This window comes from Periplaneta americana, chromosome 5, assembly GCF_040183065.1.
Source record: "Periplaneta americana isolate PAMFEO1 chromosome 5, P.americana_PAMFEO1_priV1, whole genome shotgun sequence".
Classification (NCBI taxonomy): Eukaryota; Metazoa; Arthropoda; class Insecta; order Blattodea; family Blattidae; genus Periplaneta; species Periplaneta americana.
In genome coordinates, this window is record NC_091121.1 from 141,102,435 (window position 1) to 141,174,523 (window position 72,089).

Consider the following 72,089-nt stretch of genomic DNA (forward strand, 5'->3'; position numbering starts at 1 on the left):
GTAATTGTCACCAATAAATGATGCAAAAAGCAAGAACATGTTGCCCAAGAATTTCTTCAATGTAGCGATGGGCAGTAAGAAACTCATCTTCCACAAAACAAGATTCGTTCATGCAGTCAAACTGATGTCTGTCCACACCATCACTGAACCGCCCTGAAATACTGTCCTTGATGAAAAGTTGCATGGGAATATCTTTCTCCAGTCCTCCACACTCTTTCTCTTCCATCTGAAGATCTGAGGCAGAATTGGGACTCATCTGAGGACAAAACTGTTCCCCACTGTTTGTCAGCCCATTCCTGATGTTCCCTTGAAAATTGTAAGCGAGCTTGACGATGTTGTCTTGTAAGTTCTGAGCCAAGGGCAGATCTTCTGGATATCAGGCCAGCATCATGTAACCTCCTCCTCATAGTCCACTCACTGACATTCACATCTCGCACTTGGTCTAGTCGATTTCTGGCTTCGACCGCAGTGGTGTGGCGGTTACGCAGCACTTGAAGGCGCAAGAACTGGTCATCTATAGCAAGAAGTTGACCTTTTCCTACCATATCTCGGTCTTCGAGAATATGAACCAAGTTCCGTGTACCTTTGCACTGTACGTGAAACCGTCGACGGAGTTGTATGCAACCCCTGAGCCACATAACGTAAACTGTGGTCATTCTCTACCAACGGGACTGCTCTAGCGGCGTTCATGGGGCTTAACGCCATCTTAACTTTCTTACATGTTGTTGAAAACCGAGTTAATAGCATAGAATTCCATTATAACCAAAAAAAAGAAAACTATAGTGTTGTAACTTTGTTTTAGCTGCTTGGGTTTAGGGTTGTAAATTTTAATGGCACAGCAATAAATATACAGTACCGGACAGAAAGTGGCAACGACCCAATGGGTATATTTTTCTTCCCAAAACATGAATTAACACTTGCCTAACACAAACAGGTCCAATAGAAGCACACAGAAATGTTATAATTTGTATTACAGATTGATATTTCAAATTTATTCAAGTGTTGCGTTTTTTTTTTTTTTTTTTTGCTCGGCAGTGTAGACAGTAATATAGGCATTTATTATTCATGAAAACAGAGAAAAAATAGACAAACAATTAATAAACTATCCCATACGGTACACACTTTCCTAGATTACATGTCACAACAAGGTGCTTTTTTAAGTTGCCAACTGTCATAGTGAGCCGCCTGTCAGAGAGAACGTTTTTCATGGTAGAAAAAGATCTTTATACTTCTACTGAAGTGATTGGAGCAAACTTATAACTTATTTCAGAAGGACTGTCTCTACTTCCTTTCAGAGGTCGGAAAAAACCGACTGTGTATTGTCTCAAAAAGAGGGGTGCGAGAAGGGATTAGAGACTTCAAAGTACGCGTGACTTGTGCGTGCAAGCGGCAACAGTAACGGGACCTGAAGACTTTCTTTTAATATTTCCCTCATCCCCTTTCTTTCGCTTGTAAACCCCGAAGTGACCTGATCACTGAGAGTTATACTGTAGAGATGGGATAAACGGTTTTTTTTAGAAACAGTTTCGGCTGTAACTGTTTCATGAACGAAAATGTTCCAAAATAACAGTTTCAAAGAAACAGTTTCATAAGAATATGTTTACAACATCTCTTCCAAGTGTTGCAATGTTTCAACCTCTCATCTGCTTCGGGAACATGTTTCAAAGTCCTTGAATCGCCTTTAAATCAGCTGTTCAGTGTATTTTGACAACGAAAGTCATTTTTCGTAGGTTCCTGTTAATGGGTACAGTAAATAAATACAATTTAAAATAAATCGATTTTAGTAAAAATAACGCGTATAACCTTAGGAGACTTTAATAACGATGACATTAGCCGATGATACGAGGGGGATCCAGGAAATAACGACCGTTCGCGCATACCCGCCGCGCAGCTGACTCCCCTTCCTTGTTTGAAGGTCAACTGGCTTCCTTAACATGTATTCTCATAATGTTATGAGTACTGGTTGCAACAAGTCGCCATTGTGCATTTTGTGTTACTTCAAAATGAACGACGTGATTGATAATTCCGCCGACTGTGAGGTGAGGAGTGTGATTCGATTTTTGAATGCCCGAGATTTGAAACCTGCAGAAATTTACCGGCAATTGAAAGAAGTGTATGGTGATACTGTAATGAATGAAAGAAATGTGAGAAAATGGTGCGAAATGTTCAACAATGGGCGAACAAATGTCCACGATGAAACTCGAGCCGGACGCCCATCACTCATCACAGAAGACCTGAAGACTAAAGTGAACGACAGATTCTTGCAAGATAGGCGCATATCACTCGACGAATTGCATATTGCCTTTCCTGACATTTCTCGTTCTTTGTTTGGTGAAATTGTGTCGCAACATCTTGGCTACCACAAAATCTGTGCCCGCCCGCACACTGCTGCTTCAACTCGAGAATTTCTGGATCAATTCGATTGGGCAATCTTTGATCATCCGCCCTATAGTCCAGACCTTGCTCTAGCAATTTTCACTTTTCACTAAGCTGAAAGACTTTCTGGGTGGTACGCGTTTTGGAAGTGATGAAGAGTTGAAGAAGACAGTGAGCACCTGGCGGCAGAGGAGTATAACACGGGAATTCTAAAGCTAGTGAACAGATATGACAAATGTTTAAATGTAGGTGGTGATTATGTAGAGAAGTAAAGAAAGCTTCAGTTATGTAACAGACTTTGTTTTTTCAAATAAATATATATTTTTTAATTATTACAACAAAACGGTCGTTATTTCCTGGACCCCCCTCGTATTTTTCGCGGTATATTAATAATTAACACTATGTCAGGGCACCATGAACCTACTCTCCATCAATGTACAGCTAATAATTAGGAGATTTATTAGGGAATTTGATTCGTAAAATTAAATTGCGGGATCCTACATAGGCTACTGTTGCACGAAGACCGTGTGGAACATGGATATTATATCTACTTTCGATTGGAGGTCAATGATAGCGCTACACGTGGCCTTTTCAGATAAAGAAGAGGAAAACTGTTTAGAAACTTAACTGTTTATCTGTTGGAACCATGTGGAACCAGTGTTGCCAATTTAGCGGTTTTCCCGCTAAATCTAGCTTTTTTGGATAACCGTCTCGCGGGTAAAATTATATTATGCCGCTTAGCGGGAATACTAGCGGTTTTTAATGTTTAAAGTTTCTGAAATGAAATTCATATTAGCATTATAAGCGGCTTTCATAATTACATTTAATTCGTTCAGTGTGTGTTTTGTGAAATAATGGATGAGTTAATGTAGTGATAATTCCATATTATATACGTTACCGTTAAAACCCGAAATCCGCCAAAAACCAGTTCCAACTAGTAAAAACTAGCTTAAGCAAATAAAGATAGATAGTGAGTTTTCGTATGATCTAGAATCAGTGTCAGGTTAGGTTTAGTTTGTTTAGGTTTTTGTTTGGTAAAAGCCTAAAAAAAACCTAAACAAACCAAACCTGACCTGTCATTGATTCTAGATCTTATGAAAATTCGCTTTCTATCTATCTATATTTTAAAACTAGTAAAAACTAGTTAAAACTGGTTTCGTCGAATTTCGGGTTTTAACGGTAACATATATCGTGCAATAAGAATTAAAAATGTTGGTCTGTGATAGAAGTATTCAAAATTGCTTTATAGATCCAAATTGGCAATGACAATAGTGTGCAATATTCGTTACATTAGCGGGTGGATACTCTATCTTGACCATTATTATTATTATTATTATTATTATTATTATTATTATTATTATTATTATTATTATTGAATAATAAGTATACATTAAAATCTAGAGATATTTTTTTAGAAAATTGCGGGTTTTCGAAAGCCATCTAGCGGGATTATACGAACAACTGTTGGCAACACTGTGTGGAACGTTGAAGTTATCACTGGAGCAGTGTAACACTCTTTGGAACAGTTGGAACAGGTTATATCACGAAAATGTTTCGATAAGAAACAGTTTCAAATAAACTGCTCCAGCTTTTTCTTTTACCCATCTCTATTATACTGTTCAAACATCTTTGTTAAGTGACATTATCTCTTTCTATTATCTAACATTATTTGAAATATATTAACATTCTATGTATTTTAGCTTAATTCTGCTACATAGTTTGTATTTCAGTGTTTAATTAATAGTTCATAGTATTTTGTTGTTTAATTCGTAAATAACTCTTGTATACATGTAGCTCTCATCTAAATCAAATTATTGAATTCTTTGTAAGTTGATACATATGTATGTATACTTTTTGCGGGTTAAGTGGAAGAGAAGGCCTTACGGCAGCGATGTCAGACAGGGACTAAACGGAGCGGAGCGCTCCACTAGACAGGTTGCGGGCTCCGGTGTTTCCACAGACATAAGCAAGTTCAAGCTCCGATCTATCTCCACAACCGGTATTGGAGCTTACATCTCTGACACTACTGCCTTACGGCCTTAACTCTGCCAGCTAAAATAAATTATTATTATTATTATTATTATTATTATTATTATTATTATTATTATTATTATAAAAGATGGAATCGGCAGGGGAGAAAAGTTTACGACTTCTTGGAAACATATGTATTGCTGGAGAATAAGATTCTCAGCAAATATTTGTGCGAGGTGAATATATATATTTTTAATTTGTAGAACTGTTATTTTTTGTATTTTGGTATAATTTATGTTCGGTTTATTTTAAATGCATTAAAGATATAGGAAATGTACAATAATGACGTAAAAATGCTAAAAAAAGGCATTTAACCTTAAAATAGACAACGGAAGCTAAAATAGGCAAAAAGACAAAATAAAAATTAGGCCTATCGTCCACAAATGTGTGGAAACGTGTTTATCTCTTATAGGTCTTTCAACATACACTCAGTTTAAAAAAGGCATTTTGCCTAACATCCGGGCTCTAGTCATAATCCTTGTTCAGAAAAAGACGAAGAATTCGACAGAAAATTGATCTCTGACTCAAATTTACTAAAACGTATATTAGTTTTATACATATTATATCATATTAAACTGTGCCATTTACATGTCGTTGTTTAATGCGTTCTGTTGTTTGATTAATATTCTTACACTGCGGAGGACTATAGATATAAAATAGCACTATGTCTCTCCTTATATAATTATGTCTCATTTCGTCATGAGTAACAATGCTCAAGCTTTTAGTCATGCTGTTCTTGAACGACAAGGTTTAATTTCTCTCCTAACCTCAACTGGAATTTCCAGCAGCAAACTCGCGGCGGTCTTCTGTCTTCCCTCACCTGGTAGGCAGGTACCTCACATTTCTCCCACGAGGGCCTTCAGTAGCCTCCATTACCACAAACATGTTTCCCCTTCTCTTCTCTTCGCCAAATTTGTGGCCTAATTCCATTCAACAGGATATGTGCTGCAAGTGTTGCGGACGTCTACTCAAGTAATTTGCTAGCGCTTACCAGGGAAAGAACTTAGCTTGGCAACATTGAGGCCATAATTCTCGAGATGTGTTCAAACAGCGCTCCTTCAAGATCCAATGTTCTACCGAATTAATGAAGTTTCCTACAGTGAAATGTGGACTTGAATAATGACTTATCCACCGGCGTAGCTCAGTCGGCTAAGGCGCTTGCCTGCCGATCCGGAGTTGCGTTCGGGCGCGGGTTCGATTACCGCTTAGGCTGATTACACTGTTCAACAGTGAAAATGTAAATTGAATAAAAATAGCCAATTCTTATCAATTTTGATATGCTGATCATGAATATCAAAGAAAAAATAAAAATTATCTCTAGTTTACATTTTACACTGCCTTTACGGATTTTTAGCTAGTTAAAAAAGTTACAATAGTTTCGAAGAGTTATAAGAACAATATTTATCTTCCGTATATTATTTTATTATTCTGGAAGTAAATATCTCTTCCTAATAATTTTCAGTGAATTTTTTGTCTCTTCTCTGCTCAATTTTAGTATTTTTGAATACTTTTTGAGTTCGTTTTTCACATAAGTTTCAGGTATATGGGTGATAGTTGATATATTTGTAAGCACTTGACGATACGAGTGATTTCTGTTAAAGTGAACAAAAATTCCACGAGTCTATGTGAACAGTGCTAACACATTTTTCTAGTTGTGACGAGAAGTGACATTTTCTTCACAAAACCTTCATTAATCAGACAAACCTACCACTGTTATTTTAGTTATAAAATTGGGGACCAGGATAAAACTCTGATTCCGCATGTATTCTGCAACACTGGTGCCAGCAACCTAAGAAACTGAATTAATGGGAAAGGACGTCCTTCACAGTACACATAATCTGGAAAAAGCCAACCAAGAGTATGAATGAATGGCTGCTACTTTCGCATGGTTCACCTATCAAGAAAGGAATTTCTATAAATTTTAAGCAAGTTTGTTTACAGTTCTTGGGGAACAATTTTGCAACAAATTACAAGGAGACTGTACATGAACTCTTGTCGTGCAATGAAAAACTCGGTTGCAGTATGTCGTTGTTTATTCACTGCAGTATGTCGTTGTTTAATTCTCATCTCGACATCTTCGCTAAGGATTCTGAAGCAGTAAATGATGAACATTGTGAGTTATTCCCTCAGGATATGTCCACTACGGAGAAGAGGTATGCAGGAAAAGTAGAGCCGTGCTATTTTAAAAGATTAGTGCTTGACTGTCAGGAGAGATTCTCCATAGTCACTGTATAAACACCAAGCCAAACAAAAATGTTCAACATGAATTTAATTTATTCCGAAACATGGTCTGCAACAATGCTTATATAAATAAGGACATTCAAATTTCCGATCTTTTATACGTCTATATTTCCGATCGTTTAATATTTATATTTCTTGCTTTGCATGAATTGCTTTTAGAATAAATAAAGAATAGTGCCATCATTCATGTATATATTATGTTGTATTATTACGATGTTACTCTTAATATTTTATGTTTGTATTTATAAATTTAATATCACTGTAATTTATCAGTGCCTATGATATTACACCATCCAGTAATTATTTATTTCAAAATTTATTGATTTGATTAGTTTCTGGAATATGAATATATTTATTTAGTGAGTACTTTGATAATAAGATGGGGATGACTTAAGTAAGAAACTAGAGCTAACTATTTTTTGGATGGTGATATTTTATAATCTTATGATCAACTGAATCTGAAAACCCCAATTTGATACAGTTTACATACTTTCAATTAAAATTTGTTGTTTAGTATTATCTGATTGTGTTCTTTTCAGAGGTTTTCCCTAACCATAAGGCTAATGTCAAGTAATCTATGACGAATCCTCGGCCTCATCTCGTCAATTATCATCTCGCTATCACCAATCCCACCGACGCTAAATAACCTCATAGTTAATACAGCGTCGTTAAATAACCAAGTACAAAAAAATAATAACCGTTCTCTTTAATTTCACACAAAAAACTTTGAATATTTGCATACGGAATTTTAAATTAGTTAACAGCCGAAATATTTTGATTCAATATCTCTGCGACTAAAATGGTGATGCTCCCGTCTACAAATTCAGTGGATGAGGCAGTGTTCGTCCTAGTGGTTATATCGCATCTCTGTTTCCCCCACCCGTTTGTGCTGGCCCCCCTCTGTAAAGGCCAGTGGCTGGGGTATTAGGCTTTTCTTTTGAAAATATTTGCTATACGGAATTAAAATTCTAATTGTATTATACAACTCCTTAAAATAATTTAAAGAAAAGAATCCGATCAAGCAAATGTCACGTGATTTCCCCCGTTTCTACGACCTGCGATATAACCACTCAGTCAGAGAGTACAACTTTTAGAAAAATAAATTTCGGATTAATTATTTTTCTCATATTTGTAACTAATGGATGCTACCTGTGTTGTAATTGCCCTAGTAGAGCAATGCTCTGTGATGTTTTAATTAGTATCTTTGTGTCACGCTGACCACATAACGAAGTCCCTCTACTTATGAATGTTTAGTCTTGGTTTAATATACTAGCAAGATAGAGTAAAACAGAAAACATATCCAATCACTGAGGAAGAAGAAGAAGAAGAAGTAGACGAAGAAGAAGAATAGTAAACAGGAGACGATTCTTCTTTTGACGATAGTTTGCGATTGAGAAAACAGTTTAATATAGTTACGTAATTTCCATATCAAATTTATGTCTAAATTCTGATCCCTTCATAACTGAGTGTGTACAATTTTCGTGTGATTGTGTAATACAAGGAACAGGACTAAGTGTGTGTAAATGGTGGTTATTTTATCAGCGACTAGTTCATCTAGCGATAAGAGTAACAAATGTTTGATAATTTTGGAAGTATAATAAATTAGAAAGTTAGCAAAATCAGTAAGTTAAAAAGAATTTCTTACTATAGAAAAAACTTTCCAGAAAATTTATAATTTTATCAGTACAATTTATAAAATTTTGCAAAATCAGTAAGTTAAAAAGAATAGTTTACTGAAGAGAAGCTTCTCGGAAATTTTATAATTATATCATAATAACAAATAACACTTAGTAAAATCTTAAGTTGAAAAGAACTAATTACTGAAGGAAAAGGTTCCGAAATATCTGTAGACTCTTTATAGACCTACGAGTAGGCTACAATCATAGCCCTAAAAATGAGCAAAATCAGTAATTTAGAAATAATTCCTTACTGAAGGAATACTTTCTCATAAATGTTTAATTATATGAGTACACTATAAAACTTAGCAAAATCCGTAAGTTACAAACAATTATTTACTGAAGGGAAACTTTCCGGTAAAATACAATACATTTATATAACTTAATTGTAAAACTTAACAACATGAAGAATATAAAAGAATAATTGCTTAATAAAAGGAAAATTTTCATGGACACATACTTATTATATCTGTACAATTATGAAAGATGGAAAAATTAATAAGCGAAAGAAATTGCTTAATATAGAACAATTTTCAGAAAATTAATTATATATATATATACACACACACACACACACACACACACACACACACACACATTATACACACACACAAAATTATAAAACTGAACAAAATAAATCGGCTGAAAAATTGCTTAATGAAGCGAAATTGTTAAGAAATTTTATAATTTATAACAGTAGGCAACATTTATAAAGCTCAGCGAAATAAATCAGCTAAATATTGGTCTATAAAGCGAAACTGTTAAGAAATTTTATAATAATATAACAGTAGGCAACATTTATAAAACTCAGCAAAATATATCAGCTAAAGAATTTCTTAATAAAGCAAAAGTGTAATAACATTTTATAATTTATAACAGTAGGCAACATTTATAAAGCTCAGCGAAATAAATCAGCTAAATATTGGTCTATAAAGCGAAACTGTTAAGAAATTTTATAATAATATAACAGTAGGCAACATTTATAAAACTCAGCAAAATATATCAGCTAAAGAATTTCTTAATAAAGCAAAAGTGTAATAACATTTTATAATTTATAACAGTAGGCAACATTTATAGAACTTAGCAAAATAAATCTGCTAAAAAATTGCTTAATAATTAGAAATTGTTAAGAAATTTTATAATTATTTATAACAGCAGGTAACATTTATAAATCTCAGCAGAACAAATCAGTTAAAAATTTGTTAACAAAGCGAAATTGTTCAGAAATGTTATAATTTATAACAATAGGCAACATTTATAAAACTTAGCAAAATAAATCAGCTAAAAAATTGCTTATAATGAGAAAATGTTAAGGAATTTTATATTTACATACGTATATAAAACTTAGCAAAATCAACATGATAAAACAATACTTAATAAGGAGAAAATTTTCCTATTTAAAATTATACGGAAAATGTTCATCAATACTTCAGTATGCTACTTTTCCACACGGAACGATAGCGTATCTGAAGGTCAACGTCCCAGAAAAAACAGGAAGAAATTAATTTTCATTGCAATGGAAGCTACTTAATCTAATCCGTGAAACATAAACATTGCGAAGATGGTATAATAAAATCTGGGAATAAATTATTTATTATAATTTTCTTGATATGAGATGTCCATTTTAATAGATCATTATCACCATAATCATCATCTCCTCTGCTTCTATCACTATCACAAGAACTTATTTGAAGTGTTGACCCATTTTGTCCTGACTCTCGGATGTGAACCAATAGTATAATTCATAATTTGTGATACTCCCTCGTTATGTCGTCAGCATTTCTCAATATCACCACTTAGCATAACATACAACAAACACAATATATTAAAGAACATACACTCATTTCCTCGCTCTCTAGCCTGGAATCCAATTCAGCCCTCTATATTACATTTCTTGTTATAGAAACTTTACCACGTAATCAAATCTTTAAAATTTATGGGATGTTACAGTGCGTATATAAAGTTAAGGAGCGTGCTATAGATATAATAGGTAACTTATGTCTAACAAGGGAACCGTCCCAGGTCGTGTAGCTTGAATTTAATGAAAATGCATATTTAAGCTAATTTTCGTTCGTTAAGAAACGTGGTGATAGTCATTCGTTTCGCTTTTTCCTTATTTACGAAATACAGTGCGTCCGCAAACTCACTCCGCAGCGAGGAGACGGCGATGTATACGCTAGGAGCTGCAGTTATGTTGGTAGACGGGATTCACCGCTAACGTCTGCAGTTATGTTGGAAGGTGGGATTCACTCCACTCGAAGGTAAACACTGAACACGTGTGAATGATTTTGCTGCCAACTTAGGACTTCCCACTAGGAGATCGAGCGTCTCTCCTCGCTGCGGAGTGAGTTTGCGGACACATTGTATACTGACTTGAAAGTCGATTCCACTTAGGCCTATTCCGCTTCTTGCGCGTACTCGAATCATCCTAGTTTCGCGACACCGTATCATAGCTCTCGCATTAATGATCTACTTAATTATCTTTCTCTTAACTCACATTAATACGGTACTCTCGCTGAAATACAAATTCAATCTCAATTTAACATTTATATTAACTTTGTGACTCACCTTAAATATGATAGTGTGGATTCGAAATGAAGTGGTCGGGACAAAGAGCCATTAAACAATACAAACATTTTGTATAGACTGTTTTTTTTTCACTCTCTTCTGTAACACACACACTGTTTCCAAATTACAAAATTGCTGCAAGAACGTTATCAAAGTTTGTCACATATCCACACCTCTGTCACATGTATATTAGAATGTCTTTGAGGACACGTGAATGAAACTGGTGATACAGAACATAATTTAATGTCTCGATGAAGCCTCTATCGTGCAATGTGTCTGTAATGTTTACACAGATCATTTTGTCTGATAGCCTTCGAGTTACAATTTTATACTGCCTAGAAAAAAACATATCCAAGAGTTGCAAAAAATTTGTAGTTTTTGGGGGGATAATTTGTTTTACTTGTTTTACCATGTAAAATAAATACAGAGTGTGTCCATATATGTGAGAGAGTATTCCTGACACCAAAACATAACAAAAAGTTCATATGAACATGGGTCTGCAAACCTTTCGTTAGGGAGTTATGAAAGGAATTTCCTGTAGTGACCCCTTGCATTTTTTCCACTTTCTTCATTACAGTTGGTCATGACATTTGTTTTGTTTTGTCTGATTGCCTTTTGTTCCGTTTTGTGTTATTCACAGTAACATTCATCACATCACAAGATGTATTCAGTGAGATAAATGACGGATATGCACTACATTTATGGCCTAGCTGATGGGTCAACTTTATACAGAAAGGTTTCTCGATAACCAGTTTCCGAACAGATGGATTGGTCGAACGGGATCCATTGCATGGTCTGCCCTATCGCCAGATTTAAATCCAATGGATTTTTACCTCTGGGGACATTTAAAATCCTTGGTGTATTCAACACCTGTGCCTAATATCGATGTTATGAGGGAGTGTATCCAAAATGGATTTGATCAAATCCGTAACACCCAGGACATTTGCACAGAGTACGGCAAAGCATGGATCGCAGGATCAGGGCATGCATCGAAGCAGTAGGAGGTCACTTTGAGCAATTTTTGTAAATGTGTGTTGTTAAATGTATCACATGTACCATTACCAATAAACCCATAACTCCCTAACTAAGGGTTTGCAGACCCATGTTCATATGAACTTTTTGTTATGGTTTGGTGTCAGGAATACACTCCCACATTTATGGACACAAATATAGATACACTCTGTATAATTTCATCTATCTGTAGGAATCCACATGTACTAGTGTTCCTTAACATCCAGGAGAAGTACATCTCTTAACCGTCTTCTCAAGTGATTATTTTTGTCAGTTTACCGGAACTATTTGCATCGACCACGACATTAAATTGGTTATCATTTATCATTGTCTACACATTGTTTTACTTTCGGTCCAAATTGAATCCGTTATTTCGAAAACGTAACATGTACCTACAGTTCTGCGCGAACTACTTCAGTAGCATTTATTACAGTAACCAAACTAAAACTCCGTTTCTTATTCATTTCTATAGATGAAATATGAGACTTATTTTATGAGTTTTAACCGGCGGCTTACTTTTAAGCAAATGGGTATTACTAAACCGCAAATTCCATACTTTCTTTCCCGCAAAACGACGGATTGCAAATGCGTAAAATATTTCAAGCTTCTAAATTAATAGATCCGTAAGTAAAATTAATACATGTACAACAACTTACCTTTAAAGCACACTGTCCAGGGATTGTCCCTGTATGCCGTTTGTCTACAGTACGATGGGCTGGACTTGAATCGCAATTTTCTTAACGTACTCCAATAATGATAATTCACCACTTTGATATTTCCTCCGTAGTTCAGTTGCAACACGATGATTATCTTGGTCACGTCTGTTTTTCTGTTATAACGCACTGTGTTGAAAGAAAGATACGTTTCACTCCGCAGTTGCTTTAACACTTCCGTAAATTTATGAATGAGGGATGAGGTTTGTAAAATTGTCGTTTCAAATAACGATGGAACGATTCCGCCCCATTTGTTGTTCTGGTTTTATCTGTTGGTACACTGGCTCACAATTTAGGAGGGAATTTAGCATCTTCACTTACATAGTTTTCAAGTACATAGTCTAGGAATCTCGTTAACCAACTCTGATCAGGAGCAATGCTACGCAACTCAACAAACGCATCCCCTACTGTGTATGGAGGTACATATTTTAAACTAAACATATATTTCAGGAACTTTCCTACTTCGGAATTAGAAATGGTATATTCAGAGCGAAGTACCAGGTCAAGTGTCTTCCTGTACCACGTCTGGCCTAACTGAAAACTGCAGCCTTTAATGGTTGTTAGGAAAAACTTTTTTGACTGCATTATGAGCAGTAATTTCAAAATCTAAAATTATGGTTTCAGGACTAAAATCATCACACAAAAATCACGAATACATTTCCACATGCATTCGTAAGCTGATACAGTTTTCGATAACAGTAAACAAAACGCAACTTGGAAGTACCCCAATATATTACCCGTATACTATGTATGTATAGTATAAACCTGATGAAAGCGTTTTAGTAAAACGTAGAATGTTCCACCCGCTAATATATTACGCGCATTACTGCACAGAAACTGAAAATTTCGTTCACAAGTAAACATTACTGCCTTATTTTCGATGTCTACAAAACAAAACTTTCGCCTCGATTTGTTAAAATAATTTAACTGTTTAACTGTTTCAATGCCTCATTTACATTGCGAGGGTGAGTGGGCATCTGTTTCCTCCGGGCTCTGTACAAAGCTAATCGAAGTTTGACTGTCTCCATTCTCTTAATATTAAAATTATCTGACCTCGATAATTCTGTTCGTATTATTTTACTGGGTTGTAAAGTAATTTCTTCACACGCTCTTATTTTACAATTTGACCGCAAAATATGTGATTCAATAGTCCTAGAGCTTTTATTTTCATGATCATGCAAGTCTCTTATGTATACTATTTCACTAACTTCTGCATTAGTCTGTAAAATTGCGGTACATTTTTTTTCCGTGCATCTCCACGAAATATTTCCCGTACTCATTTTACGCTGTTTTCTATATTTTAAATTCTCCTTAACAATGTATTCCACGCCGTGATTTGTGACCGGTCTTATAAATAAAATTTCACTTTAAATTCACTTCCTATCACAGCCAGCACTTCCTTCTTATAGTAACACTTCCTTTCAACTGTGGTTATTGAGACATCGAACCCCCGCCCCTCTTCAGCGCCATCTACACCGAACATCGAACACACATTCATCAGCGCCATCTTCACCAGTACAGAATGTGTTAGAATAATTTGGTATTACGTTATCGGATGAATTGTGCCGAATTGTAAATGTTGTTTTTGCGGTATAAAAACAAAATTTTTGACTATAATTTTCTGGTTATTTTGCGCATTAGCTATCCAGCCTTTTTAAGAATAATATGTTATAGGAAATCGTAAATACCACTCTGACTGAAAAAGTAAAATGCGCGAAAATATCACATGTTAGGTTTTCGAAATAACCGATAGATTTCCCTTTCGGTTTTTGAAACCATATTAATGTACAGTCGTGTTTCTAGACTTCCAGCTGCATACCTATGGATTTGGACGGTGTACGAATGAGTGAAAGATGTGATGGATTGTACTACTACTGTATTAATGCTAGAGCTGTGATACTGTGTCGCGGATCTATGAGGATCCGAGTGCGCGCAAGAAGCGGTATAAGTAACAACGATTTTAAAGTCAGTATATTTCGTAAACGAGGAAAAAGTGAAACAAACTACGTTTTTCAATGAACGAAAATTAGCTTAAATATTCATTTTCATTACATTCAAGCTACACGACCTGGGACGGTTCCCTTGTAAGATGTCTCCTGCTATTTATTCTCAGAATACTTTATCTGGGAGTTATATTATCTAGATAGTTCAACCAACACAGAAAACAATACCAATTATTGTTCCTCTCGTTACATGAGCCTGGCTCGTGGTTTATAATGGTTCCTCTGAACGTTTCAGCTAAGTGCTGTCTATTCACATACACGGGTAGGCCGTGGAGAATCAGTTGATTGTACATCCAGAACACAGGCTACATTCTCCATGGCTTCTGACTGTGAAATATGGCTTTAAGTTTCTATGTTTTGTTATCGTTTCTTGTCATTGTGGATTTTAAAAATATAATTCCGAAAAAATGTGTTACAGAAAATTTTTGTCTAATTTTTATCTTTACAGTGAAAAAACATTTACTGTGTAAGAAGTTGACAGCAACAACAACATGATGACTATCGGGATAAGATGCTTATTTCTTTGTTGATTCACATTCTTCCAAGAGAGAATGCCACGCGCATGACTTCATGATCACTGAGACAGTTGAATGTCTGTAGGGTGAAAGGTAACTCATTTTTCCCTGTGTTCTTGTTGTGAAAAGCAGAAAAGAAAGAAAACAGCTCATTTTTCTGCTATAAAATAATTGCAAAGTTATGTTAAAATTTTAATACATCCTTGAAATCGTAAAAACTGTCAAACCTTTTTAATGGATATTGTAGTAAAGGTTCTGAAGTTTGTATTGTTAACAACCAACGACTTTGTTCCGCCATCTTAGGCTGCGTCACAGCACTAGGCATCTTACCCCGATACTTGGGGAAGATGCTCACTTTCTTTCGGAGTAAGATGGCAACTTATTGCAAGAGTTTTATTTTTTGTTTCATTGCAGGGAATGCGTAAACATTACGTAAGGTCCTCTGATAAAGATAATTGGATTGAGGACAGTCTTCAACTTGCAATGGAACATGTTATAACAGGGGATATGAATTGTTTTAGAGCATCGCAAGCATACGGAATTCCTTACCGTGCCCTTAAACGCCGCCTAAAAAGAATGCTGACAAAAAAAAATGTACTGGATTGAATTCATTGTGTGCAAGAAGTAATTTCACGAGTCTTGCACACGGTAATAAAATCTGTGCAATGACCGTGTTGCTAAGTAGTGAGAAAGTGTCCATGAGCTTCAGATTAAGTTATTTTTGTTATATACATGTATAAAACTTACTTCAGATAAAATACATATATCAGTAAATGTGTTAATTGCATTTGACATCTTGCCCGACTATTGGGGAAAGATGCCTACAGTGCAGGTAAGGAGTAAACCTGTAGCTACAAACAAGGTAATTAATGTTTTTTTCTTCGTACCAAAAATATAGCTTCAAAATACCTTCCGAACTTTGATATTTCAATATGAAATTCAAAACGAAATCAACAGTATCTTAAATTTTCAATTAAAGAAAAGTAAGGCATCTTCCCCCGATCCAATCCATTGTAGTTGACAGCAACAACATATTGTTATAAGTCGACCATTATCAACTGCCTCTGACCTCAGGGACTCTGTGTTTTTGTCACATTCACTGTATGGATATTGCAGGGACAGGCTTGTCGGAAATAATCAGCTGTGTATATATTTAGGTATACACAATATACACCTCTAGACATGTGACTCATAGCAGAATTATGTTAGTACTTGATTCTGAGGGATGTAGGTACATTCTGTTTATGAATTCTGTACCTGTTCACGATTACGTCACGAGAGAACACACGTAACTCGCCTGCCAGCCACACGCATTCAGAAAATGATTGACATATAACACAGGTAGTTCCCACATAAGCTAAATTTGTATCTGCTGACAACACTAGTATCGATTGAATACATCACAGCTTTCTAACGTTATGTGAAGTCAATCTTCTCAACACAAATACTACCCTTTCGATGAAGCCAACTCTTCCCCCCCCCCTCTCTCTCTCTTATGGAAAATGGACCCGAAGGCTTACAAAGCTGCCTCAGGATTATTATGCTACCGCTATTTTGTGAGTTAATTTTGTCCCAGAACGATCGGGTACATAGGCTATTATACACCACGCTCCATCGTGAAAATAACTAGGGCTATGGTATTGATGATAATGGCATGTCAAGAAATTATGGCGACATAAGTGCGAGCTCAAATACCAAAAGTTACACAGAAATTCTGCTTCAATTGTGCGAGGTAAAACCTCGAAAAAAAAAAAAAATAATAAATCAGCTAAAGTGTCCCAACCACGGAACCCATGCCTACTCATTTCACAGTTAGACATGCTAGCCTTTAGTCCGCAGCGGTAGACAGTCGTAAAATGTATGAAATAGTTAACGGCCTAAATCCATATTAACCTATGAACTACAATCAGAATTGTTGTTTTATTGTAGATAAACTTAGAATAGCGCAAAAAACACAAGTGGTCCTATGCGGTCTATTGATTCCCATTCGCTTCCCGGGATTGGATATTCAGAGCTGGCCTAATCGACAGACCTTCAAAAATCATTACTTACTTATGGCTTTTAAGGAACCCGGAGGTTCATTCCCGCCCTCACATAAACCCGTCATCGGTTCCTACCCTGAGCGAGATTAATCTAGTCTCTACAATCATATCTTACTTCCCTCAAATTCATTTTCATATTATCCTCCCATCTACGTCTCGGCCTCCCCAAAGGTCTTTTTTCCTCCGGTCTCCCAACTAACAGTCTATATCCACTTCTGGATTCGTCCATATGTGCTACATGCCCTGCCATTCTCAAACGTCTGGATTTAATGTTCCAAATTATGTCAGGTGAAGAATACAATGCGTCCAGTTCAGTGTTGTGTAACTTTCTCCATTCTTCTGTAATTTCATCCCTCTTAGTTCCAAATATTTTCCTAAGCACCTTATTCTCAAATACCCTTAACTTCTATTCTTATGTAAAAGTGAGAGTCCAATTTTCACAACCATACAGAACAACCGGTAATTATAATTGTTTCATAAATTCTAACTTTCAGCTTTTTGAGAAAAGACTGGATTACAGAAGCTTCTCAACCGAATAATAACACGCATTTTCCATATTTGTTCCCGAGTGTCATTATTTGTTACTGTTGCTCCAAGATATTTGAATTTTTGCACCACTTCAAAGGATAAATTACCAATTTTTATATTTCCATTTCGTACAATATTTTGGTCACGAAACAATCATATACTTTGTCTTTTCTGGATTTACTTCCGAACCTATTTCCTTACTTGCTTCAAGTAAAATTTCCGTGTTTTCCCTAATCGTTTCTGGATTTTCTGCTAACATATTCAAGTTATCCGCATAGACAAGCAGCTGATGTAACCCATTCAATTCCAAACCCTCTCTGTTATCCTTAACTTTCCTTATGGTACAGTCTAGAGCGAAGTTAAGAAGTTAAAAAATAAAGGTGATAGTGCATCTCCTTGCTTTAGCCCGCAGTGAACTGGAAAAACACTCGACAGAAACTGACCTATTCGGACTCTGCTGTACATTTGACGGAGCCACCTTTTAATTAGTCTAACTAGTTTCTTGGGAATACCAAATTCAATAAGAATATCATATAAAACTTCTCTCTTAACGGAGTCATATGCCCATTTGAAATCCATCAGTAACTGATGTACTGTACACTTATACTCTCATTTTTTCTCCAATATCTGTCGAATAGAACAATTATGATCAATAGTCGATCTATCACGCCTAAAATCACACTGATGATCTCCAATAATTTCATCTAAATGTGAGTTAATCTTCTCAAAAGAATATTGGTCGCAATTTTGTATGACGTCCATAAAAGTGATATTCCTCGAAAGTTACTACAGTTAGACTTGTCTCCCTTCTTAAAGATAGGTTCAATTACGGACTCCTTCCATTGTTCTGGTACAACTTCCTTTTCCCAAACAAAAAGTACATGCTTATAAATTTCGTTAGATAATGCGCTTCCACCCTTTTGTATTAATTCTGCTAAAATTTGATCGAGTTCTGGAGACTTTTACTTTTTTAGATTTTCTATCGCAATTTCGATTTAAAAAAGTGTGGGTTCGGGTATAAATGGCTCAGCAGTTTGTATCTGAATTTCGTCCCGATCATTTCTATTTGGCCTATTTGCATTTAGTAGTAGCCCAAAATATTTTTTTTTCATCTGTTCAGGATTGAGTGAGAGTCTAAGCTCCAAAAAAGTAAAGCTAAGGTCACTATGTCGTAGATTTACGACCCTTAAGAGAGCCTATTCTAGGAAAGACTATTTGGCCACTTCTCGTCAACGTAAAATTTAGAATGTATGAAAAATATAATTAGAGAACATCTAATACAAGACAAAGTAAGAAAGAAATAAAAGAAGTGATGTTTAAATGAAATGCACAGAAGACAGAGAAAAAGGAAGAAAACAAAGAAGAAAATTAAGAAGCAAAAGACATAAATGTGTTCATACCGTGAATAATAATTTATTTTTGGATTTTGGCCAGCCCTAACAACGTGATAATATTGATAAGTAAGCAAAATATGCATGAATGTAATGGCAATGCAATGCAATACACGTTGTTTGGAAGAGAAAGTTTGAAGTACGTATTGTTGTCTCATACTCACAACTATATGTTCGTGCGGCCTTGAATGCAAAAGAAACTGAAGTTACTACAGTCAGAATGTGGACAAAGTTGAGAAGGGTTACTGAGCTTACTCCGTTCTGCAGCTCTCAAGGAATAACTCCATTGTTACGGATCAGCGAGCGACATTTTTGTACTTTACAATAATGGCAATAATGCACTCGCAGACAGAACAAAACACCTGTGGTAACAAACATTTGAGAACACGGGATGTTTGTACACGCCTAAACGCTCTGGGCGAACAGATCCAAGTGGGGAAACAGTCGATCAAGTGAGATACGCCTTTCAACGTAGCCTCATGAAGTAAACCACACAAATCCCACAGAAGACGGTGTGGCATATCTTGCAATTACATGGGGCTTCATCGTATTATTTGCAGGTTGACCGTACCAGTCCCAATGAGCATCTTCTCGATAGGTGCATTGTACGTGCATTTAACGAATCAACCACTTTTCTTCTGGCCTTTTCGATCACCGGACTTAACTCCCTTGAAATGTTTACTGTAGAGATTTATTAAAGACACTGTGTATGTGTCGTCCTTGCCCCGAGACTTATAGGAATTCCAGACCGCATTTCCACAGCTATTGCACATGACAATAATGCAACGTGTATGGACTGAATCGATGGCAGGGCAGACATCTGCCTATCATGAGGGGCGGCGATATTGAACATTTGTGAGGTACAGTATATTACAAAATTCTCAACTTATCTCTTTTCATTGCCATTCACTATTTAACCCTAGATTTAATAAAATTGTTACTGCGCAGTAATATCACGAAATATCGAAGTAAAATTATGACTTACGGTAGAATAAAGAAAGACTGTAATGAGTAAATGAAGAAGGGAAAAGTGAAACAAAGATCGAAAGGAAGAAAGTAAGAAAATGGAAGAAGAAATTCCGGTAGGTGAAATGACGAAAGAAAGGATAACAGGAGGAAATAAAGACAGTAAATGCGAATGAATTAGAAAGAGAAAGCAGCAAAGGAAAGGGAAAAGCCAAAACACATTGAAAGTTAAAGAGAAATATGTGGGAAGAATTCGGAGATAAAATAAGAATGACAAAGAAAAAAAGAGAAGATAATAATAATAATAATAATAATAATAATAATAATAATAATAATAATACCAGAAAACCAGAATTCAAAGAAATTGTAAATTAATACAATTCTAGCATTCTCCTGAAAAAGTGTGTTCTCGTACTTAGGGGAGGATTCGATACATAATAAATTTGCGTGCATACATTACAATAAAATAACATCTAAAAATTAATAATTACTTATAACAAATTGCTTACATACATTTTCAAATTTCAAACTGTTAGAGATAAATAGATGTGGGTCTTTTTTCATTAATTTGTTATATATTCTAGGGCCGATATTAATATTACAGTTGAAAGCAGTGCTCAAGCACTTGGGTTCAAACAAACGTATTGTATCCATGCCTTTGATTTTGTGTTTGAGAGTATATGATAGAAATATGTGTATATTTTATGTATAACACTTACTAATGCATTGATATAAATTTGATGTTTTTTTTCAAGACTTTAAATTCTAAAAAAAAAAATTTTCGGTAGGATAATCAATAGGTTTTTAGTCATATTTTAATTATTCTTCTCTGTAATAAATTTAGTGGATTAAGGTTAGTTTTATAAGTACCACCCCATTGTAAAATTCCATATTGTGTTATTTAGTGAAATAAGGAAAGGTAAATTGTAGGTCCTCCAGCTTGGAGGTTGGGCGAAGAGCTAACAACCCATCAACGTAAAAAAAACAGCTTGTTACGAAACCTAAAAAAAATTGAAATATAAAAATTGGAAATTTATCCTTGAAGAGGTGGAAAAATTCAAATACCTGGGAGCAACAGTAACAAATAGGCTATAAATCATACTCGGGAGGAAATTAAACGCAAAATAAATATGGGAAATGCCTGTTATTATTCGGTTGAGAAGCTTTTATCATCCAGTCTGTTGTTAAAAAATCTGAAAGTTCGAATTTATAAATCAGTTATATTACCGCTTGTTCTTTATGGTTGTGTAAATTGGACACTCACTTTGAGAGAGGAACAAGGTGGGTCTTGGAATGTAGGCTTTCACGGCCGGCGTTGATAGGATGCGTATTTTCCGGGCTAGAGGGCCGTGGTCTGTCGGTGTTACAACCAATGCCAAATCCTGATAGACACAGCAGATCTCTCCGCACGCGTGTACCACGCCACTGAAGATGTCCACCGGAGCAATGGACGAAACGTTTGGTTGTAACACCGACAGACCACGGACCTCTAGCCCGGAAAATACGCATCCTAAGCTTAAGGGTGTTTGAGAATAAGGTGCTTAGGAAAATATTTGGGGCTAAGAGGGATGAAGTTACAGGAGAATGGAGAAAGTTACACAACACAGAACTGCATGCATTGTATTCTTCACCTGACATAATTAGGAATATTAAATCCAGACGATTGAGATTGGCAGGACATGTAGCACGTATGGGAGAATCCAGAAATGCGTAGAGTGTTAGTTTGGAGGCCGGAGGGAAAAAGACTTTTGGGGAAGCCGAGACGTAGATGGGAGGATAATATTAAAATGGATTTGAGGGAGGTGGGATATGATGGTATTGACTGGATTAATCTTGCTCAGGATAGGGACAGATGGCGGGGTATTGTGAGGGCGGCAATGAACCTCCGGGTTCCTTAGAAGCCAGAAATTAAGTAAGTTAGTTATAGACTGAAATAAGGCAAGGTAAATTGTAGGTACGCAGTACGTTCATTGGTAAGTAATTACGTAACTTAAAGTAATATAATAAATAATTTGTTACAAAGGTAGTTGATGTGTTTGTCCCATTTCAGATAGGATAATAGATAAAAGAAAGACAGGCAGAGAAGAAAAAAATATGTGAAAGACGGAGAAAAAAGGTGGCAGAAGAATGAAAATGAGCGAGATGCAATGATAATTATATTAACGAAGGCAGAAACTAACTAGGAAGGAATGAAGAAAAAATACATACAAAACAAGAACAAGAAATGTATGAATTTAACAACTGAAAAGCAAGAATAAAAAGGAAATAAAGCTGATATAAAAATAAAAAATACCTATAAACAAAAAAGTAACAACGAAAGAAGTGTAAAAAATAAATAGAAAGGAACAAATATCTAGAGAAAAAGAAATATTATATTGCACGTGTGTAACTGTACAAGTCACCTTTGCAAATACAAAGTAACAGTATTACACTCACCATGCTAATGGACAAAATGACAGATATGGAATGTAACTGTCATTAATTATTATACAATTAACTGTTATTAATTATATGGGACCTAGAGATATGTAATACCCAGAGCCTCAGGATACAGTTTAATTTATCTGATTATATCGCTCACAATCCTGCCACCTATCATTCAAAGTGCGAAGTTTAATTGCTTGTATATTACACGAGCTTCCAGGGTCCCATGCGGGACAATAATTAACATGTTTTCCATATTTAAACGCTTAGGGGGAAGCAAAATATGTTCTGATGCGCAAGGGCTCAGCTACAGACGTGAGCATTGTGCAAGAATGTGTTAACAACAGTAAATGGGGAATGTGCAATAAGAATTGATAGCAGAACATTCCGTTATCCGATAGAGATACCAAATTTACAGCTCAAATTAATATAAAATACTTCTCCACAGTTAGTACAATGACACCTGTGGAGTAACGGTTAGCGCGTCTGGCTGCGAAACCAGGTGGCCCGGGTTCGATTCCCGGTCGGGGCAAGTTACCTGGGTGAGATTTTTTTCCGGGGTTATCCCTCAATCCAATATGAGCAAATGCTGCGTAACTTTCGGTGCTGGACCGCGGACTCATTTCACCTTCACCTCATTAAGACGCTAAATAACCTAAGCTGTTGATAAAGCGTCGTAAAATAACCTAATAAAAATTAGTACAATGATTGTAAAAAATTATCACACTGAATGTTAATAATAATAGTTTATTTAATAATAATTTAATAATAATAATTTATTTATTTAATCTGGCAGAGCTAAGGCCAGTAGGCCTTCTCTTCCGCCCAGCCAGACTATTTAATCTGACAGGATTAAGGCCATAAGGCCTTCTCTTCCATCCTACCAGATAGCACATATAAATACAAAAAAGAAATACAAACACTGATGAAAATGATACAAATTAAGTCAACAGAGTCAAAAGTACATTATATAGCTCTCATCGAGGTAATACAACAAAAAGAAAGAAAACAGAGATAGCAATGATGATATTGATAACTGACAATAATAATAATAATAGTAATAATAATAATAATAATAATAATAATAATAATAATAATAATAATAATAATAATAAATACATTACATATTAATTTTCAATTTTACAACAGCATAGTTACAATATTTACTATATGTCATGGGTTAAGGTGAAGTTGCGCAACCTGACATGTGTTCAACAAGCAATTCCACGAACTAGAATGTGATTTTTTAATTTAAATTTGAATTTTGGTATTGTCCGACAGTCTCTGACAGTTACTGCAATACTAAGGAAATACAACTACACCACAGTCTAGTATATACAGTCACGAACCTGGATTTTATAAGGGTGCTAGAAACAATAGATTGTGCAGGTACTATTTCGCATTGTCTGTAATGAGGCGATAGTAGCGATCCTAGTGGCTAGCAACTATCTATGGATGCATATTTACTATGCATTGAGCTTCGTAACTGTATATACTAGACTGTGACTACACTATGTCCGTAAACTTCAATAATAATTAATCATTTCTCAGAAACCACATGGCATATGTAGAGCAATACAGTTTTTGCAACATGTTTTACATCTCTCAAAGTTTTGTTTGCATTCTTTTTGCGGATTTTAATTAAACGACAATGACGACACCATTGGAGAAGGCCCAATGTGTGTGGTGGTATGCTGAGTGCAAATCACCAAATCACCAGGGACAATTCCGCCCCCAATATGGAAGAACTCCATCGAAATTCACTATAATGAGATGGGTCACGAACTTTCAACAGACCATGACTCAAAAAACTGTCGACAATGTGGGTAATTTGCAATTTATAGGCTTCAAGATGTAGACGCTTATGTAGGACCTTATGGATAGTAGATTCGGGTATATGCAAATCCTGTGAAGTACGACGGATTGACTTCTGAGGGCTGCGTTGAAATGCAACTTACACATTGTCGACAGTCTGTTGAGTTTCCAGAAGACAGGGAGAAAGGAAGGAAACTCCGTCCTTAACAATGCCAGTCTGTTGAAAGTTCGTGAGGATTTGGATGGAGAGTTTTTCAATATTGCCTGCAGAATTGTCGCTGAACGGTTATTGTTGATTTACACTCAGTGTACCAACACATACATTGGGTCTTCTCCACTGGTGTCGACAATCTACAAAAAGAATTAAAACAAAACCTTGAGATAGCCTATGTAGAACATGTCGCAAAAACCGTATTGCTCTTTAGCATGTGGTTTCTGAGCAATTATTACAATTATTAATTATAATGGTACTGGAACTTTATAGACACGGAGTATTTCAGATATATATCGCCGTTGTTCCTGCAATAACTCCTATGTGCAAAATATAAATTTTTTCAGTAGGAAGAAAAAACTCATTTATCCATTCTATGGCAGTGGTACATAGGAAATTGTGAATTCTTAAATTTTCGAAAGAAATTAAATTATGATTTATTTAACGACGCTCGCAACTGCAGAGGTTATATCAACGTCGCCGATGTTCCGGAATTTTGTCCCGCAGAAGTTATTTTACATGTCAGTAAATCTACTGACATAAGCCTGTCGCATTTAAACACACTTAAATGCTATCGACGTTGGCCGAGATCGAACCTGCAGCCTCGAGCATAGAAGGCCAGCGCTATACCAACTACGGTACCGAGGCCGACTTTTCGATATAAATATAATTACATATAGGAAATTTTATTTGCTCTATCACTATTTAAGTTCTTTAATAGAGCTAAAATCTGAAAATCGATCAATGTCACATAGGAGTTATTGCAGGAACAACGACGATATACGTCTTAAAGCAAACCAGAACATGAACCAGTCTTTTTTTAACGTTTAACATGCAAATTCGACCTAAACTAATAGAAAAAATGAAAGGATTTTGTGGAACCAAAATTCGAATCCTGTTCTCTTGCAAATGCTTAGGCTATGTCAATTTCCCATAAACAACAATGTGAACGAGTCAATTCCTATATGTATTAAAGGGGAATCCGTATATACACAGTGCGGACCCAGAAACAAAATTTGGGCTACCTGAATTTTCCAATACTACTGACCATGCGCAATATGTTATAACTGGAACTTTGAAAATTCATAATCCATGGAGAGGTTAAAATATATTAAAAAAAAAAACAATATTATTTAACTGTGCTATGACATAGATGCTAAACAGACGCGTGCACAATATATGCGTAACTACAGAAAGGTATACACACTTGCTATATCTCATAAAAACATATGGATAAATAACAATACGACCATTCTCATGTGCCTACATACAATAAGCTTATGCCAAATAATTGTTAATAAAATTGTCAGGGACAAAAAGAGTCCTCTACTTGTTCTCTTAATAGTAGGCCTACATTGTTTTAATCAAAGCTTACTTACAAATGGCTTTTAAGGTACCCGCAGGTTCATTGCCGCCCTCACATAAGCCCGCCATCGGTCCCTATTCTGTGCAAGATTAATCCAGTCTCTATCATCATATCCCAACTCCCTCAAATCCATTTTAGTATTATCTTCCCATTTACGTCTCGGCCTCCCCAGAGATCTTTTTCCCTCCGGCTTCCAAACTGACACTCTATATGCATTTCTGGATTCGCTCATACGTTCTACAAGCTATGACCATTTCAAACGTTTGGATTTCATGTTCCTAATTATGTCACGTGAAGAATGCAATGCATGCAGTTCTGCGTTGTGTAACTTTCTCCATTCTCCTGTAACTTCATTCCTCTTAACCCCAAATAATTTTCTAAGCGCCTTATCTTCAAACACTCTTAATCTCTGTTCCTCTCTCAAAGTGAAAGTCCAAGATTCACAGCCATAGGCTAACTTATAATTTCCGAGGAGATGGGGTATTAGCCCTTCGCCGAACCCCCAATCTGGAGAACCACCCACTATCGGCTGTCCGCGACTGCTTATTCAATATATTCGCAGCTACCCTCCATATCTGGAGGCCGTCTCCTCTATCAGCAATCTGAGGGCGCGCAATGTCGTGGTGATAGGGACCCAACCGTACGTCGAGACTAAATGCATCCGATGTTTCTGAGAAACTTAGAGGTTCCACCACCAGGAACATATTACCAGAGTTGTTTTGGCTACAGTCAGAAATATTTTGCGTTTATAATTATGGTACCAGTAAACAGCTCCCAAATGTGGTAGATATTGTCTCGTCTCAATACTGAGTTGGAAACGATAATTATTCATCAAAACCCACGTATTTTTATCGCTCTTAAACGCACATCGCCCTGCGTCGATAATAACCTAAGGATGATCAAACATATAATTCTGTATCTACTTCATCATCAGATAAGACACATTTTACACCGTATTACTTCACAACTCATATCTGACATTAATTATGACTTTATTTTGGTGTAAAATGTTAAGTTAAATGTGTTCGGAATAGTTGACATCATTTCAAATATGACTTTAAAAATTAATTAGGAGCACGAGTGTATGTCAAGTATGAATATTACAAAGGTTATACTATGAGCGACAATAAATGGGAACATTTTTATATCACAAACAATTTAATTAAATGATTTCCTCAGGGAAGTTGTCAACTTGTTTCCTCCGGGCTGAAATGGAAAGGCATGAACTTCACGCGAGTTTTGTTTAACGAGATCGCATATAAAAATAGTAGCCTGGACTTAATTAACAGCTTTGTATCTCCGAACGCGTCATAAAGTGCCTAGTATATGTAGCCTATAATTTCCATCAATACAGACTTTCTATAAAATCTACCGGCTATAATCGCAAAATGTATACAGCAGATATATTTTATCACACTGCTTAAATGACAGGTTTTCTCTAATTAAAAAGGGATGACTTAAATATTTGTTAAAATAACTACGGATCGCTTGACTGCAAGTGAAGGGGACACCACTGAGGTCTAGAAGCTACGAGCGAGGTGGCCCTCGAGCGTGGGTTCGAATCGCGATAGGACTGATTATTACCTGAATGGATATTTCCAAATAGTCTCCAATTTTAAGGATATTTCAAGTATTTCCATTACGCATGGTCGGGTTCGTCTTGCCAAAATATTTTCCTGCCACTAATCCACAGACGATATATAACCGTCAATTGGACGGAGTTACGCAATAATAGACTAAACGAGAATTTGAAAAAAAAATGAGATATTTGCACTGGCAGGGCATGGTTGCACACCGCGGTCAGGTAAGATGCAGCAGATAAAAAATGGTCCCTGTTTTGTGGGCATAGTTGCGTCCCGTTCCCCCGTTCCCATTAGGTAGAGAAAAAGGGCATGGCATAGTTGCACCCCGATGAAATAATAAGACATACCGTGAAATACTCCGTTTTTTAAACCACGTGATCGTGAAATTTAGAAACGGTAAAATACACAAATACATATTCCAAAAAAAATTCAGTTACCACTATAATATTTTTATACAATTTATTTATTTTATGACAATCGCTTTCATGTACACTATGCCCATCGGGGCGCAGATATACCATGTCCATTCTGCTACCCGATTTCTTAGGGGCGCAACTATGCCATATCCATTCTGCTACCTGATTTCTTCGGTGTGTAACTATGCCATGTCCGTTCTGCTACCTGATTTATTCGGGGCGCAACTATGCCATGTCCATTCTGCTATCTGATTTCTTCGGGGTGCAACTATGCCATGTCCATTCTGCTACCTGATTTCTTCGGGGCGCAAATATGCCATGTCCATTCTGCTACCTGATTTCTTCGATGCGCAAATATGCCATGTCCATTCTGCTACCTGATTTCTTCGGCGTGTAACTTTGCCATATCCATTCTGCTACCTGATTTCTTCGGGGCGCAACTATGCCATATCCATTCTGCTACCTGATTTCTTCAGCGTGTAACTATGCCATGTCCGTTCTGCTACCTGATTTATTCGGGGCGCAACTATGCCATATCCATTCTGCTACCTGATTTCTTCGGCGTGTAACTATGCCATGTCCGTTCTGCTACCTGATTTATTCGGGGCGCAACTATGCCATGTCCATTCTGCTACCTGATTTCTTCGGCGTGTAACTATGCCATGTCCGTTCTGCTACCTGATTTCTTCGGGGCGCAACTATGCCATATCCATTCTGCTACCTGATTTCTTCGGCGTGAAACTATGCCATGTCCGTTCTGCTACCTGATTTTTTCAGGGCGCAACTATGCCATGTCCGTTCTGCTACCTGATTTATTCGGGGTGCAACTATGCCATGTCCATTCTGCTACCTGATTTCTTCGGGGCGCAACTATTCCATGTCCATTCTGCTACCTGATTTTTTCAGGGCGCAACTATGCCATGTCCGTTCTGCTACCTGATTTATTCGGGGCGCAAATATGCCATATCCATTCTGCTACCTGATTTCTTCGGCGTGTAACTATGCCATGTCCATTCTGCTACCTGATTTATTCGGGGTGCAAATATGCCATGTCCATTCTGCTACCTGATTTCTTCGAGGCGCAACTATGCCATGTCCATTCTGCTACCTGATTTCTTCGGGGTGCAACTGTGCCTTATCCATTCTGCTATCTGATTTCTTCGGGACGTAATTATGCCATGTTCATTCTGTTACCTGATATCTTCGGGGCGTAACTATGTCATACATGAATCTCTGCTTCATGAGCGATGGAGCATGGTTCCACTTAGCTGGAGACATTCACAAAACAGTTGATAATGGTGCCCTGAAAACTCTCACCAATTTGTAGAGATTCCCTTATATTACCAGAATCTGGATGTGTGGTGTGCAGTGCCTACAAGCAGGATAATTACCGCGTTTTTCAATGGGATCATGAACTCAGACCGATATGCTGATGGAATTTTTAATCCGTTTGTCAGTCAGCTAACCAACTAAAAAAATACATATGTTTACTTTCAACAATATGAAATTATTAGCATTTTGGAATTGTTTGATGAAGAACGTGTGGTAAGTAGAGACCGATGGCCTGCTGGATCTCCTGACCTTTCAGTGCGTGACTTCTTTCTGTGGTATGCAGAATAACTCTACCGCAGTTCAAGAGCTTCAAATTAGCATATCCACTGCAACAGCTAAGGTTACACAAAAACAGCTTCCAAAACATTATGATACATGCTGAGAAGAATCAACGTGCCTCCAGGAAGACGAGCCCACTTTCAACACCTGCTGTAATCAATCTTTAGGACAGACTACAGTGCACTCTTTGTGATTTGTAGATACATAATGCTAAAAAAAACAGACAGTGTATGCGGGATGACTTAAGGAAAAGTGAAGTTGTTTCGTATCAGAGTAAATGGCACGTGCCGTGTCGTCCGTCTGGCGAGTACAGCAGCGTACAGAACGAAGGAACCCCGGTCCGTTCATAGTAATATTGCAACGCAATGTGTGCAGTTTTGTTATCCTGCTCAAGTATTTAGTATGCGTTGAATAGTGTTGTGCTGATACATTCATAATGTCGAATGGCAAAATTTTCAATTCGCTCAGAGATACGAAGTGCAATTAAGAAGTATGGGAGAGATATTTTATGTATTAACGAAGACAATATCGTGTGTAATGTATGTAAAATTGAAATAAAAACCAGAACTTCTCAAGCTATAAAGAAACATTGCAACAGTACATACCACACGAAATGCGTTGAAATGAAATCCGAGGAACCATCATCATCATCATCATCATCATCATCATCATCATCATCATCTTCATCATCATCTTCATCTTCATCATCTAGTTGTGCTGGTATAAACGAAACGTTTTGCAGAGACATGCGCAACATGATGCTCAGTGCAAATATTCCTCTAAATAAATTGAGTGATCTCCATTTTAGAGGTCTTCTTCAGAAATTCTCTCGATACAATTTACGAGAATATATCGTCATTTACTGCAACGCTAGTAATTCCACCAATGATGACGAGGTATTTTATTTATTTATTTATTTATTTTATTTATTTATTTGACCTAGTAGAGGTAAGGCCTCAGGCCTTCTCTTCCCCTCTACCAGGGATTTACAACTACAATATTAAGAATACAATTACAATTATAATTACAATTAATATTAAATTTACAAGTACAATAAAAATCAAAGTACTAAAACTTTAACTGATTAATAAAAGCTAGACAGATAAAACTAGACAGTATGTATGTGCTACAGTACTTAATTTGTCTTTTCCTTCTGACTGTACGGAGATACAGTAGCATGTTGACGTCGTCTGTTTACGTTTAAAACCTGTTGCGCCAATGATCTGAATGAAAAACATATAACATATAATAAATGTGTACCTACATTCAACGATAAGTCATCCCGCATCCACTGTCTACTAAAAAATATCAAATAAAATAAAAATAATTAAAATCCTTGCATATTTATGATTTTTCATTAGATTTAATTTTGCTTGGGCCACTCTGTATAATTTGAAAACCATATTGGTTCCGATAATGTATGTGTATAATGAAATATAACACATGTATTATAATACAATGAAATAAAATAAACAGATACCAAAAGGATTAATCAGAACAGAATACAATATAATGAAAGGGCACGTAATGAAATACAATCACAGAGAATACAATGCAATAATCATAGTAAATAATTCAATAGAATATAACACACTATGCCTGAAACTAAAACAGAAAGGAAAGTAACAGGATACATAAAATGTAATAAAATATAACAGTATGTTACAATACAATAAAATGAAACAGAAAAGGTAACTGGAGAATACAATCCTACATAAGAGAATAAGATATGACCAACAGTACACAACACAATGCAGTTTTACAGTACAGCACAGATTACAATAAAACAGGACAGGCTGTAATTGAACTTAACAGAGTGGAATAAAATAGAATGGAACGTAATGGGACAGAATAGAATAACAGAATGCAACACAATAGAACTAAATAGAAATAAATATTCAAGCGAAAGCGCCAAGGAAGATACAGATTAATGTTGGTGTTCAATCGATAAATCAATTCAAAATAACATGAAAGACTGAAGGAAAGTGATATCCTATCCAGCAATATAATTTTCTTTTCAAAACAGCACAAAGCGATGTTTCCATGCAACGCAGTTAGCAAGCGACGTTAAAAGAAAGCTGCTACGATATGACTTCATTGGTTTATCGACTCGAACGCTTTACGGAACGAAATTGCCTTTCAGAAACAAATGTATCAAATTATGAAAACTTGTCAATGCGAAAGTGGTGTTTCACAACGGTTCCGGCATTTATCCATTCCTATCTCAAACACATGTCTGCCGTGTCCCTTCAACTTGGACTGTGACGTTGTGGAAGGGTAATAATACACTTTTACACGTACGGTATGTTTGCTATAAGCCTACCTACTTGAGAGGCAATCTAACTTGAACATTATTTCTGTTTGGAAAAGAACAACCTTTTTTTTTTCATAATAGTCCTTCTATTGTTATAAGAACACCAGGATTGTTGAATGTAGGTACCCGGAGTATACATAAACTGTCACATATTATAGCGCCGTTTCATTACTCCCTTTTTTACTCACCACCACCACCACCACCACCACCACCACCACCGTCGTCGTCGTCTTTCACGAATATTAGAACAAACATTCCATTTCGGCTGAACAAAATTCATTATTGCAATATGTTGTGACTAATTCTGTAATTATTAGTTTTGTCCAGATGGGTACGATACCAGTACCTAGTTTGTGCAGAATTTTAAATTTATTTTATGGTGTAACAAAACATTTCCAATTTTTATTAAGAAATCTCAGAGCCTCTACATTTCATCTTGGAAAAATCTTCTCATTTCAAAGCCTATTCATTGTTCTTAAAAGTGGAAGTACCGGGCCAGCAGTGAACGATCCAGAGTGAAGTTAAAAAGATACGATATATAAGTAATAGCGGTTGTAGTGAAACCGGCAGCAATAATAGTACAAGCGGCAGAAGTGTTTAGTAGTAGAAGCGGCAGAAATAGTACTACTGTAGTGGAAGCAGCAGCAATAGTACTTTAGTAGAAGAGGCGGCAATAGTAGTATAGGCTGGAGCTATAGTACTGTGGTAGAAGCGGCAGCAATACTAATATAGTAGAAGAGGCAGTAATAGTAGTATAGGCTGCAGCTATAGTACTGTAGTACAAGCGGCAGCAATACTGTTGTAATAGAAGAGGCAGTAATAGTACTATAGGCTGCAGCTATAGTACTGTAGTAGAAGCGGCAGCAATAGTACTGTAGTAGAAGAAACGGCAGTAGTAGTTGAAGCGACAGCAATATTACTGTAGTAGAAGAGATAGCAATAGTAGTAGAAGCGACAGTAATAGTAGTAGGAGCGGCAGTAATAGTACTGTAGTAGAAGAGGCACCAATAGTAGTAGAAGCGACAGTAATACTAGAAGGAACTGCAACAGTACTGTAGAAGAGGCAGCAATACTGGTAAAAGCGAGAGTAATAGTAGAAGCGGCAGCAATATTACTGTAGCAGAAGAGGCAGGAATAGTAGTAGAAGCGATAGCAATAGTACTGTAGAAGAGGCAGCAATAGTAGTAGAAGTGAAGTAATAGTACATGCGGCAGCAATAGTGCTGTAGAAGAGGCAGCAATAGTAGTAGAAGTGACAGTAATAGTAGAAGCGGCAGCAATAGTACTGTAGTAGAAGTAGCAGCAATAATAGTAGAAGCGACAGTAACAGTAGAAGAGCCAGCAATAGTAGTAGAAGCGACAGTAATAGTAGAAGCGGCAGCAATAGTACTATAGTAGAAGAGGTGGCAATAGTAGTAGAAGGGACAGTAATAGTAGAAGCGGCAGTAATAGTGCTGTAGTAGAAGAGGCAGTAATAGTAGTAGAAGCGACAGTAATAGTAGAAGCTGCATCACTAGTACTGTAGTAGAAGAGGCAGTAATAGTAGTAGAAGCGGCAGTAATAGTAGAAGCGGCAGCAATAGTACTGTAGTAGAAGAGGTAGCAATAGTAGTAGAAGCGACAGTAAGAATAGAAGCTGCATCACTAGTACTGTAGTAGAAGAGGCAGTAACAGTAGTAGAAGCGACAGAAAGAATAGAAGCGGCAGCAATAGTACTATAGTAGAAGAGGTGGCAATAGTAGTAGAAGGGACAATAATAGTAGAAGCGGCAGTAATAGTGCTGTAGTAGAAGAGGCAGTAATAGTAGTAGAAGCGGCAGTAATAGTAGAAGCTGCATCACTAGTACTGTAGTAGAAGAGGCAGTAATAGTAGTAGAAGCGACAGTAATAGTAGAAGCGGCAGCAATAGTACTGTAGTAGAAGAGGCAGTAATAGTAGTAGAAGGGACAATAATAGTAGAAGCGGCAGTAATAGTGCTGTAGTAGAAGAGGCAGTAATAGTAGTAGAAGCGGCAGTAATAGTAGAAGCTGCATCACTAGTACTGTAGTAGAAGAGGCAGTAATAGTAGTAGAAGCGGCAGTAATAGTAGAAGCGGCAGCAATAGTACTGTAGTAGAAGAGGTAGCAATAGTAGTAGAAGCGACAGTAAGAATAGAAGCTGCATCACTAGTACTGTAGTAGAAGAGGCAGTAACAGTAGTAGAAGCGACAGAAAGAATAGAAGCGGCAGCAATAGTGCGGTAGTAGAAGAGGCAGTAATAGTAGTAGAAGCGAAGTAATAGTAGAAACGGCAGCAATAGTAATGTAGTAGAAGAGGCAGCAATAGTAGTAGAAATGGCAGCAATAGTGCTGTAGTAGAAGAGACAGCAATAGTAGTAGAAGCGACAGCAATAGTAGTAGAAGCGGCAGTAATAGTACTATAGCAGAAGCGACAGAAATAGTAGTAATACCAATAGGCGCAATAGTAGAAGCGGATGCAATACTAGTAGAAATAGAGGCAGTAGTAGTAGGACAACAATAAGAGAAGTGTGAGAAATAGTAGTTGAGGCGGCAACAATAAGTGAAGTAGCAGCAATACTGGTACGAGCGGCAGCAACAGTAGTAGAAGCGACAGGAATAACAGTAGCACAGATATATTAGTAGAAACAGAATCAGCAATAGTTGTAAAAGCTGTAGCAAAATTAGGATAAGTGGCAGGCGTCGTAGCAGAAGCGGAAGGAACAGTTGAAGTGATAGCAATGAGAATAAAGCGGTAGTACTAGTGGAACCAGCAGCAGTAAGTACAGTGTAGTTTTAGCACTATCAGCAATGATATCAGTGACAGTAGTAGGGTAGTATTAGTACCACTATCATTAATAATGTTAGAAAGTGTGCTTTAATCTGAAAAGTACGGTGAAGTTGTGTCAGAAGAGTTCGTGCGACATTGGATTGGAATATAAACCATTTTTATTCTAAAATTATGTTATGACTCACTGTTGCATATTACACTTCGCATGACAGAGAGACGCACGGCAGCGGTGTATATGAAATACTCTTCACGCTCAATTAGGTTAATATAATTGTCAATTAATAGTATATACATATAACAGATCCCCTTACTGTTCCCTGGTGCAGTAATATGGGATTACTAAAAATGCGAGAGGGTGGGGGAGAGCTTTGATTTAAATCTTGTTGCAAACTGAAGCAATATTGAATTATCAGTCGCTGGGCGCGGCAGTATCCACATATTACATTCACTCAGGACTTACAATCAATCTCTATTTATCTGTACTCGCGATAATTAGAACTGATTGATTAGCGACATACGCGGGACTGGCTCGATAGAAGAACGCCGAGTCATATCACATGGGATTTTTCAATTTAAAAACTTATTAATAAGGGTTGAAATATCATTCCAGGAATATGATGTAACAACCCGATCCTCCGGCCCGATGTGTATAGAATGCAGGAAGAGTGGGCTATTGCCTGAAGAGTTGAGCTTATGAACAGCGATCAATTATAAATTTGCCACTACGATAGCCACCGTTGTAAAATGCTAGATGAAAGAAATGAAAGGCTGAAATGGGAACGCTGACAATTGTTTTGAATCGCAGATATCCAGTTTCTTCACATATTTCTGTTGCGTTAAAATGAAATGACAGAATCAAGACACTCGTATCCATTCATTTATCCACATGCAAACCACTTTCTCTTCTTCTCCCTGATATAAATTAGACTTTTCAGCCTTTATTATGCTTTTCTATCTCCCAAATTATTTACTTGACTAAGGCCGAGTTGTACGATCGTGAATTAAGTCTTGGAATAACTATTCGTGGAATAGCCTAACTACAGACTAAAAGTACCTTGTTGTATGACGTTCGTTTATTCCAAGGTTATCTAGTCCATAGTTAGCCGAATTGGAACAGAGTTTGGCGATATTTTAAATAGTGTTTTATATGGTGGTAGTAGTAGTAGTAGTAGTAGTAGTAGTAGTAGTGGTGGTGGTAGTAGTTTTATTTTGCCTGCCAGAATTAAGGCCTTAAGGCCTACTCTTCCAATGATCCAAAGTACGTTAAAAATATCAATAATAATTGTTTAAATATACACCGTGTCCCATTTAGAGGGGTCGAGAAATAAGTGATAATTTCAAGTGTAAATAATGATTTATTAACATACCTTTCTAAATAACTTGATGTAGTTAAGTTACTACTTTATCTTATAGGTTTATCTAAATTTAAATAAATATCTACTAGTCGTTATAACTTAAATGAAGAATATTGATGTAGAATATTTTAAAGGAGCAGTCCGCGATCAAATTAAGTTGGCTTTAATCAAACACGTTTTTCAATCTAAGTAGAATGTAATTTGCCGCCTGTCAATGCGAGGCATGGTTCTTGAGTTACTGACTCCGCTCAAATACTTATGACGTCACAGCCAATGAACTGGTGTGACTGCGTAGTAGACCGAGAACATCTCCAAGTGCAGTGCTTTGTATTAAATAATCTTCTTGCCCCGTAGTACACGTTATTTCGGACTTAGTTGTGATTGAGTGAAGTCATATTTTGCTTTTCAGTTAATCATAAAACAGCACATACCAACGTTGTGGTTTTATGTAGGGCTATTTTTCTTTATATGAACGATTTTGAACTACAGTAGACTAAACAGAAGAAATTATATCGTAATAGTTTAAAATGCCGTGGTGTCGTGATTTTTCGTGTTCAGAGGGAAGAACAAATGCACAACATGGAGAAGAGGTATCATTTCATGTATTTCTGAGCAGAGAAAAGTCACCGCAAATATTTAAAAGCATGGGTGAAGAAAATCGACAGAAATGTTTTACACCATCGAAAACTGCTATTGTGTGTTCTAATCATTTCCATGAAATTGATTGTGAGGAATCGTCTCTACTAAAAAGACGTTCAATGAAAGACAACAGAACTCCTATGAAAACGAAGAAAACTGCTGTCCCTTCCTTAGTTTTGAAAGGAGAATCTCGCCAAAACAGTTCTGATACTACGCGCTCCTCTGCTTATAAATGAAAGAAGGTCGTCGAAGCAGTAATAGCAAGTTGCAGTGATGCACCTATAGCTGAAAATATGGACGTGTGTGTAGTTCTCGATGAGGCTGAAAATTCGCAGGAACATAATATAAACAAAGCTGTGCAGTGTGAGATAGGGTGCGAAACGCCAAGAAATGTGTGTGTGGTGAATCAGATGTGGGTGAGCCAGAAATTGACTTAGATCTTTTCAAATAGAAGAACAGTCTTCAAATTCTAATTCATCAGGTTCCGAGGACGCTGCACATGAAACAGAAAGTAATATAGATAGCCAAAAGGTGTGTGTGTTTTTTTTCCTGGTCAGTGTTACAAATTTAGTTTCTCTTCTGTAATATTTGTCATTCCGCTGTTGGGAATGGATCGAACCTGGATCCAGCGATTACAATGCTCTGAAAAATGTTGTATATAACCCTGCCCTTTTAAAAGACCTAAAGCAGACTAATCAGTTTTGTCACACCAGCAAACTTGAATCATATCATAACGGCAGATTGGTTTACACTCCTAAGAGAAAACACTTTCCATATGATGGAATGGTAAACAAGAACTATGATTGCGATAATGACCATAATTACAACGTGAAAAGAAATGTAACTGGCTCCAGACTCCAATATTCGAAAGTCACTAAATGATGGATGGAAAAGAAAACATACAGCAGGAAGGAAAACACGTGGAGAGAAGATATACAGAGAAATGTGTTGGAAGTGCCTAAACCGTATGACTCAACAACTATGGTGCAATAAAATAATATAAACCATGCACTAATTTATTGCTAACGTGAGATAAACACGTATCTGTAGTCCCTTCATCACGAATATTTCACGTCTCGCATACATTCACTCACTCATTGAAGGCGTTGACTTTGATTATAATGGATCGAAATATTAAATCGTTTCAGTTTGAACCCTTACCAGACCCAAGTCGTTCTAATCACAGGATGGAACAGAATGGATTGTACACGGGATTTAAAGTGGGATAGAATTTGGGTAAGTTATTATTATTATTATTATTATTATTATTATTATTATTATTATTATTATTATTATTATTACTGTTACAGTGTATGCATGTGATAGGTCCTAAGTGAGTTAATAGTAACTGACTGTAACATATGAATCTGTATTTACTCATCCTGCACCACTGTATGTTAAACGGAACTACAACGCAGTCTTATAAAGCGATCGGTGGTTATGACGTCAGAGCTTGCAGTAAGACCTTTAATATTTCACAAACTGAAAGGCGTAGAGAGATGAGACAAACGCCGTTAATCTAAGGATTACTTAGGTAAACATCCTATAATATAATCAAAATTTAGAATTTTATCGCGGACTGCTCCTTTAAGTGTAGTGTAAATATTCATAATTTAAATATGTGTTGTATTGATTAAGGCTGGTTGAGTGGAAGAGAAGGCCTTATAGCTTTAACTCTGCCAGCGGAAATAAAACATTCTATAAGAATTCTCCGAGTTTCGGAGAATGCTTAATGCAACTCGAAGTGTGCGCCTTGAGTTGCTCTGCAGACATCTGAAGGGTATTCAACCTCCCGCCAAGTGTTCTGTAGCATTTGTGGAGTCACTAGCGCAGCTGCATTTGTGATGCGTTGCTTCAGTTCCTTCAGAGTTTTAGCTCTACCTCTTTGGTACACAGCGCTTCACAAAGCCCCACAAAAATAGTCCAAGGGGTTCAGATCGGGTAACCTAGGTGGCCAGACAAAGGGTCTTCGTCTTCCGATCCATCTATCGGGGAATTTTACATCCAAGAACTCACGCACCCTTTGATAATGGGGTGGGACACCATTCTTCTGAAAAACCGATCCTGGGAGAAGTTGGCCAACAACAAAATTGTGCAACGTGTCCAGATACACATTTCCTGTGACTATAGTCTCTACGAAGAAGAATGGTTCAATGACGGAGTTTCTTATCAATCCACACCAAACATTCAGTGCTAGCCATAGCACGCACTGAACTTCATGTTGTGGTGTCCACATGTTTACTATAGCGTGTTATCCTACAAAATGGCGCCAGGTTGTTTTAGTGCCCTAAAACAAACAAACGAAAATTACGCACAAATAAAAGAAAGTTACGCATGCAGCTGTTTTCAGACTTTGTTGCATAAACTTGTACAGTTTCTCTATCTTGTCAGATGTAAATCACAACGATATCTTTATCTGATTTTAAGTGGTGAGCATTTATTTCTCGAACCCTCTAAGTGGGACACGGAGTATTTTCTGAACATATCACTATTTTGTCTACGGAGTTTATTATAAAGAAATGAGTAAATCAAAATCAATTACAGATCAAAACTATAAGACAGAAGATACAACTAAAAGAACGTGCTAGAAAACAAAAAACTGACGCCATAACTTCTAAACAAAAAGACAATAGCACGGGGATCTATACATAGGTTATTTAATGACAAGAATAATACCTACAAGAATGAAGAACGCAATACTGATATAACATTACCTTATGAATTTGTTTAACATTTAATTTTAATTATTTATAAAACTACAATTTCTTTACAATGATGAACATGTGAACTATTTCTTCCTGTCTGTCATACGTTCCAAATCGTCATAATTCCAGCACACTCTAAACGGTGTCCTTTTTTAGACTGAATCTTGTCAGAAATTCATCGCCAAACTCATTTACGTAATAGATAAAGTCTTTCTTCTGTTTCCACGCTCCCAAAAATACATTATATGGTAATTCACCATCACTATCAGAGATTCATGTTTAATGTTGTTGACATTTTATAGTCTATTCTCATCCACAGCTGTGGAGTAACGGCTAATGCGTCTGGCCGCGAAACAAGGTGGCCCGGGTTCGAATTCCGGTCAGGGCGAGTTACCTAGTTGAGGTTTTTTCCAGGGTTTTCTCTCAACCCATTATGAGCAAATGTTGGTTAATTATAGGTGCTGTACCCCGGACTCATTTCACCGGCATTATTTATTACCTTGACTACCTTACCTGAGATGTTGATACAGCGTCGTAAAAGAGCCTACTAAAAATATATTCTATTCTCGAGATAAAAATTTAACAGAAAGTGAAAGCATGGAATATCGTATTCGGAAGATATCCTCGAATAACGCACTATTCCGATTTCGTACAATACATTTATCCCGTAACTTTTCGTTTTAACTAACAGTACAGCAAGAGAACTAAGCACCATTTGAAAACACTACAGAGTTTGTACAAAAGACTGGACTCCTAATAGATTTCAGCAAAATACGACAAACGATGAAGAAATTGAACTCAAAATAGAATCTGAAATTTTAGACTGTGTTCAGGAATACTTACATTTACGCCAAAGTGTGTCATTTTAAAATAACTGTGCTGAAGAAATAACCGGAACAATATTCCTAGCATGGAAAACATTCCTAATATACAGAAATGTCCCCTTGCATCCCCCTTAAATATTCTGCATATCAAACTATTTAAGAAAAAACGAACAAATATGCAATTAAATATTAATTATTATTGATTTTCTTAAGTGAGGAATAGCGTTCTTGCGTGCTTGCAAAGTCTCACATAATCCCCTACAGGAAATTAAACACACAATTACAAGGTGATTAAATTCTAATTCTCCTCCCTAAACCTGTTTTCAAGTCAATTGACTACTTAAAAATAAAGGCACTACTACATGCTGAAGGTTGTGTTTTGTTTCATGTTGCGAAGCAAGCCATTTATTAATGAAGCGGTTGAGGATAAAGTTATGGCGAAAATTTGTACAGTTCGTAGAAAATGTGGTACTGCTCAAAGGCCATTTTCCTGAATTAACCGTACATTTTTATTTTGGAATATCCTGAATTTCAAACTAGAGATATCATGAACGTCCATGTGTTGTAGTTGTTGTACAAATATGTTGTAATAAAATAATTATTATACAGTTACGTTTATTTTAATTACTGCATGCAATTAATAGAAATACTAGTAGGCCTACATAAAACACTAAAAATATCTCAACAAAATTTTAGTGAAGGTACTTTAGGTTATCTGTTTACTTATTTTGCTAAAACTAACATTTTTAAACTGATTGCTCATTGGCATGGCACTGTTGATTGTCTGCTCCGACAAATTAGTTCAACTTGTAGCTGTATTTACACAGAATGCTTCATTTATTTTACTATTTTTTGTCTGCATTGTTGCGGAACAATCGTCATCACTGGGTTAGAAGCCGAATTGCTGAATGTCTCAAGAAGTCTGGAAAGTTTGACATTTATGAAGAAGTACATTGTATTTCATTCACTGGCTCCACCAAACGTGGCCGACATCATAGCAATTGATAACAATCAAAAGATTGGCTTCATAATCGATCCCACTATAAGATTTGAGGGTGCCGAATTCTAACCACAAGAAATAGAGCTGGAAAAGAAAAGACATTATGAACCCTGCTTTCCTTATCTGGAAGAGAAATACCGCATACCCGTTTGTCGCTGGGAAGTAATTGGCTTGCTCTTTGGTGCAAGGGGCACTATATCAAGATTTTGTATCAATTTCTTTCATCGTTTCCATATCGATCTTTTGGAACTTCAAGTTATAGCCATTAATGTTTTAAGACATTCCTTGTTAATTGTAAATAACCATGTGTACAGCTCTATATATGAAAAATAAGTTATTTATCTCGAGGATAGCTGCCCCCAAAAATAAATTAAATTAAAATAAAATAAAAATAAAATTTAAATTTAAAATAGAATATTGTTGGTCTACAATTAATTTAGGTGTTGTTACCGCTCGGTACCCCTTTTTCAAGGGCAGCTATCCTTTTTGGATTCTTCTCTCTTCTATTCCAAACTTTCATTAATTTCTTCTTTATTAGTCCATTAGAAGAAACAAAACAGTTCATAACAATACAAACTTCGAACTGAATGCAATAATCACTGCAAAAAATTAATCGCACAAGACGGGAAACAATAATTAGTGACAAGTATGCCAGTCTGCAACAGAAGTAATTTCTTGTGCGCCTTACGAAATATCAATGATTTTGCAACGTTATTTTATTTTTTACTTAATTCTTGAATACACTTTTTTCACACTTATATAATCACTGACGAACTCTTAAGTTATTTACATTAAATAAATAATGATTTCTCTCTGTTAATATTTAAATTATGGTGTTATTTTACCTAACTGATTAGTTTCGATATAAGGTTTGTTCCAGCACGGTTCAGAATCGATTCAGAATTGTCTGCTCATGCGCAGTAGCTCAGTGTGCGTTTCAACAAGACACCGATACTGAGCTCCCAGTTACCTGTTCCAAGTGGTTTATAACTCGTTCGGAACAAGTGAAATTGGTTCTCGATTAAGAGCAGGAACTGGGAATTCTGAATTGCTGACGCATGCGCAGATGGTTTAAACTGAAGTATGGTTAAAATGCTTCGAGACTAGGCAGGTTAAAATAAATAAAAATAGTCCATCATGAGTGATTTGAAAGTTGAAAGTAGAGATAATAGCGATATATTTTACGAATAATTAAGTTCCGAAGAAGAATATAATTTTAATATAAAAGAAACTCCGAAGGCCATGAAACAAGAGTACAAGAAACGTTCCCACAACGTAAAATCCCGAACTAGCTCTGACATCGTACATAACTGGCGCATGCGTCGAAAGAAATTCGGTATTAGCACAATCTAGTATATACAGTCGCGAAGCTGGAGTTGTGAGGGCACTAGAAACAATAGACTGTGCAGGTAAAATTTCGCATTGTTTGTAATGAGGCGATAGTAGCGATCCTAGTGGTTAGCAACTATGTATGGATGCATATTTACTACGTATTGAGCTTCGTGACTGTATATATTGGACTGTGGTATTAGTTCCGAACGCGTTCTCAATTGTTTGCTGAAACAAACGTTTTGTTTCCATTATCTTCTGAATTGTAGTGAGTTCCAGCGCTATCTTCTGGTTTCCTGTTATGATGGAGTGTGTTCATGATTGTATCGAAAAGGGTGTGTTTTCTGAAATTCAATTGAATATTGAAGATTTGTTGTAGGTTTTTTTTTTGTCTATAAATTTCATATTGTTTTTAGTGTATCGAGTTTCTCGTTCTTTGGTTGAATGTGTAGTATTTTAATGTCAGTGTCTATGTTGCTGTAGCTGTGGTTAGAGTTTGTGATATATTATGCGTAAGTTAAATTCTATTGTTTGGTTATGGTTGTTTGTATACTTCCTGTGCTCTCTCGTATTTTGCCCCATTTCTGAATAAGTTAAGAACAGTTAATTCCTTATAACTATTCTACCTTCTCTCTTGTCTTATTAATCTTCTCCATTTTCTTATTCTTTTAGGTGGTATCCTTAAAGTGAAGTTTCAGAATTTTAATCTCCATTTTTCCCCTATCCTCAATCATTCGCTTTTCATAATAATATTTTTCTCAGTCCGTTTCTTTAAACTGTGCGGTTACTTCTTTTTCCTACAGTTGGTACCTACAACAAAGATAAAGATTCACAATCATGGAGTTACATTTCTTCTTGTTCTCTTTCATTCTCTTTATTCAGAATACATACTTTATTCAGTTTACTTTGTAAATTGGTTATTCTTTTTCCGCTTGCCTTTGTTATCTTAGAAATTTCAATCTAAATATAGGAAAAAAGTAAGACGAAAATGTCACGAAAATAGCAAAATTACAGACTGTAAGTTCGATAATATCAGCTGCAAACATGAAGTCCGGAGTATATTACACGAAATTGACATTTGTGAAGATTTTTAAACTGTGATAGTAAAACAATGACATCAGTTTTAACAAACATTTTGCGTTGACCGCATATCAACTTGCAAATAAGAAGAAGCTCAAATGTGGTCCCTGGACGCACCTTGAAGACCACGCATATTTGCACGCCAAGGCAGTCTGGGTCCCTGCACCTAATGAGCAAACTTAAGCAAACTCCCTGAGCTCCCCTTATCAAACCACTCCTTCGTGTTGAGATTAGGAGACGGAAAGGGGATTTACGTGAGAAAACAGGAGAGAGAGGGTGGTTGTTTCGCTTGTCTCAGAGGTGGACTGAGAGAACACTGACCATGCGACTCTCCAAGTGGAACTAAATTACTTACACAGCTAGCTGATGTTTCTTGCTCCATTTCCATACTATAGGGCACTGTCAACTCGGTTACGTAAGACGTACATACAGTTTCCCTTCTGCTTCCTCCAGCTCCTTAATATTGACACTTCACAAATAACAGAAATAGACATTTAAAAAACAGACAATAAGAAAAATTGAATTTCCACAATTGCTAGTACTTCTAATTTTACTCTTCTTAATCTTCCTACTCTCAGTGCAACTCCAAATGATGTCATTATTACTCCTACTCCTAATAATATTATTATTACTAAGGCCCGTGAGTTTAGCCAAAAATTCGTCAAGTTATGGTGCACAGGGTATAGAACGCTCTGAGTTAGACTGGACGGCATTTCGGAAGGCGGTCAGCTACTACATGCGCCGTAGCATTTCTGGTATGTGACGTCACAAACGTGTACAGTAGAACCAGTCAGAATCAATCTATAATAAGTACTTCCAGAGTTCGTTTGTTCACGTGTGTGTGTTTCAATACATTGAATAAGTAAAACTAACATTTACTGTGTGTATGTGTAAGATAAATAAATGGAAGAAGAGACTGTAAAAAGACAAGTATTGCACAGGCAGGCGCGCAAAATACTATTTAAGATGTATAATTATTTTTAAAACGTTGACGAGCAGAACGCTGCCGGCCATCTTGATGCTGACTACAACGTTGCCAACCCGCAAGAACGACTGTAGAAGCATGTGATGTGGGATTGAGAAACGTGCAAAGAATATTGTTAGTGAAGGAAACAGGGTTTCTTTGGTGTCATGCTTACAGTAATCAACGGCTAAGACCATTATTGTCTTTTGATAATTTGAATTCTCTCCTGCGCTATTTGTATTGCACGTGCGCGTGAAGTACGATGTGGCAATGTTGTACGCTGCCTTGCTCTCTCTATCTGTCTCTCTCGACGCAAACGCAAGCAGACTACCGCCTTCCAAATTGCCGTCGACTCTAGTACACAACTTGCGCTGCCTGTTGTAAGTCATGCGGCATTGGGTACGGTAAGCAGGCAGGGAATACGCTGTGAGTGAAATCAAATCATGCATAAGCGAGGACGACCGAAAACAGTTACAACAGACACAATTGTGGCAGATTATGGCAGTGAGTATTTTTCCTCTGACGGTCGGAATATTGTTTATAAGTTGTGTGGAACAAAAATAAGAGGTGGCTACCATGAATTTTAAATAGAACAACATATCGCAACTGAAATATTGTTACGGACAATCTCCCAACTTTCGTATCACAACTTGAAACGATTAGTTAACCGCTCATTTAAGAATGAATTTCTCTCAGATCTCAATATAAAGAGTGATGGCAAAAATGGGCTGGTCTTGTTGACAAGTCAGAGATACTTCCTGATCACCGCCGTAAAGAGAATTTAGCTGCCATAAGGATTGTCACAGGACACGACTGCCTGGCGGAATATTTATATAAATTGGGTATCTTACCATCAACAGGGAACTAAGGGATATTTATAAAGATCCGGACATAATAGCCTTAATAAAAAGCCGAAGACTACGTTGGCTTGGACACGTTCTACGGCGTGATGAAGACTCTCCTACGAAAAGCTTTGGACTATTCTCCAAGATGTACGAGACCTCTTGGTAGACCTCGTTTCCGTTGGCAGGACCAAGTATATGATAATCTTTCTACAGTGGGAGGACGACAAGAAGATGCAGAGAACAGAGACCAATGGCGATATATCGTGAATGAGACTAAACATCTTTCAGGTTTTGAAATGCCCTTAATTGATTGATTTTACCATCACCTCAGTGTGTCATTTGTAATGAGGAAAATTCTATTATGAATTCGGAACATTTAAATGTTTGTAAAAAACTTGTAAAAATTAAATCCTCTATGGGGACTTTGTACTGGTCTGCCAGAAACCAAATGATGTTGAATCAATCTGTTTGATCAATACATACATACATACATACATACATACATACATACATACATACATACATACATACATACATACATACATACATACATATCGCAACTAAGATGCATAAAATATGTTGCATTATACAGGGTGTTTCAAAAATAAGGGGCATAATTTCAGGTATGTATTTTCCATATGTAGACAATCAAAATAGTTCATTACAACATGTGTCCGGAAATGCTTTATTCCCGAGTTATGAAATTATTCCCCGTATTTTTAAACACCCTGTATAAACAGAGAGAGGGAGGAAAATACGCCATCAACATCTAGCTTCAGTTCAGACAGACACAATACCTTTTATGTAAAAAAAATGGGATTTTATACTCTTTGTATCATTCGAGATGAACAAGAAGGTTCTAGAGGAGACCAAAATGTTAACCCACATAAAAGAAACACTAATACCTCATCTTAGCTTAAATTTGCCCCCGTCACGTCATGCAACGTAGAGAGAAGTTTCTTCCCAATACAGATCATGTTTCAAGGTGAATAAAAGATAGTCTTCATTTGAAAACTTCAAAATGTGTATTCTAACTCATTGTAATAAAGCATATGTACATAATGTATGATATGGTCGCATTCAATTTATCACCTTTTCATTTACTGTGCACATTGTTAATATTAATGGATATGTTGTGTATATTTATGTTCATATTACTGGGAAAGATATTTGGTTTATATAATTTACGATAAAATATGCAATTTATTCTATGATGCTGTATACATCATTTCACTAGGTTAGTTAGGCTACCCTTGACCTTGGTTGTACCTACGTATTACGTGAGCGACTGAAAGCGAGTCAACCTCCTCCCTCATGTTTACGAGATACAGGTAGCGTATAACCCCGTCACCACTAACCTGCTGTAATGTTTTTTGTGGCTAAACACCCGGATCTTAATTATTACTCCTAATCTTAATGCTGGCACTATTATTTCCAATTATACCAGTGCCGCTAGAAGTATTACTACTACTCTTGTTACTATTACACCTACTCATATTAATTTTATTGGATTAGAGTAAAACTTCTGACTCTGTTGACTGCGATCTACTTATCTACTTTTGACTGAACTACGCACGCTTTTTCTTTCTGACAGTGTTATCACCTAGATGCACTCCTACCGTACTGGCCGCTAGCAGCGCGTCATATCTAATAATTGTTTCCTGGCGGCCTGTAGAGACAGGGGTCCCTCAGGGTTCAGTATTAGGCCTCTTGTTCTTTTCCATCTATATTGACGGAATCTCAAAATCATGGAAGCACTGTATATATCAAATATATACAGACGATGTTCAATTGTATATTTCAGCCCGTCCTGATGCACTAAGTGACAGACTCTATCTCTTCCTGGTCTCAACAATTTGGACTTAACCAAAACATATATAAATCACATGTTATTCTGTCTGCGAACCAAATATTAATTCCTGATATTAACGACTTGAATGTTCCACCTGTGAGTTCATTTGTTAACAAGGCATATGACCTTTAAAATTACTAGTTTACTATGATTCCAAAGGCCGTGATGAATTAACTGGGAATTAAACTAATTGGCTTTATTTTAAGTGAGTGTTAGTTTGGTGAAATATAAATGAATTAAATACGATTTAACTTCCGTATTTCAATTAATATTTGAGGAAAAAAATTCGCTCCGGCGCCGGGGATCGAACCCGGGTCCTTGGTTCTACGTACCAAGCGGTCTGACCACTGAGCTACGTCGAATTGGTACGTAGAACCAAGGACCCCGGTTCGATCCCCGGCGCCGGAGCGAATTTTTCTCCTTCAATATTAACTGTCAATATTACAGATATTATTCTGTAGGACAAATTAATAAAAATCTATAATATTCTCATAGCTGCAGTGCATATGTCTGTACAGATTACTGTGCACTTAACTGCGGAATCCCGGCCAAACAAGTCACTGAACTGAGTGCTCTCCTAATATAATGGCAGTTGACATTGGACATATCATGCCAACATATATGCCTAACTTGGAGTCAGACCACAAAGGGAAACATTGAAGGAGGAGGGTTCGGTCCGGTGCTGTGGATTGAATTAGGCCTAGCTCAGTGGTGAAAGCGCTTGGTACGTAGAACCAAGGTGCTGGGTTCGACCCCCGGCGCCGGAGCGAATTTTTCTCCTCAAACATTAATTGTAATTATTACAGATATTATTCCGTAGGACAAATTAATAAAAATCTATACAATTCCGTATTTCAGTTAAATTACAATTAGTTAATTGTGGATTAATAACATTTTGGTGAAATCGGCCCTAAGAGTACTGATAACGTTATTAACAGTGAACATACCGCTAACAGTTCTAGAAAGAGCAACTAATGACAGTAATAGTGGAGTACAACAAGAGCGTTGTATACAAGTACTATTTGTTTCACATAACAAAAGAGATCGAGTCTAGTCTCAAAGTTCCTATAAGTATCCCATTTGGTGCTCGCTGAAAACAACGAAGATACCGACACTATTGTTACCAGTCCGCCACTGATCTTGAGCCGTAGCCGAGCTTCTTAACCTGATGTCGCACTTTAAAAGAGTCTGCACGGGACCCGCATAAGTAAACGCTGTCAGGTATGCTGTACAAGTCCGCAACATCTTTCTTCAGGTACCCATGGAAAGTGCGATTATAAAATGCTCTCCAGACCGCTAGGTTTTGAAGTCACATTGTAATCTAATAGTGCCACAAAAATGACAGAATGAATTTCATAAAAGTCTCTGTTTAGCTTGGATCAATAATCTCATTTGTTGGTGTTATAATATTTATCTCTATTGAATGAGAAACAATAGATTCTAATGGACAAATCTTATTCCCAACACAAACAAGAAATTCAAATGAATGATTACAAAATTTACCACCAGAAAAAACAGTTATTCATCGTTTGATACTTTGTTGCAGGGTTATTCGAGACTATGTATTATGCTCTTTCAGATCTCCCACTAGATGACGGGATTTTGGCGATATACACGTAGCTAAGACATTACAACGATTCTAAAATTTTTTAACGTGAAATGTGTCCAAATGTATGTCATAACTCGTGACATGACATAATATATGATACGGTACATAGTATACTGTCCCCCATTGAGAGTAGCTCTTACGGACTCAGTATATCGTCAAAAAAATTAATATGCATATGTAAACATAGATATTAAATTTAAAAAAGGGACACAAAGAAAAGGGCGTGAAAAATTACAATTGTTATTAATGTATTAGTATTAGAATTTATTTATTTAACCTGGTAGAGATAAGGCCGTCAGGCCTTCTCTGCGCCTCAACCAGGATATTCCAACTATGATACGAAGAATAAAATTACAATTAGTATTAAATTTACAATTACAATTACAAGTAAAATTACAATTAGTATTAAATTTACAATTACAATTACAATAAAAATCAAATTACGAAAAGATTACCTCACTAATTGAAGGTAAATAATTTATCATAGAACAACAAAGAATATTTTATATTTACTGAATTACAAATTAAACCTAGAATAACAAAATTGTATAGTGATGAAATTACTGGATATTGAAATATTTTGTGATAGATTAAGGAAACTATTTACAAAAAATCAATTACTGACCATGTGCCTAGTAAGTTTGCGTTTCAATTCAATTTAATTTCGACAGTCCCTGGTAGTGAATTCCAGAGTCTTGGAAGGGCTATTGTGAAAGAGGATGAGTATGAGGAGGTACGATGGGATGGTATTGTTAGTATTGTTTCATGACGAGAGCGTGTGTTCAGATTATGGTGGGAAGAAAGGTAAGTGAAGCGAGACGACAGGTACGAAGGAATAGAAGATATGTGGCACCATGTAATTAAGATTTGACAGGATTTTTAACACAATTATCACAATGTCATCCATCCCTCAGAGATGTTGGCAGAGCAAACTACCGTCGAAATTCTTCGAAAAAAGCTGGTATAGCCCTCGAGCACCTATGAGCAAGCCGAATACCTCAACGTGAATTAAGGCATATTTCAGCTTGAAATAGTTGACTGTAGGCTCATAGATCGACTTCTTCTCATGGTGGACCTCGGCTGACTGATGGCATCCTACTTCAAAACGTATCGTGGGGTCCACAATGATGCCCTGTTTAGTGTCAGCATTGTACGCTAAAATATCCACTCGTCTCGTTGAGCCATTTTCAGCTAGACAGGAGATTTCTTCTTCTACTATCCAGCCCTTATTTCTTAATGCGGCAGCAATTTTGGATCTTATAAGATGGTGTCTAGAGTTCAAGAGCAATCCCTGTTCATAGAATCCCAAGACGTGTGCAAATCATTTCATAATGCTAACTTTATGATACAAGTTATGCCTTCTTAATAGAATTCATGACGTTTTAATTGTCATGGTAATACTTTACGGCACTAGTACGGTAATGTGGCATATTAAGCACGATTTTCAGTAACGATAAAAACCGTTTATAATGCTGATGTCCAAACAATTTTATTTTGAAAATTTTCAACTTAATTTTAATTACATATTCGGTGAACACAGCCAATAAGAAAAGCTTATTTTACATTATACAAATGTAATTAATGATTCAAAAATATATTTTTGCCGTACTACGAGAATTTTCTTCAGCCAGTTAGAAATAGTCACCTCCCACTTTAAGTTTCAAAGTAGTAATCGGTCTCGTTGTCTCACCCAACAATTCCCTGCAAACTGCATCTGTCCAGGCAGCTTTTCAGTGTTGTCACAGCGCTGCAGGATTTAAAATTAATTTTCGGAATAAAAACTTCCCTTGGTTTGGATCAAATTTCTGCACATTTAAAGAACAAAACTAAAATTTTGGCAATCATTTATTATCACAATATAATCCTCTCTTAGGCTAACTTAGCATATTGGGAATTAATTCAATAGCTTTCCCAAAATACGCTATGAAATATTTCATATAAAATATTTTTTTTCTCGAAAAGTAAGCACAAAAGAGCAAAATTGTATGAAACGCTTTTGTTTTAAATAACTCAAGGAATAATCCATAGAAATTAATGACATTACTTACGGTTTATCCTGTATATATGTGTGTGTATATATACACAGTATATGCCTACTACTGGGTGTTCATTTCAAAGTGTGTCATGACGTCACTGTTGTGAGTCAGCGATTTGAAGCGAGTTTCAGCTTTTATGTCAGAGAAGTTGCCTATTATTCAAGGCGTTCAATCTGAACTTGAGAACGTGTACGGTATAATTTGAACGTCGTAGCAACAGATGGCGGTCTGTGTGCTATCATAACCTCTTTCGAACTGTATTTTGCGCGGGAAAATCGTACGCAGGGTATTTATTATCATCGGTAACGGCAACATTCCACAACACAAATCAAATGCTCCGTGTCCATGTTGACCGTCGAAGCTAATATCAACAAATACGTAAGTAATCATCTTAACCCTCTCCCCATAAAGAAAAGAAACTCACCTCAGTACGTGTTTCCAAACAGTTCACATTCCTGACACTACCGGCGTTACCGTACGTATCGGTAAGTACCCTTCAGAATGAACGCCGTGCTTGCCAGGCAACTTCTCTGGCATATAGGTAATACCCTTTGCGGAAGTGTAGGAAGATTGAATTCTGTAGGCTCATCGGCTAGCGACATGACGGCATACAGCGAGCCATGACACACTTTGAACTGAACTCGCAGTATAAGTGAGCTGATAATTAAATCTGTGAAGTACTATGTGAATAACGAGAGTTCATTGCCAAAAGGTGATGAGTTGACAGGGCGGGCTGTTACTTACTCCTGTCAGTTTTCGGACTGCGATATACTAAACGAAACCTGTTTCCAGGCGTACATACATTATAGTATTAATCTCATATAGCCTCTTAAATATATTTCATATCAGAGAATCGCACATCACACACTGGGAACTCGCTTTCGATTTATAACAGTGAAAGACCGACGGCATTTATCACGCGAAAAAGTTTCCTGGCGAACACTCTGTATATTGTGCAATATTATACGTGTAAAAAAATCAGGATGCTGGGAATAAGATATTACGAAAGGAAGTCAGAGCGGAAGCAATGAATGACAGAAATATACACATAAAGCATATATATGTATGTATTTATACATGTTGAATTCATATTGTACTAGTTTTGTTCGCTCTGATATGAAAACATACTTCTACTTTTTTCATACGTACCAGTATAATAAATTATCACAGTCGCTTATTTGATAGCAAAAACTAAAGTACTGGACGTACCTCTCCGTGTGAAAAAGGGCCTGATACCTTAATTTTCTGGTGCGAAAAGAACAGCATATCATTAAGAGAGTATAAACGGAAAAACATGCTTTAAAATATCTCACACCAATGGTGAAATGACAGATAATTATTTGGAATTCCTTTGCTAGTAGACATTAAAGAAAACAGAAAACTGTAATTCCTTCTACGACCTTCTCTTCATTCTTGTTTCCCACCAAACTTTCTGCTCCTTTTTATCTTCAGACATTCGGTTGCTCCTTCGCTTCTTCTTTACCATTCCTTCTACTTCTTCTCATGCAACGTATTCTGCTTCTCTTTACCTCTTAAATTTCCTTTCACACTTTATCCCTTATTTCCCTTTTATTTCTGGTTTCTTTCTGACCTTCGTCATATCTTTCCTATCGTCTATTTCTTTCATCTTATTCTTCACTCTTTCCTTTCCCTACTTCGAATTTTAATACTATGTATTTTTATATAAATTTTCTTATTGTTTTGTTATCTTTTTTTACCAATATTCATGTTGTTAAATTATCTAACACAAATCATTTGTTCAACTTAAGTATAGTAATGTGTGAAACTTATGTAAGCCCCATACATATGTAGGTTGTAATGTAAAATTAGGTTCACTTATTAATTAGGTTATTTTATGTATTATTATTAATTGTAATTTTGTATTCTGTATTCTTAATGTATTGTGTATATAATTATATTGTGTATTGTAATTTTATTGTGTATTGTTTATATTGTGTATACCATTGCCACCGAGTGCTTGCCCACTTGCAGTGTAAATACATACATACATACATACATACATACATACATACATACATACATACATACATACATACATACATACATACATACATACATACATACATACATACATACATACATACATACATACATAGTCTACTATATACAGTCACGAAGCTTGAGTTTTGAGGGTGCTAGAAACAATAGACTGTGACGGTACTATTTTGCATTGCCTGTAATGAGGCGACATTAGCGATCCTAGTGGTGAGCAACTATCTAATGTCTGCATATTTACTACGTATTGAGCTTCGCGTCTGTATATACTAGACTGTGATACATACATACATACATACACACATACATACATACATACATACATACATACATACATACATACATACATACATACATACATACATACATACATACATACATACATACATACATACATACATACAGCACATAGCTTACAGTACAATATGCAATTAAATAAGACAATAATTTACAGATGGAATTAAAATGTCTCTAGAGAGAGGATCAGGTACTTTGCAATTATGTTGTACTGTTTCGCAGTGTTTTTAGCGTGGTTACGCTCGCATATTTAGATATAAGACTTTCTTAGTAAGGCGAAAGCTTAAATGTTTAAATATGGCTTTCATATGAAAATGCTCGAGCTTGGAGCGTTATTAATTCTCCCGCAACGAGCGAGGTCGTACCTATAAGGTGTGAAATAATAATAGGTTTCCATGTAATCTCTTGCTAACGAAAGGCCTAAAAGGTTGCTGCAGGATTTTCTGAAGTATTACATTCTTTTTCAATTGCCGCGGAATATTCTGTGAATGGGCGTTTCCGTAGTCAGATGAAATGAACAACGTGTGCAATATAATATTTTAAAATTACATGTTTGGTTACATTCACACGTTTAACAAATGAATCAGATAACATTATGTATTTAATTCTGTAGAGAGATCACAGTATCACGTGCTAACATCTCTTTAAATTCTTTAAATATTCAATAACATAAATTTAAATACAAGTGCAATGATATTGTCTTTACTGTGGCTGTGTGGTTGGATCTTGTTCTTTTTACGCAGGTGTGGGATCTAACATGCTTGAAAAATTCCTAGTAAAATTCTTTTATCAAGATATTAGCACTCCTTCATATGTTAAAGAATAGAGGACATATCAACGGACATATTCTGCAGTTAAACCGAGCACAATGTTACTTTATGTATAAAGAAATAACACCTGCTGAACTTGACTACACTTTTGAAATATTCTCAACAACACGAAACAATAATATGAACAAAACAGTTGATAAACATGCCGGAAAAAGAGATGAACTATGGGTAATTTGACGGCCATACTAGTACACCTCTTTGTGTCCACCGTTTTAAGCTTATGCTCCCTCCAGTCTCTCTATTCTCGAACAGCTAGGTCAGTGATGTCAAAGCAAGCACATTTTTCTGACCCTGACATCGTGTGCTGGCATCAAGCGCTAAGTATGGAAAGAGGAAGGGTTGTGTATATGAATAAGCAACCTGTTGGATTAAGAAAACAGTGGTGCACAAACTTCAGACGAAACGTGAAATTTTATGTCGGTATTTTTATATGGCTTCTTTCTGTTTGATAGTATCTATATTGTCTGTGAAACAAAAAGTATTAATACCAATTTCTTAATATTGCAGTTGTGTTTTAAATGTTAATAACATAATAAAGAGTTAAGAAGGAATATTCACATAAATTCCATAGTAGTACAACTATACTGTACTAAATGGATGAGACACATTATTCATAAAGAAAGTGAAATCTAAAAAAAAAGAGATTGAGTATGACATGATAAGTTGGAATTGATATTGATGGTACCTTTAGCCTTATAAAAGTAATCAATAGACTAATCAAAACAATATTAGAGTACAAAGCAAAGTTACCTAAGTGCTGTATATGTTTTAAGTGTAACTAATATTACATAACAAAACTCCTATCGCATTATGCTTTTAAGGTGATGTTGGTGAGCAACTTCCTATTATTAGAATATTAAATTATTTTCTCGAAATGTGCTGAAGCTATAGAGCTGACATTTTTACAACACATGGGCATGTATCTTTTGCTTATGATGTAACAGTAGTTGCTTTGTTAATTCATTTCCTTACAAACAATTTCCACGCGAATATTTTCAAAATTTTCAATACACTATCTTCAGTAAGACGTATTTACGGTATATTAGATTTACGAAAACATTCTGTAAGACTACTAAATAAATAGGCCTATATCTGAAAATTTCACTTTTCTATAAAAGAAGTTGAGAAAATATTTCTTTTGAATAAAAAAAATCAAACTTGTGAAAAATGAGCATTAAAATTATAACTTACATTTTTATAATGCAATTATACTTCTCAGACAAATCTAAAAATTATCATGGATACAGTTTTAATAAGTTCTCTTCCCTGTATCTATTGAATCAGTGCTGGCCATCCCTGAACATAGCTCGACCAAGCAGCATATACTACCTCTTTCGTCTGTCTCTTTCCTTTCCGCTGTAAAGCGCTCAGGCTCTCCAGAGCTCTAAAGCGCGCGCTTGCTCCTATGGGCATCAATTGACATGACTGAGCTAGGTTTAAGATTTATGGAGTTTCCTTATTGGGTTCGAGTCTAAGCACCCGGATTCACTCATTTGAAATGTAATGAATTTTTTCTCCCTTCTTGCCGGATGGGACCTGGCACGAAACGTCGAGAGGCGAGAGTCAGTATGGGACCCTGCATGTGAAAACGTCGAAGAGAGGATTCAGCGATCGACTGCCATCTTACATACGGCGACACCGACATTGGTGTCTCCTTTCGATCTCCGACTAACAGGTTTCAACTCCAGTCGGAGTGCCTGTACTATACCATGTTGCCATTATCGGAAGGAGAATGTACGACATTCTCCTATGTTGCTCTGTTGAATGTGGTGTTCTACATATGTATGAGACGATACTAGAGATGAGATTTGGATGTATCATCACGTCTGGTAGCTGTGGTGACCCTGGGAAGATACGTCGGTTGCGTATTTTTGTTTATTGATGTGGAACATGGACCTTAATTGGAGTGTGTATGCTCGACCTGGCAGTATCCGAGGTGGAATAAAACTGGGTTATATGAAAGTGCTGTGCAAGCAGGGAGAACCGGACCCTACTAAGATATGTTTAATTTTTATTAGGTTATTTTACGACGCTGTATCAACATCTCAGGTTATTTAGCGTCTGAATGAGATGAAGGTGATAACGACAGTGAAATGAGTCCGGGGTCCAGCACCGAAAGTTACCCAGCATTTGCTCAACCCCAACCAGGTAACTTGCCCCGACCGGGATTCGAACCCGGGCACCTGGTTTCGCAGCTGACCGTTACTCCACGGGTGTGGACACTAAGATACACGTACACAAATATTCTTAATGTAATTCTTTTGCTGGTTTTTTTATTAATTGTTAGTTATTGTTAATTAAATTCTATTTTATGGTGAATAGTAAGTAATTTTACAGTAATGTAGTAATGATATAACTCAAACCTCATTACGGTATAGAAAAGATACACTGACCTATAATTAACGGGCAGGGACCGCACGCATCACAATGCCTATTTTCGAACATATTTAAATGTTTACATAGAATAACATTATAGGCTGATATATCTAAAATGTTTCTATGCAATAAATCTTAACGACTTTCAATTAGGGTACTATAATTACAATTGCCTTTAACCGATTAATCGAACAAACAGTCGCATATAATTGATTTTGGTGGTAATAAACGACACCTGCAAACAAAGTAGCTAAACATTAGCAAGTCAAATGAAAAGAGATTTCCATCAAACATATTCAATTAGCTAAATGTATCCTATGTAAAATGTTATAAATATTTATTTGTTTTCTGGATATAAGTAAAGCATCATACAAAAGGCTACACATGCAGAAGTTTTAAGCTACGGTTTGTTTACGGCGATCGATCAACTCCGGTGATTATAAATCGCTGGCGATGATCGTGAGCAAGAGGCTTCTTTATCAGCGTACATCGCTGTCAATTCTCATTTGTTTTTATTCATCCCTTCCATCTACTACAGGTGGTCATGTAAAATATTTAACATAGGTCAAGGACTTCACAGAGATATGAATATGAATAAATCCAAGATTTATTCTGGCAGAGGACAATATCTGTATTTATACTTGTTTTTTTGAAAGATGGTACATGACAGTTAAGAGGCCGAGCTTGGAACTACATTGCTATGTTGCCAATATGGACTACCACACTGCCAGCTGATAGAAGTTAGCATTTGACGTTAAGATGGCTGACGTTAAAACATTCATTGACAATCGACGCGAAGGTAAAAAAACAATGCAAAAATCGACAGAGAATCAAAGACGAAACGTTCCAATATTAACATTGTGTACACAATAAATGTTGCCAAGAGAGCTATTCAGCACTCGTCACTTGGGAACGGAAGTTTGGCAACTCAATCGTCGTTACCATAGCAACAGACCTACCACGCTATGTGACATTCAATTGTTTTTCCGATCGCAACGCTCCTGTCATGTCCCATCTTTCAAAAAAACAAGTATAGCATGCCTATTATAAAGGGAAGAAACTGCAACGAGGCAGTTTGCTTTTTGGCCTAGATGCCCGACGTCCCCACAATTTTTGTCGGAACTCGCAAAAAATCTCACATTTTAATCAAATATTATTTCAGACTGTAAAAATCAATAATGTCTCTAGCTGATGTTTAGTTAATGAATTAGTGTTGAAATTATTGTTTTGATTTGTATAAATGTTTAGAAAGTGCAATGCAAATTACTGTCAAGAGACGTAAATAAATTGTCATGAACATTGTTTAAAGACAATAGAATGATGTCCATTCTTTGTTAATTCCCTTGCTTCAATCTTGCTTAATAGGCTACATTTTTCAGTAACTTCTAATTTAAATTTCCTTACAAAAACGTTGTATTGTATTGTATTGTATTGTATTGTATTGTATTGTATTTATTAACATTCCATGGTATTCATACATGCTTACAGGTAGAATATGTAACAAGTCAAAAAACTTAATACTATTATAAAATCTTAATTTATAGTCACAGTCTAGATAAAATATATACAGACGAGATTTACAATATAGCCTACTAGTACAACACATAGTTTTAGTATCAATTTCATGAAGTGTTATTGAATGTCATGAATTCACCTACAGAATAGAAGGCGTAAGAAAATAGGTACTTCTTTAATTTGGCCCTAAATAATTTCATGTTTTGAGTTTCATTTTTTATATCGATAGGTAGGCTATTAAAAATGTTTACTTCCATATAACGCACTCCTTTTTGATAGCATGGTAGACTTGCCGATGGCGTATGAAAGTCATTTTTTTGACGTGTATTTATGCTATGAACTGTTGAATTAGTTACAAAGTTTTCACGATTACATACGAGGAAGATTATTAATGAAAAGATATACTGACAAGCCATGGGCATTATTTGTAGTTTTTTGAAAATAGTCCTACACGATTCCCTAGATTTGGCACCTACTATTATTCTAATTACTCTTTTTTGTAATAGAAATATATTGTTACTATCTGTGGAATTTCCCCCAGAATATTATTCCAAAACTCATTACCGAGTGGAAGTATGCAAAGTGTATTGTTTTTAAGGTACTGATATTTACTATCTTTTGCATAGATCTAATAGCAAAACAAGCTGAATTTAGTTTGGGGGTAATTTCTTTAATATGATTTTTCCAATTTAACAAATTATCGATTTTTAAGCCAAGAAATTTGGTTGTTGTTGTTTCTAATAGGGATCTATTGTTAATTATTGCGCTAGAAATTTGCGACGTTGAATTTGGACAGGATTTAAATTGAATTATGTTAGTTTTGTTACAATTTAATACCAATTTATTGAGTGAGAGCCAGTCACATATTTTGAAGAGAATTTCCTCTGTTGAAGATTGGAATGTGTTGGAGTTATTGGCTGTAATTACTATACTTGTGTCATCTGCAAATAATATGGGATGACATACATCTTTTATAAGGGGGGCAAGATAATTAGGGATTGATAATTAGTGTCCCGTATGTAACTGCTAGACTTAAAAAAAAGTCTTGATTTGTTTTGCACCCATAACTTGATTCAATATTTCTACATGGCCTTCTCTAAATATCGATTATTGAACACGTATGCAGTGATGTGCGTCCTGAATTTGCTTCAGAAGCAACCTCCAGCGACCTGCATCGCGTCCAATGATCTACGTTGGCGATCATCGCTGTAAAGAAACCGTGCGCATTCATTTTAACTGCTAGCAACTCCAGGCGACAATCGCCTGCGATGTGCGACCGGGGATGATCGCTGTAAATAAACCGCAGCTTTACAATATGTTAAGACGAAACATTACGATTATCTTTAAAATTATTAAAATTGTACCACTCTACTCTACACAGAGTCATTCCAGTGCACAAGACACCAGGAATCTTGGAAGTTATTCAAATAGCATAGCATGAGATGTTGAAAAGACCCTTACGGTTACCAAAATCTGATCATTGTCTGGACGAATGAGAATAAGATTGGCAATGAATGTAGGAAATCTCAGGTGCTATACTAAATTCTGATAGCTAAAGCATTCCTTCACGTACAGCACGATATTTCACATTGTCTATACCAAAATTCTGAAATTATTTATGATAGACAAAATTAGAAACCAACAAATAAAATATAGAAAATAAAATAATATTCTAGAATTTTGAACCGACAAACATACATCGTTACAAAGAGTCTGGTTTATCGTCTCAGATTTAAATATACCAGAGAGGGACTCGTTTGTTTATTGTTTTTAGTTTTGGAATTCATTTAGGAAAATGTCGGAAACATTACTTGTTTCTGGATATAAAGTTTTTTTTTTTTTTTTTAAGTAACGCATAATTGAAAGTAAAATTAAATGAAGAGATATTTAAAGAAAAAAGATCAGACACGTCAAAATGTGTATATTTTAGAATACTTTTATGACAAAAAAAATATTTTCCTGACTATTGCTTTGATAACATTTCTAAATGACAACCTATTTTTTTTTATTTAATATGAAGGAACATATGTTTGTATCGCTATGCAATATTTCAATTGTTGCTATGATAACAATTTAATTGTTGATTCATTTTGTTAGTACCTGTTTTATGAAAACAGTTTTATTGATGAAGTCAACATAAAATATATATATATATATATATATATATATATATATAATTTGAACTGGTAATGGAAATTACGGGAAAACGGCTGGACGGATTTTAATAAATGACCCCTCATTTTGAAGCTTGGAACTCAAAGTTTTTCGGAAAAGTAGTAGTTTTCAGTGAAATGTCAATTTTTAAAAATAATGTTCTATTTTACAAAATCCATCTGTCGTCAGTTTTGAGAACTAGCTAATAGCATTCACGGCCGACTTGATATTCCCTTCGCTTTTTTGTAAAGGAAAAACGAAGCGAGCATCAAGTTGACCGTGTTGCATTTCAAAATAAAACAAAACACACTACAGTAAACAATATTACAGGAAGACCATGATCTGCAAGAATGCTGATATATTTAGAGCTCAAATTAAATTGGTTATTAAAAATTTAACTTACTAAAAATAATTTACAGGTTCGATTCTGTGGTGTGTAATTTTCTGGGTACAGCTGTGTATTGGATATTAAAAACTACAAAACTTGAGGTGGTTTGATGACATTATTACCATTAGAAATGAAATATTATTGTAGTTAATGCCATGATGTGACTATTTTTCATTAATTATACATATTAATGCTATTTTGATGATATGAAAGTGAAACGTTTTGGGGTTATATAAGTAGATGTAGAGAATAACTTAAATTAGATTTTGATTTCTATATCTTACTAAGTGGCGGCTATATAATATATATAGTTTATGTTACTGTAAGCTATAAAACGTACGTAAGACAATAATATTATTCAAAATAAAATATTTTTATAATTATTAATCAAGTGGGGTTGGGTCTTTTTCATATATTTAATGGCGGTGTGGTATAGATATTTATATGCGTGGTTGTCTTCAGTATTGGCTCGAGAGAGAGTATCTTTCATTGCTATGGAAGCAAATAACTTTCCGAATGTCTGGTATTCTTCACTGAAAATAAATCTGAAAAATGCTACTAGCCACTAGTAGCTATAGAAATCGATCATTAGAGTCTATATATACATATATATATGTATACACACATTACATACTTTATATACATTACATCCAACACTCCTATATTCAAACCTGCTTCAGATAATGACTTTCTCAACTATGATAAAAAGGCTTACTTTCAATCAAAAATAAATTTCGGAGTGATATATTTCTTTTCACTAAGAGAATCCTGAATGAGCGTATTCCAGGCAAAATTACTGTAACTATCTCGTCCGAGTCTTTCACTTCGCAAAGAAATATTTAAGAAGTACGATTACAGCATATTTGCTCCAAGCAGGAAAACAGGAAAGTCGGTTTGTATCTAACACGGGTGCAAGGTTCTCAATATATAACAAATTCTTAGAAGTTACGGGATAGAGTTTAATTGAATTAATAGTTCTAGATTTTTTGTACTAAGAACGCAACCAATAGAGCTGCATTCAACCTATTTAATCCTCCTTTAGGTCTACATAACAATCTAGTACAAGAAATTTGGTGAAATGTGAACAAAATGTAATTTGAAAAAAAAAAATACTGACAATAAACCTTTTATAGTGTAGGTAGTTTCTTGTCACTACTAATAGACTGTACACCAGCGCATGATTAATGATACAAGAAGAAAAAAGACTGATTATACAGTACAGACATCCATGGCGGTGAGAGCGTGACACTGGGAACAAACTCTAATATAGTGTTCATTGGTTGAGCGGCATTACAACTTCCTTAACAAGGATGTTGGATATAACAAAAGCAAAACGCTCCATTCTCTCATCTCCATACACATTAACAAAATATAACTTTCGCACTAAATAAGCACGCTCTAGATACACACACACAATACAATCTGCTATTGTTATAGAATCACTGTAACAAGATATTAAACGCAATTTCAATCTTGACACATTGTTTCTTGTATAAAACTGTTCTCCTTCCTTGTATATTAATAATGTTACTAGCTTCCTTTCTAATCGGTAATTTCCTTTACAGCCTGCTTCTATGTCAGATAGAAGGTAAAATGGTCGTGCTTGTATGGTTCAGCCCTTGAATTTAACAGCATGTTTAATGATGACGGTAAACTACAGGCAGATAACAGAGTTCCTTTACGACGTTGGTGTTCCTTCATGAACACATTACAATGGAGAAAGTTTGGCATTCTCAACTCGTGAAACTATTATATGTATGTATCTACTCACCGCTGAGCTTCCTTATTATGATGTATTATTTTAAACTCAATCTAGACAAGCAAACTGCTATGGGCTTCGTGAGCAGCAATGGTAATGCAGAGAACGTCTCGCACTTCAACTTGGAACATTCTACTTGTTTTAAATTTGTCTCACAATAAGAAAATAAATGCAAAGGAAAGACTCTAAAAGGAAATATTAATCAACCCGGAACATTCTACCTGATTCAAATTTGTCTCTCAGTAAGAAAATAAATGCAAAGGAAAGATTTTACAAGGAATTTAAACAATGAAACTGCAAGATTAATTAACCCGGAACATTCTACCTGATTCAAATTTGTCTCGCATTAAGGGTACTAGAACGTGAAAATCGGCCAAAAATGTTATTTTTTTGTTTTCATTGTTTTCGAATTCTTGAATAAATTCTCTATCCAAAAATATATATATTGTAAGGGTTTCTGGGTTTAAATGCCTTAAAATAGGGAATTTAAAAATGGCGTCGTAGTTGCACGCCCCCTTTTTAAATGCCCAATTCAACTTATTAAATATGTTATAATTTCTGGGCTATTTATTGGAATATTTTGACCGGGTAAATTTCATTGCTGTTGTTGGTGCTTTTGGATACTCTGAAACTGCAAAGAGCACAACACAGCCCAGTGGAAAGCACTCTTGTTTTGTTTTGAATAACCTCGTGTAAATTTTGTTGCAAAAAGAATCTTTGTGGTGTTATTCGCATCAGTGTTATTCAGCATTATTAGTGTGTGTGTGTGTGTGTGTGTGTGTGTGTGTGTGTGTGTGTAATAAAAATGGGCAGATTAAAGAAATTTGGCAAAAGAAAACCCGTGTTTAATGGTAATGTAAGTAAAAGCAAACATAACATAAGTGAACATAACCTGTCAGAGCCTAGCTGCAGTAGAGAAGTGCATTCAGCTTCTGCAAGAAAATTGTCTCACATAAAACCAGAGTGTGATGACAACTTTTATTTTAGTGATGAGGGATATTCAAAGGGTTTTATCATTGTGGATATTCAATTATTGTCTAATTTGGTGAAGAAAACCGTACAGTGTAGTGGCATCGACTGTGTTGAACTTACAGAAAATAAAAATAGTAGGCGTGGGCTTGCAACTAAACTGTCTGTTGTCTGTAATAAGTGTAAAGAGTCTGCTTCGAGTATGACATCCAATAAGGTAGGGAAAACAAAATGTTATGAAGTAAATTTAAGATTTGTATATGGAATGAGAAGTAGGCCTATTGGCAGGGGCAGGAAGCCAGCACAAACTCTGTGTGGTATAATGGATCTCCCACCACCAACTGCCAAATTTAATGTCTGCACTTCCCAACTGTTGAAATGTCTGGAAGAAGTAGCAAAAAAATCTATGACAAATGCTATAGAAGAAGCAGTGGCTCTAAATGAAAACAGTAGGGACATAACTGCTGCTTTCTACGGGTCCTGGCAGAAGCGAGGCCACACTTCCCTCAAGGGTGTCATCACTGCAACTTCACTAGACAATGGGAAAGTAATTGATGTCGAATGTTTGACAAAATTCTGCCATAATTGTAAATCAGACCAGCCTGGACATGTTTGCATGAAAAATTATGATGGCTTCAGTGGTGGGATGGAGAGCGATGGAGTAGTAAAAATTTTTCAGAGGTCTGAGAATTTATATCAGGTCAGGTATGTCAGTTACTTAGGAGATGGGGACTCAAAGGGATATAAGAAAGTTGAAGAATTAAATGTTTATGGGAATGTGGAAGTAAGTAAGCAGGAGTGCTGTGGACATGTGCAAAAGAGAATGGGAACAAGACTAAGAAAATTATCTAAAGACATGAAAGGTAAAAAATGTTCTGATGGTAAACCGCTAACAGGGAGAGGGCGGCTAACAGATAGTGCAATAGATCAGTTGCAAACCTATTATGGACTGGCCATAAGGAGGAATGCTGGAAAAGATGTAGAAAAAATGAGAAGAGCAGTGTGGGCAATGTACTTCCACAAGTATAGTACAGATGAGGAGCCATATCACACATTATGTCCTCCAGGTACAGATGAAGACTGCTGGTGTGGGTACAATAAAGCTTCAGTCACTGGAAAAAAGTATTCCCATCAGCATTCACTGCCTTCAGCTGTGATGGATGAAATAAAACCCATCTTTAGGGACCTCAGCAACCAGGAGCTATTGAAAAAATGCTTACATGGGAATACACAAAACCCTAATGAAAGCTTTAATCATTGTATATGGGAGCGCATCCCAAAAACAGTTTTTGTGGGTTTAAAAACCTTAAAACTGGGTGTATTAGATGCAGTCATCTGTTTTAATGATGGTTGTGTAAGTAGACTAAATGTGTTGGAGAGTTTGGGCATTGAAGTGGGCTCAAATACAAAAACTGTACTTTACGCCATTGACAAGAAGCGCTTCGAAGATGGTGAAAAGTTTGCTTTGCAAATGACTAAAGAGGCCAGAACAAGAAAGAGGAATGCCAAAAGGAGGAGAGAGGGCCAAGAAACACAGAAGCAGGATGAATATGGGGCTGGAATGTTTTAGATTGGTGAGTGAAGTACAAAATACACGTTTTCAGTTTTTTGCATTTTCCCGTAACCTTGATTTTTCAAAACTTAGGTACACTTATCTCATAAACTAATGAAGATAGAGTCATGAAATTTTTGTGGCAGGTACATATTAATTAACTCTTTAAAATGAATGGAGTGGTTTTATTTTAAACTTCATCATTGAATTTTTAAAAATTCAAATCTAAGGAAAATTTTGGAAAAAAATATGTTAATAATGTTTTTTTTAATTTTGTACACATGTAATGTTTAGTCAAGAAAGTAGTGCATTCATTTTGTCATTTGATATGTTCTTATTGTACCACAAAAAAATTAGATAGGTCTGACTAAAATTCTATGAGATATGTGTACCTAACTGATGAACCATGCATAATAATTTATTTTCTAATTACCTTATTTGGGAACATCCTATAAATATTCTATTGGAGATAAGTGATTTAATTTTTCATGAAAAGATAATATAAACATTGTTTAATGCATGGTATAAATTTCATAAACCTGTGACATAGGAATGCTTCAGTAGAGCCTATATGTTATTTGCTAGTTCAAGAGCTAAAATAGCCACTCGTCACGTCCCAGTCCCTTAAGACAATAATTGCAAAGGATAGATCCTAAAAGGAATTTAAACAATGAAACTGCAAGATTAATCTACCCAGAATAATCAACCTTGAACATTCTACCTGTTTCAAATTTGTCTCACAGTAAGAAAATAAGTGCTAAGGAAAGACCTTAAAATGAATTTAAACAATGAAACTGCAAAATAAATTAAATCGGAAGATTCTACCGGATTCAAATTTCTCATAGTGAGAAAATAAATGCAAAGGAAAGACCCAAAAAGGAATTTAAACAATGATACTGCAAGATTAATCGACCCGGAACATTCTACACGATTCTAATTTGCCTCAGAGTAAGAAAATAAATGCAAAGGAAAGACCCTAAAAGAAATTTAAACAATGAAACTGCAAAATTGATCAACGCGGAACATTCTACCTGATTCCAATTTGCCTCAGAGTAAGAAAATATATGCAAAGGAAAGACCCTAAGAGGAATTTAAACAATGAAACTGCAAGATAAATTAAATCGGAAAATTCTACCGGATTCAAATTTCTCACAGTAAGAAAATAAAAGGAATTTAAACAATGAAACTGCAAGATTAATCGACCCGGAACATTCTACTCGATTCCAATTTGCCTCTTAGTAAGAAAGTAAATGCAAAGGGAAGACCAAAAAAGGAATTTTAACAATGAAACTGCAAGATTAATCGACCCGGAACATTCTACTTGATTCAAATTTGTCTCACAGTAAGAAAATAAATGAAAAAGAAAGACCTGAAAGAAATTTAAACAATGAAACTGCAAGATTAATCAACCTGGAACATTCTACTTGATTCAAATTTGTCTTACAGTAAGAAAACAAATGCAAAGAAAAAACCCAAACAGAATTTTAAACAGTGAAACTGCAAGATGTATTAAATCGGAAGATTCTACCGGATTCAAATTGGTCTCACAGTAAGAAATTATATGCAAGGGAAAGATCCTAAAAGGAATTTAAACAATGAAACTGCAAGATTAATCAACCCGGAACATTCTACATGATTCAAAATTGTCTCACAGTAAGAAAATAAGTGCTAAGGAAAGACCTTCAAATGAATTTAAACAATAAAACTGCAAGATGAATTAACCCAGAACATTCTACCTAATTCAATTTGTCTTACAATAAGAAAAAAAAAAATGCAAAAGAAAATTTTGAAAGAAATTCAAACAATGAACCTGCAGGGTTTATCAACCCGGAACACTGTACTTGATTCAAATTTGTCTCACAGTAAGAAAATAAATGCTAACAAAAGAACCTAAAAGGAATTTAAACAATGCAACTGCAAGATTAATCAACCCGGATCATTCTACCTGATTCAAATTCGTCTCAAAATAACAAAATAAATGCTAAGGAAAGAACTTCAAATGAATTTAAACAATAAAACTGCAAGATGAATTAACCCAGAACATTCTATCTAATTCAATTTGTCTCACAGTAAAAAAAGAAATGCAAAAGAAAATTTTGAAAGAAATTCAAACAATGAAACTGCAGGTTTTATCAACCCGGAACATTGTACTTGATTCAAATTTGTCTCACAATAAGAAAATAAATGCTAAAAAAGAATCTAAAAGGAATTTAAACAATGCAACTGCAAGATTAATCAACTCGGAACATTCTACCTGATTCCAATTTGTCTCACAATAACAAAATAAATGCTAAGGAAAGACCTTCAAATGAATTTAAACAATAAAATTGCGAAATGAATTAACCCGGAACATTGTAATTCAATTTGTCTCACAAGTAAGAAAACAATTGCAAAGAAAAGACCCTAAAATAAATTGAAACAATGAAACAGCAAGATGAATTAAAACAAGATTTTACCGGATTCAAATTTGTCAAATAAGGCAAATGCCGGGTAATATTTTGGCGAATCCTCGGACCTCATCTCATCTCACTACATCTCGCCAAAATGTAAAAAAAATTGTAGAAAATTACTAAATTGTAAAATTATAAAAATTTGTAAAAATTGTAATTGTAATATTGTAAAATGTTGACATGTTCCACATCTTAAAGCTTCATTGCTCATGTAAGATCTATGGAATAAAATGAATGAATGAATGAATGAATGAATGAATGAATGAATGAATGAATGAATGAATGAATGAATGAATGAATGAATGTCCCATAGTAAGAAAATAAATGCTAAGGAAAGACTCTCAAATGAATTTTAACAATGAAACTGCAAGATAAACCTGTTTTACACTGACATTACCTGGAACATTAAGCGTTATAACGATGAAAACTAATAGTTATGTAGGCCTAAATTGTCAAGGGGTTAAAAGTAATAAATAAATGTTTCATCTTTCTTTGACCTCGGGACTAGATAAAGATAAAATGGTGAACATCAGCTCCGAAAGCCTCTTACTGGCTGAAAGGATTCATTATTCAATTTAATAAGAGACTAAGCGGATGGCCTACACTTTTAGAAGTGCGAACATATGAAAAACTGTAGCTTGACCTAGAATTTAATTCGAACTTATGTAGTTTGTACATTTTTGATCTATGACAGACTAAACCCGATTCCTAGGAGAAATTTAATAACGTAAAAGGAGCGGACTGAGTATTTCGCACCCCCAGTAAAATACTGTACAGAGCACGATTCACACCACAACGATTTAACAACGGTTTTCAACCTAGTATTATTTCAATAGTAGGCCTATTACAGGAAGGTATTTCATATCTAATGCAAGAAGCAAAAACTCAGTCTGAAAGAAGATGAAATTAATGCCCAAGAGTCATTAGTAAACAAACACGATACAGTACGACAACCCCGATTATGACAATTCATCGCAAGCATTCCGACAGCTCCGTGCTAGCGTGCTCGCTCGCAGACTACAAGGTTCAGGGTTCAGATACTGTTCAGGAAAGTGATTTTTAATTAATTATGCACTTAATTTCGTTTATCATCACTCTGTTTAACTGCACGACTTTTAAAAATATTCATCTACTATTAAGAATACCTCAATTTTATTGCATCTTTTCAGATGTCTTTCGGATTACGACAACAATCGACGTAAAATGAATTTCAGTAATTGCCAAAGCGAATTCGTTTGTAACACTGCTTCAGCACTGACAATGCGCAATTCGTTGAATCTGGGACTTACAAAATTCAGGCGAGACATGCTTTTTTTCTGGAACTATACTTTTATTATGTGATGGTCCAAGAATGATACGAAGGACAAAGTGCCATCAGAGAGGGGAACAACATAATACCCAGCGTTCAAAGTACGATATGCCTGAATTGAACAACGATCGAGAAAGCGAAAGGTTAACAGCGCCCGCAAAGCTGAAAACCCGCACGCCAGTACTGCCTACGTCGTTGATTGCTTTAAGCGAACTTTCAAGACATCGGGAGTGATCAACTCTCGAACGTCAAGCAGTCTTGAATCGCCACAGTTGAACTTTTGTCTATTTTGACAATTATTATATGTAAAAACAATCAAGTAACCTATTTGAAACTCACCTCTTCCTTTCAGTGTACAATAATCCGTTCCCCAATCATTATTTAATTACTAGGCCCTTATTAAAAGGCTAGGATTTTTTTTCGTATGTTTGTTATCAAGTATACAATCTCAAGTAAAAAGTATTAACGCTTTATTTATCGTTAGGTTTCTTAGAAATTCAAATCTATTTGAGATTTTATTTTTCTATTTATGATATATAGGTAATATCTCATAATAGAACCAGAACATTGATAACTATGATACTATTTTGTTTTGTATTTTGTATCAATTAAACAACTCTAATGTTATAGCTCGCGCAACAAACGATTACCGAAAAGCAATGGTGGCTTTGCTGTCTGTTTTGACGTGTGTATGTAGGCACGTCAAGGGGGCGAGAGATACGATCCGATGGAAGTACTGTCTCTTCCAAGAAGATGAACAAATGAGGGCATCGCTGTGGAAATAAAGAACGTAGCAAGAGAAAAATTCGAAGCTAATTAAACGCGCAACGTATGTTTACGAATGAAATAATTAAACCCTGCGATACAAGACACGTATTCACATTCAATGGAACAAACTAAAGTCGTAATGTAACTATCACAATGCAAGACTGATTCTATCGATGTCATTTCTCTTCCGACTGTACTCCTGAATATCATTCAAGCTATCTCGTGACCTTTCCTGTCGCCTGCTATTCCTTATCGCATTGTTTGATTCGCATTCCTTCCGCCGGTACTCCCTGCTTGTGAGACCTATATTTATTTCAATGATGTATGGTATTCAAAGTTACGAAATCTTTCCACGCCGAACAAATGCTATTTCGAGAGTGATGAGCAAGACTCGAAACGCACGAGAGTTATGAGACGAGGCTCGATATACAAGTGCAACGAACACAGCGAGCCAGAGTGGCAGTTAGATTTGTTCATCTCTAATATGCCTCGTAACGTGGAAACGAGCAGCCAGTATCCATGCGTTCTGTACCCAAATGTGTCTATAAAGTTCCCTATCTGATTTGTCGGTCTAATTTAAATACACCCTATATATGCACTGGCATTCTGTGTGAAATGAGGAAAGTGCCTACATGATTTTATTACATATTACGGACATGAGTCCAAAAGCTAAATCGATGGCATCGGTTAAACCCAGAAACGGAACGAGGTTTTGTGATTTACATAAAACCACAGTTCCCGTTGTCACGGCGGTATAGCAAAGTTAACAGGGAGGCGAGACGATTGAGTAGGAGCATGATGACATGGTATGGGCGTTATAGTTTACCTGTTTCATGTAACAACAGTAAGTTGGGCATTATATAAATGCTAAAAGTGAAAAGTAGAACAAAATAATGTCGAATGATCAGTGATAATTCCGTGATGCATTAAAATAAGTATAATTACCTCTGAGTGATTACTGACGAATGTTAGGAACTAAGAGGCTTTTGTCAGCGAAAGTTGAGGATACTTAGAACATTATCGTTTAGGTCTATTTCTAAATGATAAACCTACTCAAATCCAATCTATTCCCTGAATGTAATAAACCTTCGTGCCATGTCTTAGTGACTGGGATGGAATGCGGCTAAGGTAGTGATTTTTGTACATTTGTAATGAGAATGTACCCCTTATTCACTTTTTATTTTACATAACATATTTATTGATATAATCACGACAGAATTCTTCATTCATTTAGTGTTCTGCCCAAGGGTAGGTCTTTCACTGCAAACTCAGCCTTCTCCAGTCTTTCCAATTTTCTGCCTTCCTCTTTGTTTCCTCATATGATCCATATATCTTAATGTCGTTTATCTTCTACACTGAACTCTTCTCCCGTTCACCATTCCTTCCAGTGCATCTTTCAGTAGACAGTTTCTTCAGCCAGTGACCCAACCAATTCCTTTTCCTTTTCCTGATCAGTTTCAGGATCATTCTTTCTTCACCCAATCTTTTCAACACAGCTTCATTTCTTATTCTGTCTGTCCACTTCACACGTTCCATTCTTCTGCATATCCACATTTCAAATGCTTCTATTCGTTTCTCTTCACTTCGTCTTAATGTCCATGTTCCAGCCCTGTACAATGCCACAAGCACTTCAGTAATCTCTTCCTTAATTCATTTTTTAGAGGTCCGCAGAAGATGCTACTTTTTCTATTCAAAGCTTCCTTTGTCATTGCTATCCTCCTTTTATTTCCTGGTAGCAGCTCATATTACTGCTTGAGGTATATCTCAAGTATTTGAGCTGTTCACTTGCTCTACTGCCTCACTAGAATTCGCAAGTTTACCTTCTTTACTTTTCTTCCTATGACCATGGTCTTCGTCTTGTTTGCATTTATCGTCATCCCATACTGCTCACAGCTGTCATTTAGATCCAGTAGCATATCCTTTAGTATCGTCTCCTCTTCTGCTAACAACGCCATGTCATCAGCAAATTTTACGCAATTTATTCTTCTTCCTTCTACTTTTACCCCTCCCATGTTCTGAAAACAGCAAGACACTAATTCGTTTAGTTTCTTTAGGACGAATGGAATCTATTTCAGCGCATAACACTGTATCACTAATTTCCAGGTTGAATGCAGGGAGCACATATCAGTAGTAGTTATATTTATAACATAAGATTCAGTAATATACATTTAGAATTTATAAAACAGATATATTATCGGTTGTTATTTAGGGTTGTGAAACTTGGACTCTCAATTTGAGAGAATAACATAGGTTAAGGGTGTTTGAGAATAAGGTGCTTAGAAAAATATTTGGGGCTAAGAGCGATGTAGTTACAGGAGAATGGAGAAAGTTACACAACACAGAACTGCACGCACTGTATTCTTCACCTGACATAATTAGGAACATTAAATCCAGACGTTTAAGATGGGCATGTAGCACGTATGGGCGAATCCAGAAACGCATATAGAGTGTTAGTTGGGAGGCCGGAGGGAAAAAGACCTTTGGGGAGGCCGAGACGTAGTCGGGAAGAAAATATTAAAATGGATCTGAGGGTTGTGGGATATGATGATAGAGACTAGATTAATCTTGCTCAGGATAGAGACCAATGGCGGGCTTATGTGAGGGCGGCAATGAACCTCCGGGTTCCTTAAAAGCCAGTAAATAAAATAAATATACAGCCATCGTTGTTCATTCCGTCCACGCTCAGCATTTTTTTTATTGTATATTCAATTCAGTAAACGCAGTTCCTGCCTATTTTCTGATTTGTTACTATTTTTTCTGTTGTAGTCTTTAAGCTACCGCAAAAACTTCATCTAAAGACTGGTCCACAATAAACCGAGAACGGAAACGAAAACGAGAACGGAAATAATGTTAAATTAAATCTATTTAAATTTGAGCATTCACA